Source organism: Thalassophryne amazonica, chromosome 7, assembly GCF_902500255.1.
Source record: "Thalassophryne amazonica chromosome 7, fThaAma1.1, whole genome shotgun sequence".
Taxonomy (NCBI): domain Eukaryota; kingdom Metazoa; phylum Chordata; class Actinopteri; order Batrachoidiformes; family Batrachoididae; genus Thalassophryne; species Thalassophryne amazonica.
In genome coordinates this window covers 34360606-34432694 of record NC_047109.1, presented here as the reverse complement: position 1 = coordinate 34432694, position 72089 = coordinate 34360606, and the positions used below count along the sequence as shown (strand labels likewise).

Sequence of the window (72089 nt, the reverse complement as noted above, 5' to 3'; positions counted from 1 at the left end):
TAGCCGGAATCACACAGTGTGGCATCAGACTTATGAATTAGCGCACATCTGAAAAGTGTCAGATTTCAGTTCCAAAATGTTCTGACAGCTATCTGCGGAAGTTGACACAGTTGGTCAAAATCGGCTGGCGGCCCCGAGTGTGATGCACATGTTCAAAACTCTCCGGGCGCCGTCGAGATGGGAAACCTATCTGACAGGGATCCATGTGTAATCTGAGGACCATCTAACCGCAATTTACATATTCCGATGCCGGAAAATGGGATCCAAAATGATTTGTGTGCATACGAGTGAACCTCGAGATGGATCTGGCACCGCAAAGCCTGCCGGTATGACCTGAGGTGCCACGTATAATAATGCCCCTCCAGAGTGCAAACGAACTGTTGGAATGTATGTGGCATGCTTCATCATGATAATTATGAATTATTATCATATACAGTGAATGTGAACAGTGGCTATCAAATTGAAACCTGCGTGTGCTACTGTGTGCACGCCGCAGCAAATCTGAACAGGCTGTTACATCCACAATAGACCTTACAGTACAGACATTTGTCCATTCCTTCCCATGTGTGATTTAAATAATGTGAATATTGTCTCCATCATAACACGGGCAGCTGCGTCTCTCTGTGGTGTGCAGTAACGCATTATTGCACGCATCAGGCATGGAGCTGAAAGGATCTCACGCTGTAATAAATGTTCACTTTCTAACTCTGTAGGAGATATAACATGGAACTTGTGCCAGGCCGTTACACCATTAATAAACACGAATCTCACCTCCAACAGCGGTCCACGAGTGTTTCACAGCGCCGACGTGGACATGAAGCCAGGACAGCAGCCAGCGGTTAGAACCCTCTCACCCCCCAAAAAAAACCATTACTTCCATGTGATAATCCAACCATCATGGTGTCCAGAGTTGCGTTGTTCTCCTGAAATTGGCAAACAAGACAAAAGAAAATTCCCTGGAAGTCGCTCCTTCTGAGGGACTGCATGGCCCAATGCCAGCAAACTTTGAGCCAAGCTGTCCTGTGGCTCGCGTGCACTTAGTGGCCCATGCAGTGTTATGCATACACACATACACGCACCCACACACACATGACTGAATGATAATTGCAGCCCCCCCTCCCCCCACATATGCCACACATGCACATGCGTATGTCCTGTGTTTGCCATCCACACATTTGAAGATTGGGCAGTCTGCAGCGCCTTTTATGGCTGTCTGACAGCAGTCTGTATCATCTACATACTCTCTGGATGCAATATGACAGGTGTGGATGAGGCGGTCTGTCTGTACTCCGACACTACTGACCACGCCTCTTTTCTGCCCGACTGCATCAGATTATGGCAATATTTGCTGTATCAGGCATGCTTCCGGCATTAATATTTAATCCAGTGGTGTCCAAACTATTCCAGAAAGTGCCTAGAGCAGAGGTCTCAAACCAGTTCCAGGGGGCCTTTGGCACCAGGAAGAGTTTATCAAGTTTTGAGACTGATCTACACGCAGGATCATTTTTCATGTTTCAATAGTATAAAGAAAAAAAATCAAATCGAGAAATTTATTCATGTTTTCTATTTGTAGGCTTGGTAGAGGATTTTTGACCTAGGCAGACGAATGTGGGGCATGGACCAGAGATTTGTGGTGCATATTTTTTACTTTTTAATTTTGTATGGATATCATCTTTGTAAAATCAGGCATTATTCAGCATTCACATCAGGGGTTGGTGAGGTTAGACCTTACTTGTGTGAAGCGCCTTGATGCAGCTTTGTTGTGATTTGGCACTGTATAAATTACATAGAATTTACATTCCATTAACAGATACATGAACCTTAAACTAACTAACTCACTAAATAAATAACCAAACTGTGAGGGCAGTTGGAGAGCACAACCATCCACTCAGGAAGAACCCATACAATTTTGGAGTGGATCCAAATACATTTTAAAGCTTTTTAAACCTCCCTTTGCTTTCAGGGATTACTACTAATCATTTTCTTATTTGTGGCTTCCCTCATCCTAATTGACTTGATTTTAAAACTTGAACGCTAAACAGACCCAGTAATGTGGAACTTTACATTTAAAAAAGATATTATGTGTCGACGCAGATTGAGGAGCGAAACTGCGTCAGACAGGACCCAGCACTAAAAATAACCAGAAAGCGGTTCCATCAACAAAAAACAATTTATTTTTCACCTGTGCCTAAATAAATTATACAAAAAACCCCAACCCAATGTCCTTCAAGAGGAGTGACTGCTGGCACGCTCTCCAGTGTTCATGGGGAGAGAAGTCCGGCGCTCCTGGACTCACTACCATCAGACAGACACCCCCCAGGTGGACACGACAAACTGACTCTCTGTGAAGCACAGAAGATGTGAGGTACGTTAGCAGTTATAGCAATTTCTTTCACAAAACACATGCTATCAGCAACACATCAAGGTCTGTACTTTTTATCTTTATGCACATGAGCAGCTTCTCACAATAAGTGGAGGATCACTTATCCTGCACACCAGCAGTGAGAAGCAAGCCACACCATTCTCATCACAATTTCACGTATACTATGTAGCAAAACATCAAGTTACTATCTACAATTAGTCCAACAGTTAATTACCTTTACTGTGTGCTGACAGCATGTGTCCTCACCCTTCCTTGCTTCACAGGCTTAATGTGTCAAACCCAGGTGCGGTCCTCAGCGTCTCACAAACGAACATCACAAGGTCGAGTTCCCGGCAGTTCTGCTTGATTCACACATGCCTTAAAAGCAGAACGCCATCCAATTATCCGCTACAGCTGAAAGTCTTTAGGGCTGCACGTGAGCACCAGTCCCAGGTGCCTCACATAATATTGACGAGGGTGAGGATTCTTCAGCCAGCACCTTTTTTCCACAGACAAATCAGCTTCCATGCCACCTGAGGAGCAAAGAAAAGAAAACAACACCAAAACCTCCAGCCACACCCCCCAACACACAACAGTACCCCCCCATCAACGGGAAGCCCCCCGGCGACCGACCAGACCAGGACCAAGAACAGCACCTCCCTCCAGGGTCCATACCAGGAAGCAGACAGCACCACGCTCCCAAGGTCCACCACAGACAGCAGGACAGGCACCGCAGCTGGAAGTCCGGCTGGAGTCAACAAAAGCCCCAAAACAAACCCCAACAATCCAACACACACAAAAAAAAAAAACACAAAACCCACCCAACAACCTCCCCAGGGGACCGTCCCATCAAACCCCGGGAAGAAAAGAAATCATCCCAAACACCAAAACCCAACATAGTCCCACAAACACAATATAAACAGAAATACACGAAAGACAAATAACAAACAACCCTCCCAGAATGACCTGCAAAGACCAACCCCCCCCAGAAGGCCTTCATCGCCTGTTCCAGGAGGAACAGCCAGAACCAAGATCCCACACAGGTCCCCAGGTGTACATAGAGTAAAACGGCGCCCCCCAGGGGACCGTACCATCAACCCCAGGAGGCGCCCCCCCCCACAACCCCGGAACCCCAGACCCAGGCACACTCGGCCAGTTAGCCCCAAGCCAATTCCCCCCCAGAGGACCATCCCATCAACCCTGGAGGCGGAACCCGGAAGGAAACAAAACAAAAGCAAAAATCAACCCCCGGAGGACTACCAAAAACAACCCCGGGGGATGGTAAAATGACTCTAAACCCCGTTACCCTCCCCGGCACCCCGAAAGACCCTAGGTCCCACCCAGAGCCCTTCGGCGGCTCAATAGCAGCGAACCGCTCACAACACTAAGCCGGAGAAGGGAACAGGAAAAAACTAGCCCGGCTCCAACCCCAAGGCGCAGCGGAAAACCGGAAAAACGTCCGGTGCCTCAACTCGACCATACCCCAACCCAACAAGCCCAAACAGAAAATACCTAAAAACACATAAAAAAGCAATAAGGACAAGAGTCCAGGCGGACATCCAACCGCCGAACAGCCACTCCTCCCCCTCCAGACAAACCTACAAATCACCAACCAAAAATAGAAAAAAAAAGAGAGAGAAGAAAAAAAAACAATTACCCGTGCTAGGTTTTTTTTTTTTTTTTTAATATATGTGTATTATATTGCCGGTCCCAGAACACTTGGAGTCACGTCACCATTATTCTTTTTGACGTCTAATAGTCGGGGCAATACAGAAATCTCTGCTCGACCGAGCTGCATGGGCTCGTCGACAGGAGGAGCCAGAGGTCCCGTCGGGGGAGCCTCAGTGGGGCGAAGAAGAGGCGGCCCAGACCTGTGTCGGGGAAAGCCCCGAGACGAAAAACCCCGCTCTGATGGGCGTCCTCGCTCCCTCTTCCGATCATCTAGACGAATTACCAACAATATTAGCTCATCTAAATCGTTTGGTTCGTCACGGACCGCCAGCTCGTCCTTTAATGACTCATTTAACCCGTCCACAAACACGCCCAGCAAAGCTGCGGCATTCCAACCTGACCGAGCAGAAAAAATCCGAAAGTCCACGGAATACTCCGCCGCACTCCGCCTCCCCTGCCTAAGATTCAGTAACCGTTGAGCAACGGTATTCGTTTTCACCGGATGGTCAAAACCCAGTCGGAACTCCCGGGAGAAATCCTTAAAGGACCCTAACAATGGCGAGTCGTTACTCCACAACGCTGTGACCCAAGCTAAGGCGTCACATCGGAGCAAATTTGTCACGTATGAAACACGGCTCCCATCAGAAGAGAAGGAAGCCGGTCGCTGAGCAAAAACCAGAGAACATTGCATCAAAAACGAAGCACAAGCCTCGACATCTCCCGCATAAGGCTCCGGATGACAGATAATCGGTTCGAACACCGAATCCCTGGGTGACGGAGTTATCTGCCCCGGTATCACTGATGCCACAGCTGATGCAGCAGGAAGCGGAACGACTTGCGCTGCAAGCTCCGTAACACAGGCGTCTGTGTGTTTAATTTGATTTGCGAGATGCTGTAATTGCTCCCAGCTTCCATGCCACCTGAGGAGCAAAGAAAAGAAAACAACACCAAAACCTCCAGCCACACCCCCCAACACACAACAGATATAGCTTCACATCCCAGTTTAGTTATGCATAAAGGCTATATTATCTAACCTTGTCTTTATATATCAATTAAACTTTGTCCAGAAATATAGTAAAACTTAGGCTCAGAGTAATACGAGGTCTATTAGAAAAGAAACCGACAGTTTTATTTAAAAAAAAAAAACTATATGGATTTGAATCACGTGTGATTACATCAGCCAAGCTTGAACCCTCGTGCGCATGCGTGAGTTTTTTCACGCCTGTCGGTGACGTCATTCGCCTGTGAGCACGCCTTGTGGAAGGAGTGGTCCAGCCCCCTCGTCGGATTTTCATTGTCTGAGAAGTTACTGAGAGACTGGCGCTGTGCTTTATCAAATTTTTTTCAAAAACTGTGAGGCACATCCAAGTGGACACCATTCGATAAATTCGGCTGGTTTTCGGTGAAAATTTTAATGGCTGATGAGAGATTTTGGATTGTTTCTATTGCTGTAAGGACTTCCCACGGAGCGGGACGTCGCGCAGCACTCCGAGGCGACGTCGTCATCCTGTTTCAAGCTGAAAACCGTGACCTGTTTGAGCGGTAAGTAGCTTTTATGAGTGTATTTTATGTAATGTGTCTTTTAAACAAAAGAAATGTTTAAAAATATGGTTGTAAAACGCCACACTCTGTTCCGCCTGTGTCGTCACCGCGTTGAGACACTCAAACACACTGCCGTCCCTGCAAAGTGCAGAGAGGGCACAGAGGGACAGAGACTTCCTGCCAGATGTTATTCTAAAAATCAATTTTTGAGCATTTTGAATGTGTTAAATTTTATATCCAGCCTTGATTTTGCATAAGGACGGAGTCGACACGAATGTTGCCTTTTGGCGGCCCGAGAATCCGTCATAGTGACGGAGAAGTTTAATCCCTGGTATTACCAACCTATAACAAGGACTTGGACCAAGTTTCACGAAATGTGACAGGAGTTGATTTCAGAACAGGACAGACAGACAGACAGAAATCGCCACAACATAATCCCTCTTTGGGCCTTCGGCTAGCAGGGGATAAAAAAAACGTAGTTTTTCCAACATACCTTGTCACAGAGGCACTTCAGTATATGAAGAGTTCAGATGCAAAACCCAGTATCTCCAAAACCATAAATTTTTAGTTGAGGCCAACATGTACTTGGCAGTCAAGGGGACCATCAATGTGCAAAATATGAAAGAATTTGAACAAGCTGTTTTCATGTTATTGATTAAACTCTGTGCATTTCTGCATAGGGTTTCCTTTAAATCTCCATTTTCACCTGCATTTTTCTCCATTTAAAAAGAAGAGTACTTACTGGGTTTTGCATCTGAACTCTTCATACAGATCGCATTTTTTGTGTTACATGTGAAAAACTCCTCACAGGAAAAGTCTTACCAGTCCTAGAATGTTTAAAGCCCTTTTGTCTTGTGTATATTATTGCACTGGGCACAAGTGCCACATGATAACTCCTATGATAATTGTCAGATGATATTGGCTTCGCTTCAAATGATCTCAGTCTAATAGATAATTTTATAAAATGCATAGCAGAAACAGAAAACTGGATGACATTAAACTTCAAATGAACAGGAACAAAACAGAAATTCTCTTAAATGGTTCCAAAAAACAAAGACATGAAATAACATCATACCTCAAAGTGCACAGCCTGAATGCCAGTGAACAGGTCAGAAACCTCTGTGTTATTCTGGATGCAGACGTACATTTTAAAAATCACATATCCACTATTACAAAATCCGCCTTTTATCATCTTTGAAAAATAATACATCTCCAGCAGACTCTGAGAAACTGGTTGCTGCATTAATTTTGAACAGATTAGATTACTGCTACGCTCTTTTCATAGGGTTATTAAAACACTGAGGTAGACACAGGGACAAGAAAATATGTTATTCATATATATGTTATTCAAATACACAAATCCTTTCACTGGCTTCCTATTCAACAAAGAATTGATTTGAAAATAATTCTGCTGGTTTTTAACCACTACGTGGTTCAAGCTCCCCAGTATGGCAGTACAGTGGCTTAGTGGTTTGCACTGTCACCTCACAGCAAGGTTAATTCCCACCTGTGGCCTTTCTGTGTAGAGTTTGTGTGTTCTCCCTGTGTTAGTGTGGGTTCCCTCTGGGTGCTTCAGCTTCCTCCCACATCTAAAGACATGCAGGTTATGTGGACTGGAAACTTTAAATTGCCCGTAGTGCGTGTGGGTATGAATTTGTTTGTTTGTCTATTTGTGGCCCTGAGACAGACTGGCATCCTGTCCAGGGTGTACCCTGTCTGTTGCCCGATGACTGCTGGGATAGTCTCCTGTAGCCAGTGGGCAGGCCACTGGCTCGAAGGACTTCAGACAGCAGTTTCCTGGTTGTACCCTGTGCAAAATTAGTGGCTGTCAAAAGTGCATTCAGTCACTGTGGGCCTACCTTAGCGCTCCTTCACACATAGCACACATGAGGCCGAATGGCGAATGAAAGAAGAATCGGATGCATTGGTGAAAAATCAGAGACGCCACACTTGCATAAAATGCTGATATGTATGTACAGACATGATCACATGGGGACCAGCGAGCCATGTCTGAGCGTACACAGCACGGCGAGGTGCCTATCAGCTGATCGCCGGCCAGCCACACACTGACAGCTGGAAATGAGGGCGCAGTGCACACAACATGCTAAATTAAACACAGAGACTGGAGCCAGGACAGCTATATAAATAATTACTACAATAACTACATACAGAATTACATAACAAATAACTAAGAAAAATGATGACAGATCTCTCGATTTCTCTCCCTCCAGGGCCTTGATATTGGAGCTGACTGGGTACACCTGTGGCTGCTGGAACCCCAGCAACTAATCACCCTGTCTGCATATAACCCCAGTCTCTCCACTTCTCCCTCGTGAGAATCTACAGTTCTGTCTGCGGTAACCTGGCGTCCTTGTTGTCACCTTGGTATTTAGTTTTGCTTCTCTGTTACTGCTGTCATTGTTGCGAAAGGACCGGGAAATGAAACAGACTCATGTGCAAAGATGCAGGAATAATAAAGAACAGTTTACTGTCATAGTGCTGGGGATATAGCAGGTGTGGTGGAGACAGGGGGTGAAGGCACTGGAGGACGGGTTGCAGGTGCAGGAAACCAGGCGGGCCAGTGGAGCTGGTGGCAGCTGTGGACTGCACAAAAAGGCAAAAGCCAAAATTAGAAGAACCAAAAAAGATCAAAACGTGGAAAAACACAAGCAAGAATTGAGAATGTGAACAAGATTAAATATGAGGCCAGTGTTACCACTCTGGAGACGGAAAGATCTAGCGGTGTCCTCCTGTTCAGCTGATGCTTAAAGGAAAACATAACACAGTGAGAAATGCAATACTGCCCTATAAGAAACATACCAAAGAGCTGATATTCCACACTTTTTACACTTGTCCCGCAATTACATACCTTTATTGTACATTTGAAGTGGGCGCCCTCCCGACCGCCCGCGGGCCACCATGTTTGTACAATATCCAGGTACTTCTCCCTTGGTGCTGATGTCACCGAAGAGAGACTGTTCATGAGCTGGTGTGACCAAATAAGGAAGTGTAAAAGGTCACGGCCACGTTCACGGTGCAGAGGAAAACACTGCAATCCATGGAAGCCAAATTTGAGAGAGAGGATCATCCCAATCCTCGGGACCTCATAGCATATAGCCACCAGCTGCGTTGGTCTGACAACCACAAGAAGAAAAAGAAGAAGAGGAAAAATATCCAGGCATTAGGCAGCGGTGAAGCGGGTGCCATGTCATTCGCCACCAGCAGGAATGAGCTGACCGAAGAAAGCGGTGAGGGAGGCGCCACTGCAGCCACTATGAACGAGTCTCCTCCAGTAGATCCAAAATCTATTCCAGCCAGGAGCATGGATGACTGGATTCAAGTCTGGGATGGCGAGGATGTTGAGACAGAAGCTTGGCGGCTGAACAACATTGTTTGGTGCAGATGCGGTAACTGCAGGCTGATGCCGACGGTGTGTAACTTTACGTTTACGTAAACATTGACATGGGGGAAGGGGGTCATGTCCTTTCAGTGCTCTTGCAAATTTTACCTTACAAAGTTGTGAAATATTTGCACGTGTCCAAGATATTTTGGAAGTGTACTGAGGTAAGTGAGGGAACCCACACAACACGGTGGCGCTTTTGTTCCGCCATCAGCTTCGTGCCCAAGCCATCAGCATGAATTTTGCTGCAACTCTTTTCATGGCAAAATCTTCTGTCACAGTGGAATGTGCCAAAAAAGTTCTGATGTCCACCTCTTCCGCAATTTCTCGGACAGTCACACAACGGTCCCACATCACCACAGCGTTCACTTTGGAAATGATCTGGTCATTTCAGCATATTGATGGCCGCCCGGAGTGTGGCTCGCTCTCCACCGTTGTGTGGCCATCTTTAAACGGGTTGTACCGCTCCTTAATCTGTGTGATGCCCATAGGATCGTCACTGAAAGCTGTCTGAATAATCTGAATGGTTTCCACCTGGCTGTCGCCCAGTTTCTGGCAAAATTTGATGCAGTCGCGCTGCTCCAGTCGTTCCGCCATTTCCTTGCAAAGAAAAAACGACGAGAGACTCCACCCATCCTCACACAAAGGCTGCTTACAAGCAAATGACGCAATCGACAGGCGTGAAAAAATTCACGCATGCGCACGAAGGTTCAAGGTTTGCTCATGCAAGCACACGTGATTCAAATCCATCAGGTTTTTGAAAAAAATAAAAGGGTCGGATACTTTTCTAACAGACCTCGTACATACATATATATATATATATATATATATATATATATATATATATATATATACACACACACACACACACACACACACAAATAATACATAATATAATATAGTAGAATATGCAAGTAGAAATGCAGAGATCAAAACTGTGCAAGTAATGTAATAGAACGTCAGTCTTACAACATTGGTGTATCACAAATTTCAATTCAAAGGTCTATAACACTCCATAAGTCATGTAATTGAGACATACTATATGAATAGATAGATACAAAAAAGAAAATATTTTTTCATACTTTCACTTCAGTCAAATCAAACATGAGCCATGTCTGCCTGGAGTTTATAGTTGACATGGACATGCCCTGTCTCTGGCAATCAGCCTGTGAGCAGGACTTATGTCCATTTTGTCCTTTATGGTAACTGGTTTATAACACAATTATGACAGAGTTTGAGGGGAGAGACAGCGAGGAACTGCAGCAACCAGTGTTTTTTTTTTTTTAATTGTTCACATGTGCGAGCGTGAACAGGAAAGGAGGGAGAGGCTGAAAGTACCGCTGAAAGTGGCCATCATCCAGACGCAGCTACTGCAGCAAATGATGAAACTCATCGAATTGGGAACGTCTCATGAGGATGTTGTGAACCCAGGGACAGCGCCGCTGGTGACATTTGTCAGCTTTCCACAACACAGCACAGCAACTCGCTCAGTTTGATCAAGGTCCGCCACATTTATGTGGCCAATATTGTAGCAAAAGTATTTGCAAATGCGTATTTTGATCTGTGTGTGTAAACACATCCACAAATGCGTATAGCAATCTGTGTGTGTATTTTGATCTGTGTGTGTAAACACATCCACAAATGCGTAAAAACAAAATCTGTGCGTTTATCCGTGTGTCTGTGAAAATCGGGCCACTCGATTGGATGTATTCTTACACGACTTTTGCTACAGTTTTGCCGTGTTAGATCTCTAAATGCCTGCAGCGATTTGTGTCTTTGTGTGTGTGTGTGTGTGGAGACTTGTCTGTGTGCCTTCATCAGAGGGTGCAAGCACCAATGACATCACTCATCGCTGTCGCAAAAGTCACGTGTAAGAACACATCCACTCAAGTGGCCTGATTTTCACAGACAGTATACACACGCACAGATCAAAATACGCACACACACACACACACACAAATCAAAATACGCACACATAGATCGCTACACGCATTTGTGGATCTGTTTACACACACACACACACACACACACACACACACACACACACACACACACACACACACACACACAGATCAAAATAGGCATTTGCAAATACTTTTGCTACAATTGACGGCGGAATGGAAGCTCATCCAATTTGATGACGCAGGCGAATTTTCACAGCGAAAGTTTCCTCCATAGCACAGCGACATGCCAGGCAAAGGTGACGTGTCCATCACCGGTCGAATGATGCAAATTTGTGGTGTTGCGTTTCGTTCGGTGTGAACGCAGCATAAAAATAAATGTGTCCAGCAAACCATAAAATGTATTCTTTGTGACCAATAATAAATAATAGCAAGATACAACAAACCTGTTTGAGCCCTTTTCCTGAGTTGACTATCAGATGAGACCCGTGACTTTTCCCCTCCGAAGATTGTAGGGATGGCGTCTTCAGAAAGAATTTTGGGTGGACATTTGTAGCCAAAGTATTTCGCCTTGGGGTTATTGAAACAGCAAGTTGGCGAAAAGTGCTCTGAACAGATGTACGCACCGTGGGGTTTTCTGATTTCTTCTTGCACTGATTCAGATGTCCATGGCGGACGTATGTGAGACTTGACAGCAACCAGCTATGCATGCAGGCATTCCTCGTTCTTTGGAAACCTGGGAAAACTTATTCCTTTTCCCTTGCACTTGTAACTAGTGTTCGTGCAGAGAGCACAGACCGACATCGTGACACAACAACAGTTCGGCTTTCAAAAAGGCTGTATAACGAAAATGGCGTGTAATCAAAGAAGGCTGTTCCACTATCACGGGGTGGGGGGGTGGGGGGGGGGTGCAAACCTACAACAGTCTAAAAATAAATCTCTGATAGTTGTCAGATTGCATATGGGGATAAGTCAACAATAAACGAAGATTTTACGTTCTTGTAGGTTCACAAGGCAGCGGTAGTTGGTGTTGTTGATGGCTTCTAAGGTAAATACGTCAAACAAGCGCAAGTGTAGCAGTCCAATGACCTCTGACGTGTAACTTCCGTGTTTGTCACAAGCAAAAATGGGCCTCGAATTCAAGCTTTATTCGGCCACAAACTCCCTGCGTCATGCCCTGTGTTTTTCAGCACAGCAACGTAGACTTCATTTAATGTACAGAAGTAATGCTTATTTTACATGGGCCATATATAAAACTGAAATCCAAAAGTGGACATTGACTCGTATGTACAGTCTTTCGTCAGTGACGTCAGCACCAAGGGAGAAGTACCCGGATATTGTACAAACATGGCGGCCCTCGGGTGCTCAGGAGGGCACCCACTTCAAATGTACAATAAAGGTATGAACAGTGGTCCCTCGCTATATCGCGGTTCACCTTTCGCGGCCTCGCAGTTTCACAGATTTTTTTTTAGTGCAATTTTGCATGCTGCTGCTTCTTTTTTTTTTTTTTTTTAACAGCGCATTGTGTTCTGCGTCCTCATCAGGCAGGCCGGTCGGCATCACTACGATTGCTCTGACTGCCTCCGATGCGCTTACCGAGTCTCCGGGCTCGGTAAGTGTTGCAGCGGGTCACTCACACTGCCCCACTGTCTGCTGTGCGGAGTTGCGGCCAAAATCTGGCAACAGGTCCACAGACTACACTCACTGTTTTGATGCAGAGCGATCCAGCAGCCCGTAAGAATAGAATTCAGCAGCGCTGCACAGTCTTGGTAACCACAGCCGCAGAGCTCCGTGGCCACTGAGAGAAGTTTGTATCTTTTTAATGACTTGGATTCTTTGCGGGTCCTGCATCTGTCCCGCAACAGTAACACCGGAGGCAGTGAGCAAAGAAACAGCACGCGTATTGTGTTCTGTGTGTGTCTGTTTATAAGAATCTTCTCGCCCAGAAGAAAAAAGAGCACCAACAACTACCCATAACTGTGTTCTTCACTTGGACAAAGACACCTGCACTGAGGTGTGACTCAACGGAAAAAGACGCGACAGCGGCGCGACGCCAGGACTAAGAGGCACGATCAGAGGAACTGTGAAATACTGGTCAGTCACTATTAATAATTTCTTATGTGTCCAACCTCGTAGGGACCACTGTAATTGCGGGACAAGTAAAAAGTGTTGAATATCAGCTCTTTGGTATGTTTCTTATAGGGCAGTATTGCATTTCTAACTGTGTGATGTTTTCCTTTAAGTAGGACGCTGCTGATTGATGCAGGTGTGCTGCAACCACAGGTGTAGATGATGATCAGCTCCACTGGCTGAGAAAACACAGGAAGCAGGGAGGATAAAACAAAAAGAAGCTACATAGATTCTCCAAATCACAAGAGCATTGCTGCCTTATTTGTTGTCTCTCTTATGGCCACATTCAGCTCTGCTGTTGTCCAGCTGGTCCAACTGTTTTGTTCCTTTTACCAACTGCCTCAGCGCACAGAGTTCAGCTCTTTAATCCCTGAACCTGACAGTGTGAGTGTGTGTTGTGTGTGTGCGCATGCATACATGTGTATGTATAAGGGTGTATGTGTGTGAGAGTGTATGTACAAATGTCTTTGTTGGGGGTGAGGGGAAGTAACAGTGGAATTGTATTATTTGTTTTATTATTTTCTGTGTATTTCATTTTTTCTGTGTTTTTAGATCTTCTTAGATTCAAGTCCTTCTTGCTATTAGGCATTTTCTTGCATCTTTTACAGGACAGTGATGGTAGCTCAGTGGTAAAGTTTCTGGCTGGCAATCAGAGCTTTTGGAAAGTGCAGGTTCAGATCCTGTGGGTGGCATGTATTTTAATTTTTTTTTTTATTTTCACAGCAGCTTCGTGATGTGTAACCACATCGCGCAGCTGCTCGCACTGTGTTCTCGCCTGCACAAAACCGTCGCAGCAGCATCATTCACGCCTGCCCGTCGCCTCAATGTTTTTGTGGTTCGCTCATATGAGCTGTTCCGCCGTGATTTGCCCTGAGTTGTACTTATTCGTACTATGTGTGAAGTGGCCCTTATAAATAAATATGCATGATGAATATCAACATTTAGGAAACAACACAAGTTTGATATTTTAGCACAATCATACATCACTTTTAAAAGATTGAACAAGAGCAGTCTGTGAGTGCTACAGTTTGTTTATAGTCTAAAACCACCGTGTTGATACACTGATTTCAACAGTCAGCTTACATTTTTGTTTTTGAATGAAAAGCACTGACCATTTTGTGACGAGTCTTGACCTGGACAAAGATGGTGCCTCTGCTACTTCTAATAACAGTGAGAATGAATATATTTTTAACAACTAAAACATTATTCAGCCATTATTACTCTGAGTGTCATAGTTTTACTGCTACAATCCCACACTATGTGGACTTGATGAAACATAAAAAAAAAAAAATCTAATTTGTTTACAAACCTGAAAAAGCAGGTTGAACTGAAGATTTTTAAAATGTGTGATTAATCATGAATTAACTATGGACAATCATGCCATTATTTGTTTTGATTGATTGCCAGCTCTTTCATACTGTATATGTGTGTCTGTATCATCTTGTTATCTGAATGTGGGCGCATGATTTTTGTTACATACAAATGTCACAGTCCTAATTTCTGACTTTTTGACTCATTTCTGCCCGTCAGTGTTCTGACTTTGCATAGTAATTGAGAGATGAATGACCTGCATGGATGGTGAATATCTTTTATAAATATTTTGATATTGCACAGTAATTGAGAGAGTGGCCTAGATTAATTTATAAATGTCTTTATAATTTTGATGTTTTGATATTGCATGACATGAGTGACATGGATTAATTATGAATGATTGTTTTAAATGTTTTGATATGGCAGTATTTTAGAGATGACATATGAATGCATTTAGTATTACATATTTTATGAATTTAGTATTACATAATTTGTAGGTGTTGTCTGTGTTGTATTTAATAGCCCTATGTGTATCCCCCTAACCCTCAAAGATTACAGAGGGAAATTAGCTGTTGCAGCTATAATCTGGTACAAACATCTCTGCTCAATGAGCATAATGTAACTGTATGCTGTCCTTGCACAAATAAATGAAAAAGAAAGAAAGAAAAAAGAATACACCTGAATACACCTGAAGCAACACCACGTTACACGGAGAATGGGGGTGTCCTTGAAAACAGAAATCTTCTGTTCTAAAAACGATCACTCTAACTGCTTTTACGTATGTTCCTCTTTCTATTCCAAATAAATCTAAAGTCAGTACAGAAGGTGCGCCGGTGAAGCGAGCAGCCTTTACTGCAGCAGGTAAGACCATCACACAGACAGACACACACTTCATCACACATGAGAGACTTTCTCCAAAATGTTAAGAACACAAAATTATGTAAATTACAGTATTACGGCACTTAAGACAAGACTTGGTAGAAAGTATTTCATCTCATTTTATTAGTTTTTAGAGAAATGAAATCAAGTGAAACAAGTAAAACTTTGTGAAGATCTTCACAGGAAGTTCTTAAATCTTTGCTCACAATTTTTTTTTTTTTTTTTATGTTTGGTTCATTTATTTTAGCCTTATATGGGAAGTATTTTATATTATCTGGGTGCATTTGAATGCTTTATTAATGAAATTAATTACAGAAGGATGCGAGTCATAAAAGGCGGAAGGGTTTACGATTTCCACTGCAATATTTAAATTCCTTATTGCTAAAAACCTTGAAACAGTATTGGACAAAAGGCTGACATACCAAATAATTTAATAAGCTGGCTGACATGATGGAGAGGAGAAAGGTAGACATATTGTATGTTCAAGAGACCGAGTGGAAGGAAATAAGGCCAGGAGCAAGAGGAAATGAATACAAGACTTTATATTTACTCCGTGTGTGAATGGTTTTAGTATTTTTAATAGTTTAGAAAACAGGTGATGATCTTTGAGCAGCAATATGATTTCATGCTGAGAAACAGCACTGTGGATGCAGTGTTTGCTCTGAGAATACTGATGAAGAAGTATAGAGAAGATCAGAAAGATTTATGTTGTGTTTGTGGATTTAGAGAACGTTTATGGCAGTGTGCCAAGAGAAGAGCTGTGCTATTAAATGAGAAAGTCTGGAGTAGTAGAGAAGCATGTGAGGGTAGTGCAGGACATGTGACAGCGATGAGATGCACAGTAGGAATGACAGACTCATTCAAGTTGGAGGTGGAATTACACCAAAAATCAGCTAAGTTGGGCCGTCACACTGTTCCGGGAGTGTGTAATGGGAAAATGATCATTTCTCTACATTGATTGTGGACCCATTGCTTCTGATTTTCCGCTTAAAACTGACTTTAGAATGATTTAAGAGGTTTTACTTTGTCATCTGATGTTTAATAATCACATTATTCCCTTTGATTGCTTTGGTGTAGAGAGTCAGTCTCAGATGTGCTGCTGTGGTCCCAAATGACGCATGCGCAGTGAAGGCAGGGCGGACCGATTTTTAGGGTGGGGGGGCTGTTCGGTCTGCGACACCGGGACTCTCGTCTGTTGTTGCAGGCAAGAAAAGAGATTTGTTCACCATTAAATTCATACAGTAGTTTTTTTGTTGTTGTTGTTTTTTCATCATAATGCTGTGCGGCTATGAGAAAAGTTCTCCTGCAGGAAGAGAACTTTTCCCATAGCCACATTCTCCTGCTGCAGGACTCAAGAGAACTTTCCCCCATTGCTTGCTGCATGGCTATGGGGGAAAATTCTCCTACAGCAGGGGAAAAGTTCTCCTGCAGAGTGCCACACAGCAAGCACTACAGGCATGAGTATTGTAGGGGAGACCGGGGCATTCTCCCCCAGAAAATGTTTAAATTTATAACTCTCTGAAACACTATTGCATGCATTTTGAGGGCCAAATTTTGTGAATTAAAGCATAGCTTTTTAAAATCTTTGTTCCACCCTTACTTTTTAAAGCCAAAAGAAACGAGGCATCAGGCCAAAACACAGAAGAGTGTAAAGATTTGTGTCAGGAGCAATGAACCAGGTGTAGAGACCTCTGGCACCCTCTTTTGGCAGCCTTGGTTCTGTTCAGGAATTCTGCCCTACACCATATTTGTAAAATAAAAATACTAGTCTATCATTCTGGGAGTGGGACTGGTCCTTGCCTTTTTTTTTTTTTTTTTTTAACCAGTCTTACAGCCATCATTATTAACTGCCAATACTTAAATAATATGCTGTCGCTGTAGGGGAGGTGATGGTCTTGAGACCAGAAGATCCTGGGTTCAAATCCCCGCCTGACTGGAAAATCACTAAGGGCCCTTGGGCAAGGTCTTTAATCCCCTATTGCTCCTGGTGTGTAGTGAGCACCTTGTATGGCAGCATCCTGACATCGGGGTAAATGTGAGGCATAATTGTAAAGCGCTTTGAGCATCTGATGCAGATGGAAAAGCGCTATATAAATGCAGTCCATTTACCATTTGCTGTCAAATGCCAATATAATACTAGTATTAATATGTTGCATAATAGACAATCAGGTAACAGCTCAAAAATGGTTTTAATAACACTAATCCAAATCGATATCGGATCGGATCAAATTGAAGTAATCAATTCTGAATCTTAAGAATCAGAAGCGAATTGATTCTTTAAATTTGAATCAATGCCCAGCCCTAGTCACAATGGTGATGGACAGGTTGGCAGACAAGATCAGACAGGAGTCTCCATGGACTATGATATTTGCAGATGACATTGTGATCTGTAGTGAGAGTTCAGAGCAGGTTGAGTCTAGCCTGGAGATGTGGAGATATGCACTGGAGGGAAGGGGAATGAAAGTCATTACATGCATGTGACTATATGCATGTGACTACATGCATGTGAATGAGAGGGAGCCCGGTGGAATACTGCGGTTACAAGGAGTCGAGGTGGTGAAATTAGATGAATTTAAATATTTGGAGTCAACTGTCCAAAGTAATGTGGAGTGTGATACAGAGGTGAAGAAAGGAGTGCAGGCAGGGTGGAGTTGGTGGAGAAAGGTGGCAGGAGAGATTTGTGACCAAAGAATATCTGCAAGAGTGAAGGGAAAAATCTACCAGACAGTAAGTAAGACCAGCTATGTTGCACAGCTTAGAGACGGTGGCACTATACAAATAGACATTGAAGAGACCAGAAACAGCTTTATATGCCCAGAACAGACAGAGGACACTAAACTCCCCGTGGCAGCAGTGGCGTTGACAGCTCTACCCCCTCTTCACCAGAGTGTCCAAGACACATGGTTTACTGGTGTGGTGTGGTCTGCTGGAGCAGCAGCATCACAGAGACGGACAGGAAAAGGCTGGATAAGATCATCAGGAAATCCTGCTCTGTCCTGGGCTGTCCTCTGGACTCTGTGCAGGAGGTGGGGGACAGGAGGGTCCTGGATAAACTTACATCTATGCTGGACCATGAGTGTCACCCCCTGCAGGATGTTCTGTCTGCTCTGGAGAGCAGTTTCAGTGACAGACTCATCCACCCTCGCTGTGTGAGGGAGAGATTCCGCAGATCGTTTCTCCTGGCTGCTGTCAGACTGTACAATTAACAATGCTAGTACTGTGGTAACCATAGAAACCAGGTCATTAATCATGTACCTGCTGTATTTATTAGGTGCAATAATTTAACTTATGGTGCAAACTCGTCACTTTACATATATTACATATTACATATATATAGTACTTATATTTTAACCTGTCCATATTGTAAATATCAGAGTAACTTATCGTACATTTCATGGTGAAGTCATTTTATCTGATCACTCTCACACCCCGACAGTCTATATCATCCCGGCAGTGCAGCATTGAACTGAACAATGGTAGCCTCAGCTTTACCCGGCACTCAGTGCTTTTTTAGTTCTTGTTTTTCAGAGATACTTGTTTGTTTTATTGCATGCCCTTCTGTCTACTCCTACTGTTCTATGCTGTGATGTGACACTGAAATTTCCCCATTGAGGGATGAATAAAGGCTTTCTTATCTTATCTTACTGGCCTGATGACATAACTGACACATTTACAGTGGGTACAGACTCAGCATGTGAATCTCATCTCTGACGACGATTTGATAAGCACCTCAATACACTACCAGCAATACGATGCATATAGCGATACAAGACGATACTGATGATATGATGCGATACGATTCACCTGTTCCCGAGTCGATGTGATTTGATATGTATATGATGACGAATCAACTCCTCATAATGTAGTAGATGTGATTTGGTGCGATACGATTAGGGATGGGTATTGACAAGCTTTTATCGATATCAATGCCATTATCGATTCCCTTGATTCTCTTGTGAATTTTCTGTGCACTAAAAGTTGGCTTTACAAGTTTTCTATTTCAACTGGTAAATAAATATGAAATTGTCATTGGATCCTTGATCTCTGGACATAAATAAAAATCAATAAAATCTGTACATGGTCACTGGATCCTTGATGTACATGATGGATCCTTGATCTCTGGACAGAACGAGAAATAAACAAAATCTGTCTTTTGTCAAAAGCATTTCCTTTCAGATATTAATGACACAAATGTAACTCCACCAACTCTGAGCTGAGCTCTTACAGCCAGCTGCTGCACAAGGATGGAATTCATAAAAAACGCAGGACGTCTCATTTTGGGGAAAAACAAACAAACAAAAAAACCCCAGACAGTTTTGGTTAGTTGTAGTTTATTGTTTGTATTATAACGTTTGAAAAGACGTGTCATTTGATTTAAAACAGTGCACTTAGTCCCACAAAACAGAGGATATTATTATTATTTATTATTATTATTAATATTATTATTATTTCCTTTACCTGATGGACAACTTCAGGTTACGCACTGGCTGGTGCTCACACGAGATAACCATCGCATAAAAGTCCGGTGTGGAATGGAGGAAAATTCTTGTTTCTTTCCCACAACAAGACAAGAGTCTCAGTTTGTGACTTTAATCCACACAAAGGTGACTCATGATTGACATCTTTAAATGTCTTTGAGGGGGATTAATGATGAAATTGCAGACTTACCCCTTCTGAAAACCAGCGAAGCAGAGAACAGCGAACAGCAGGTCAAAGCGTTGCTTCGTTGATTCAAGCTTCAAGCAGATCCGCTGCAGTCTGCAATCAACATAGCGAAATAATCATTTTCCCGTTAAACACCTTCAAAAACAACGGCCACTCTGGTGTCCCGAACTGAAGGACCGATAATGGAACCTTTAATCAAAAAGGCTATTGATGTCATCATGTTTGTTGTGGTAGAAATGTGCTTTCTGGCTTCCATCTGTGGTGCATTCAATGTACCTCGGAAAAAAAAAAACAAACAGGCAGCAAGCGATGCATCACAATTTCACCCGTAAATTGAATTGATGCACACTGAATTAATTGATACACTCGCATTGTGCACGTTTGTATCTAGATACCGATTCATATCGATTAATCTCCACATGCCTAGTACAGACTACTTTCAGCATCAGTCAACATTTCATCAGCCCAGGTCTGTTGGCTGGATGGAAAAACTAACAAGTCTCAGCTGGGATAATAAAGAACGACCTTTAAGATCTCATTCTGTTAACTGACAGAAGGGTCAAAATTCACTCCATCATTTGATAGTGATGTTATAATATAGATCACATGGTGGCTTCTTCCAGTCTGCACGAGGGATCCTGGGAAGGACATGGCAACAGCAAATCGGAATAAAGAAAGGGAGTGTGATGTAAGCTGCCTACTTACTCGAACAAGATGGTGGAAAACAATCTGAAAATGCTTATTTGTGTATAAGTCTAATGTTTCTCATATGTTTTGTCACAGCAAGAAATAAACACTTCTAAATCTAAAAACACTGTTTCTGAAACCAGATAACACCTCTGAAGTGACTTACAAGACATCTTGTGGATGTTGACTTGTACACCACAGGAACGCCCATCAAGCCCATCAAAGTGGATCAAGTCACAGGTAAAACCTCACGCACTTCCTCCTGTAGTTCTTCTGCACGACACAGCATTAGAAGAAAAAGACAATATTCACCATGGAATTCCCCCCAGATAAATATGTTCTCTTCATTAAAATAAGATGTAATCTGACAGAATATTTGATTTTTACAAGACGTTATAGGCTTCTGTGGCTGTGATTGGAGAAATTATGCACAGTGCAAGCTTTGCATTTTGTATCATCAGTTATACAGCTTCATGATGAAGTGGTATAGAGGAGGATTTTCTTAAAAAGAAGATCTGAAAGTTTAGCTACAAATTGGCAGAAGGTACATCTGAGATGCAAGCCTACATTTGATCTGTTTTGGTGAAAGAAAGTCCTTTTCCACTCTGCTGCACTGTAGTGTAAATAAAATAACAATTTTCAGTTTATGGACTTTAAACTTTGGTTGTTAACTTTGCTGCACACGGCAGCAACATAAGATGTAGGAGGTTTAGATCTGCTCTTCACTTTTTCCTGTTTTAAGGTCATCTAGACAGGGCTGTCCCTTAAGTCCGGGCCTTTTTGCCCTATCCATGGAACCATTAGTGCAATTTATTAGACAATCTCAAAATATTTCCCCAATTTTTATTAGTAGTACAGCTCACCACTTGAATTTATATGCAGATGATGTGCTCCTTTTTCTGCAAAATCCTTCTGTTTCAGTCCTGCACCTTTTAAGTGCTGTGGAGGATTTTGGAAATCTTTCCGGCTTTAGAGTCAACTGGTCAAAATCTGCCTATCTGCCGCTTAATGATGTTGCCAGAGCAGCTACCCTCCCTGCTAACATCCCCATGATTGAGCATTTCAAATATCTTGCCGTTGAAATATTTCCCACTATTAACCAGATTAAAAAGTATAATTACTCTAAATTGTATGAAAGTATTCTTCGGGACCTCAACAGATGGTCTGGTTTACCTAACTCACTACAGGCCCGGTCTTCAATCATTAAAATGAATATATTACCAAGGGTTAATTTTATCAGTTCAATGCTCCCTGTGTCTCCCCCTGCTGGTTACTGGCAGAAACTTCAATCACCAACATACAGATTTATCTGGAACAATAAGTGGTCAAGGTTAAAGATGTCCACTGCTCAGAGGATGAAAAAGGCTGGCGGTTTGGCGTTTCCAAATTTTAAATTATATTTTTATGCATTTTCACTACAACCTCTAATCACTTGGTTTGACCCAAAGGCGAAGGTTTCTTGGTGGTCTTTGGAGGAGGCACTCGTGTCTCCCCATAGGCTCCAAGATATTGTCTATGCTAACATTTCTGTTAAGCAATGCAAGTTGTGGTTTAGCCCCCTGATCACGGACATTATTCAGGTATGGCATGACGTTCAGGAATCTTGTGCTGTGAGATGCGAGTGGCACTGTAACACCCCGCTGTTTAAAAATAATAAACTGCTGATAGGACATCGGCCTATATTTTTTCTTCAGTGGGAAAAGAGAGGCATTCATACCTTAGGTGATATTTTTAACACTACTGGTCTGCGGTCTGTTCAGGATCTTTCAAGCTGGTGTGAGTTCCCTGGTACCTCTTTTTTTTTTTTATCTTCAACTCCGGACAGCATTGAAAGCTTATGGGGTACCTTGGGATAGACCGTTACGACACCCATTTCATAATTTTTTATGATAAGGATATGTCAAGGGGTTTTGTCACTCAGTTCTATCGTTAATTACTTGAGTCCTCTTATACCAATCTTCCACTGGACTCTGTTTGGAGAAGGGATATGCCAGAACTTCACCCTGAGTTTGACTGGGATTTGGGATTTGTGTGTTTGTTGCAAGGTAATTTTTGATTTTTTTTTTTTGGGGGGGGGGGGGTATTTTATTTTCTTTTATGTATGTATTTTGATAATTGATGATACATATGTATTTACCATTGGCTATTGTAATAGATTTGACTTATTACAATGTTTTTTCTTTCTGCCTCAAAGATAATATAATAAAATATTTGATAAAAAAAAGATGCAGGAAGTTTATATATATATATATATATATATATATATATATAAAAATAGCTATTAAGATCCAAAACTGAATTAGACTGGACTGGGCCTCATCGACGGGGACCAAAATCATGTAACAGTTTTAAGTAATTTATCATTTTCTGGCCACACACAGCTGCACCATAATTATGTAGCGATTTTAAATAATTATTCTTTGGAATAATGGTACTTCACGTGTCCCAAAGTAATTAACAATTCTAATCCAATTACATTTTTTTCCGCAAATCTGATTGGTTAATCGTGTGAGATTTCAGACCATAAAATATCGCATTGATGATGGCAAAATATTAAAACCATTTCACATTTGATGTGTTACTCCGCCCTTAACCATGCTGCTGCGCAGGTGTCACTAATGGCGCCATCAGCTGAGAGTGACAGAAACTAGTGCAAGTACAACAATGCCAAAATGAGTGGATTTAACTGGACTGATTGATGGATTTAACTCAATGCAGCTGACAAGATGGAGAAATCTGTGGGTCTGCTCACAGAATTTCCAGTTTGGCATGAAGACGCTGCTACGGTAAGCTTTGACAAGCTGACCACACACTTCCACAACGATTCGCTGACCGAATTACTTACAGAAAAATTATCAAATAAGCAAATTATCAAACAAATATATGAAACCACCTTACCACTTAACAAAGCCCTGTGGAACGATGGTTCACTTAGCTGGTCCCTTGAAGATGATAAAGCCTTGGTCCCACCAAATAATAAAGCCATGAATAATGAGCCATGTATGAATTTGTCAGCGATTATTCGAATAAAGATCCATGTATCAGCTTGGGACTCCAACGAGGGCGGTCGTATCTCCTCCACTCTCCCTTATCTCTGCTCTCTGCTTTAACCTTCAAGTCTCTACCTCACCAGACTGAATTCCTCAAATTATATTGGATACTTAATCTACTGGATTTACCATGGAATTGATCAGCTGGTCTCTGAACGCTATTGACACCATTTTTTCTACAAGAAGGTCAGGACCGGGGATCCTACCTGCCCAGATGGAACGTATCCTGCGGGCTCTGTTCTCGACTCCTGGGGGTCTTGGAGTATTGCATGCTTGGCGTCTTTCTCCGTTGAGGATGTCGAGGATTTATTCATTTTTGGTCTTATGGTAGCAGGGCTGGTACTTTCTGGCTTATGTGCTGCCCTGATCTACTGGAAAATTGGCAAGACGGCGGCATCAAGAACCATGGCCCCTCGCTTGTCCGTCATGATTAACGAGGTTGGCAAGGTAGTGCATTCTCAGACTGCGATGACTCTTGAACTCAGACACAAACTGGATGACATCTTGGAGCAGATGCGTACCTTGCAGTTGAAGTTGAAGATTTCGGAGGCCAGTAAATATTCTTAATTCATAATTGGGAATATTCTTAATTCATAATTGGGATTTGGTTGTTCAAGTGGAACTGTAAAAACTGTTTTTCACTGCTCAAACCACAACATGGCAGGCTTATCAAGCCTGAAGGACAAACTGCCTGACTGTTTTCCTCCAGAGGAATGTCTTCAGGCCTTGATGATCATTTGGCTTTTGGTTTTCTTATCTCAACTCACAAAGACAATAAACTGTTTTCATAGGACTGAAGCATGCTCCACTCCCTCCCCCTACCCCCCACTCCGGCTTCTGCTCACGTCACTCCTTCCCCCTTCTGCGGGGGTGGCGCGGTTTTAGCTGCTGCTGGTCCCCGTTCCTCCCCCCAAGCTGACAGTGGCGCATCTCAGGGTTGCTGCGTGACCTTCACCCACTTGTCTCAATTCGGATAACGGACTTCTTCAAATTTAGTGAACATAAACAATGTCAAATGTTTATGTGCTGTCTTTAATTCTGATGTGTGCCATTATTAAGGTAAACAAGTAATAATTAATTTAATTTAATAATCTTATAATGCGCCAAATCACAGCAAAAGCCGTATCAAGGCACCTTACATAAAACAATTCAACATAAAATTTAATAAATAATTAAAAATGAATAAAAAACAATTCAAATACATAAATAAAAACAGAAGTAAAAGAATAAAACAGATAAAAAATAAAAAACTATTCATGAGAAAGAGAATAAAAATAGGTTTTCAGTATTGACTTAAAAATGTCCACGGACCCTGACTGCCGCACGGTCGCAGGAAGACTGTTCCACGGGGTGGGTGCACGATATGAAAGGCTCTTTGACCTGCTGACTTCTTCACCCTGGGAACACAGAGAAATCCCACATCCTGTGACCGCAAAGCCCGGGCCGGCATGTAGAGTTTCACCAGATCAGCCAGATAAGATGGCACCAGTCCATGAACAACCTTATAAGTCAATAACAAACCTTAAAATCCACTCTCACAGAGACAGGGAGCCAGTGCAAAGATGCCAAAATGGGTATGATATGTTCAGACCTTCTGCTACATGTCAGACGTCTGGCGGCAGTGTTCTGAACCAGCTGAAGACCCCTGATGCTGGACTATGGTAACCCTGAAAATAGAACATTACAATAATCTAGTCTAGAAGAAACAAAAGCATGAATCAGGGTCTCAGCATCAGTCATAGACAGGATGGGGCGGATCCTCGCTATATTTTGCAGATGGAAAAAAGCAGTCCTAGTAACATCCCTGATGTGGAGGTCAAAAGACAACGTGGGATCAAAAATTACCCCAAGGTTCCTCATTTTGTCCGTATGATGTATGACACACGAACCCAGGCTGAGCACCAGCTGGTCAAACTGATGCGGATGTCTTGCTGGACCAAGAACCATCATTTCAGTCTTATCAAAGTTTAAAAGTAGGAAGTTACTAGACATCCAACTGGTAGATCACAGTCCCTCAGTCACTGATAGAAGACAGTCCTCCAGGGATTTTATGGGAGTGAGATTTCCCGCATTTATCGGCATGTACAACTGAGTATCATCAGCGTAACAATGAAAGGCAATCCCAAAACTCCGCAGTATATGCCCAAGGGGTGCCACATACAGGAAGAAAAGCAAGGGGCCTAAAACAGATCCCTGTGGACCCCAAATGTCATGTCAGCAAGGTCAGAGGTAGTGCCATTATACAAGACACATTGAGAATGACTGGACAGATATGACGTCAAGCAGGAAAGGGCACTACCAGTAATCCCTCAAAAATTAGTAGTAGTAGACAAGGTTGTTGTTCCACTAAACGTGGCAGCGTGAATGTAAACCTGATAAGTGAATGGTCAGAGACTATAGCTGCGAGAGGCAAAATGTCAATATTTGTGACAGCAAACCCACGTGCAAGAACCAGATCCAGGGTATTTCCACTAATGTGTGTTGGGTCCTGAATGCATTGCTGGAATCCTAATGCATCCACAATTTGCATAAATGATTTGCTAAGGGGATCAGAGGGCTTATTTATATGAATGTTAAAGTCACCAATAATCAAAATGTTATCTGCACTAGTTGACAAACTAGAGATGAATGCACCAAATTCATCTAAGAAATCAGAATATGGGCCAGGAGGCCTATAAACAGTGACAAAATAACACAGCGGAACTCCAGTTTTATGACCCTGACAGTAGTTAGCATCATGGGTGTAACGGAGAGTCAGATGCTCAAAGGAATTATATTTGTGACCCCAACACCTAATAAAGAAAACCTAGATTTGTAAATAAAAGCAACACCTCTGCCTTGCTTCACACCACGAGACACGTGACTAAATGTGTATGCTGGTGGGCAGGCCTCATTCAAAGGAAGGAGAGTTGTGGGTTTGAGCCAGGTTTCACATAAGCCAATCATATCTAAATGATGATCCATGATTAGATCATTAATCAACAATGATTTTGAGGATGTTCAGGAGACCCAGGGTAAGGACCTCACTGGGGATGAAAGTCTCACTGTTCGGAACCCGGCGAAGGAAGCCCAGGTTCCAAGAGCGCTACTGGTGCACATCAATCTGGCGAAGACGTGGATGGCCAGGGCGACAGTCCTCAGAGCCGACCAGCAGCACCACACAGGCTTTAACCGGATCCACAAAGTGCCAGGGCAGCACAGATCCTGCCAGAATTCTGTGCACAGCTCGCCCAGAAGCCAAACAGCAGGCCAAACAGAGCTTCAGCTTCACCAGACATCCACTTCGTCTCCCGCGGTGATGACTGCGCTTTTGGCCGAAAGGCAGCGCAGGAGAAGGGCACAGAAAAGCCGGCACCTCTGATAAAAATGGGGGCGGAAAGTTCTGTCCACCCGCTGATAACCACACTGCACCATGAACCGGGGGCTGGAGATCCAGCAGAGTTTGGCGATCACACACCCGCAGTGCATTCAAAAACAGCATAAAGACGAGCAGCCAGACACAACAGTGCCATTTTGGCACTCCCTCATCGAACATCGAATTATTGTCATTTTATCACCTTTTGAATAATTGTGGACTAATTGCTGTCTGAGGTAACTGGAGTGTAAACATAATTTCTCCACTGTGAGATCAATAAAGTATATCTCATCTCATGTATAAATCTATCATGTATCCGCTATGAAGAAGCCTCTAAGTGCCTCTAAGTACCTCACACGTGCCAGGTATCAGCCTCCAATGAGCCACGACCGACCTGTCATTTGAGTCTCATCCAGCTTCGGCATGTCTGCTCATGTCGCCACATATTATCCATGTCAAGCCACATATGATCCATCTAGCACCATGTAACGCGACGTTGGTGCACATTTAGGCATGGATTTGGTCCAAACATCCAGCCCTCACACACTTGGTCCCTTTAAAGTGTGGGTTTTCAGTTCACCGCATCCATTCAAGATGTCACATTTTTTTAAACGCAGTCCAAAAAAATACGCTCCTGCACAGTCCAGCTGATGTGTGTATCTGTGCACCAAGTTGCAGCTCACCTGTGTTCCAGAGTCATTAAATGCAGCAGTTCTGTGTGTTCATCCAGCTCTCTATGACCAAAAAAAAGAAAAAAAAAAAGACACCACAATGAGGTGGTCGCTTAATTATATACACCCACAACTGTGTGGATCACTTCCCACGCCGCCCCCCTCTCCAAAAAACAACACAAAACACATCCATAGATGAGCTAGAACTGAACCACTGGTTCCTGGACAGTCGCCTCTGCGCTTCTTCTCACTGGTTTGATTTCTTAATTTTGACACCGGTGATCCAACTTTTAACTTTGTGTTCATCTGTTATTGTCTGCAAAACGTCTGCTCATGTTCTGCGTAAATGCTTGTCTTGAGCTCGAGTCATTGCGTCAGTGCTCACTGAAGTGCCTCATCTGATCCATTATAAGAAGATGTTAAATCTATCATAAACATACTTTTACAGCTACTTATAAAGAAGCAATGAACATGCAACTGTTTTACCATGCTATTAAAACATTACAAATAATTACCTTTTAGGCTATTCCAAATATGTTCTCCACCTCAGTGCATGAGACAGAGAAAGGAAAAAAAGCTGCAAATGAAACGGTCCTCTGTGATTCAAGAAGCGATTAGAGGTGTTTTCAACATTCGAATTGACAGAAAATGATTAATCCGCTACAAAATAATTATTTTATATACAGCGTACGCCGTACAAAGCAGGTGGGATTGTAGTGTGCAAGAGGACTGAGCCAAAATAGCCTGTCCTGTCTTCGTAGCTGCTAGGTGCTCAGATAATGGGCTTTTAACAGCCTTGTCCTCACTACAAACATGATCCTCGTTTGTCCTTGTAGTACCTCGTACAGTACACAAACTGCCCCACGCTGTTGCTGCTAAATTTTGAACTTCTTTAAAATTAGCACCGCACTCAAAGATGATCCTCGTTAGCTGAATATTGTGCCTCAAAAAGCCACTATTCTACCCCGATTGTTGAATAACTGGACCTGTACCAAAAAAGCATGCTACGTGGCTCATTATTCAGCCTTCATTCTTCGGTGGGACCAGGTCTTAACAATCTGGTCGGCTTCATGTCATTGATAGGCTGGCTTCGGCCTGAGCTTGACTGGGTCTGGGACTGAACGGCTGGTTTTCCCTGATGACACCAGACGTTATTTTGGCTTGGTTTGCCGGCAGGACAGCCTGATTGATGGTTCTGTGGGTCTGTCAGTTGGTTTGCTGACCCACGGATGGAGGGTTAGGTGGCACGGTGACATAGTGGTTAGCACTGTTGCCTCACAGCGAGAAGGTCGTGGGTTCAGTTCCCGTGGCCTTTCTGTGTGGAGTTTGCATGTTCTCCCCGTGTTTGCGTGGGTTTCCTCCCACATCCAAAGACATGCGGGTTAGGTGGATTGGAATCTTTAAAATTGTCCATAGGTGTGTGTGGGTGTGTCTGTGTTTGTTTGTCTATTTGTGGACCTGCGACAGACTGGCGTCCTGTCCTGGGTGTACCCCGCCTCGCGCTCTATGACTGCTGGGATGGGCTCCACCCCCCCATGACCCTTAATTGGACTAAGCGGTAGAAGATGAATGAATGAATGAATGAATGTATGAAAGCGACATTGTAAAATTACAGGAAAGGAAAAAGACGCTTTTCCGTAAATTCACTCTTATTCTGAAAGCTGAAGTGCCTATAAAAGTGAAAAACATGACAAGCCTTAAAAAAGTTATCATGCTGGCACGTTGCTATCAAAAGTTACAAAAAGTTCTGAACAAACAGAAAACATGAAGAACAAAGACCATGTGGTAGCTTTTAGTTAATGGGCCTGTCAGCCACAGAGAAAAGTGAGCACTTACAAAAGCGAACAAGAGAGTAAACAACAAGAGAGAAAAAAAGCAGAGCCAGAGAGAACAAGAGAGAGCAGACAGCTTTGTTATGGAACATTTAAAGGGGACTCGACTTCGCTAATCTCCACCCATTTAGTGTGTGATTTCACTTAGAGGTTCAGAACTTCAGATGAGAGAAAGTCTGAGGAATTTCAAATACTTAAGACATTAAATATATTGACATACACTTTTGTTCTTCGGTACTTTTAACTGAATACAATATTATTAGAGTTCCATAAATACAACTTAAACAAGCCATTGATTAAAATGATAATAAAAAAATTAAAAGGGGACAACGCACGGTATTAATAACAGCGGTATGTAATTTTTTTTTTTTTATCAGGGTCATTTGGGCAGCTTCTGTTGTCATTATGATTTAAAAAGAGTAAACAGTTGTTTGACAATAAATGGCTTCACCCAACCACTAACCATGAGGGGAAAAAAGTTTGTGTTATTCATATTCTCTGAAAAATGGCCAAAAATAAATAAATAAAAAATACAGGGTATGTAAACGTTTGAGCACAACTCTATCTCCAAATTTTATAATATTGGCAGAGGCCATACAAAATATTGAGAGACTGTACATCTCAGAGATGGACTGGTTTGGGTTTCCGGTAAATGAGAATTATCATAGAGAAAGGGGGCTTACATTTTATCAACGAGCATTCAAAAGGTTGAGGACCAGTTTGGTGACTACCAGCAGGCCTGAAAAAAACAAACAAAAAAACCCCAACAACAATCTAGGGGAAGCTCTTTGATGCTTGTGGGCAGTAATATATGAACAAGAGGGCAGTTAATTCCCTTGATGGGTACTGACTGTCAGGAAGACTTGATTAGGCTGAAAATGTCATGTCTAATTTTTTGCATTTAGCCCAACATGAACTTCTACTTCCATTCCACCAGAATAACAATCAAGTTATGCATTTTTTTTCCTCCATCCTTAGATTTTTAACACCCAGCAAAACTCAAGTGATGACCAGACCAGAGGCCAGTGGAATATCCATGAAGTGACTGAACATTTCTGAAGTAAATGAAGTGGACTGCAGTCAGGCACGATGACAAGCCTAATTTACCACCTTTTGCTCGTTGCAGTTGTGTTCGACTCTCTTCAACTCGTCAGCGGTTACAGCTTTAACAACTGCATTGCAAAGCCACACTTGAATGGACAAAGTTTCATCTGTGTGCGCCGAAATGAGAAGGAGCTGACTGCCATTGTAAAAGACCTTCTGCCCTCTGCCGTTCACGTCGTAGTCTCAGTTAATCCTATAAGGCGTGTACCTAACTGCAGCTTTGCCCATCTACCAAAACTTCTGTCCCTTCAACTGGATCGCAACAACTTGATGATCATTGATGAACTGGCTTTCCAGAACTTGCATCAACTTAACAAACTTAATTTGTCCTACAACAACATATCACAACTCAGTCCTTTTGTGTTTCAGGACCTATACAACCTCACCTCCCTCTCACTGACACATAACAAATTGAAGCAGCTCCCTGTCAACGTTTTCTCAAACATCCCCAATCTAAACACTTTAATAATGGGCCAAAACCTTCTGAAAAATTTCTCTGTGATAGCACAGTCTGTGTCCCACTTAACAAATCTGCAGATACTAGATCTTTGCTTTAACAATTTGACCTCTCTCACACACTCAAATGGATCATTGCCAAAATCCCTCACTATGTTATACGTGTGTGAAAACCAACTGACAACTTTAGGATGCCACCATTCATTTCTTAGCCATATCAAGCTGCTGGATTTGTCGTACAATGGTAAACTTTCCTCAGCAGCTTTTGAAGGAACTGATTTGAGCAAAATAGAATATTTGCGTTTGCGTTCAACCGATGTCAAGGTCAAGGAGCTTCTGAACATCAGCAATGTCAATGTAGGTCATGTCGACTTCTCTGGAATGGGTCTTATAAATAATAGTCTGTTGTTAGAGCTGTGCAGATTATTGAAGGGAAAAGTTGAAAAAATAAAAAATTTACACTTGTGCAATAATGGAATTAGGTCCATAGCAAATTACACGCTGAATGATTGTCCGACAATCATGGGGACTGTTGATCTATCCCACAATAGCCTGAAAAACACGAGTCGTCTCACGTTTCTTAGCAGACAGAGTCATCTTAAAAACTTCACTGCAGAGCACAATAATCTCAAGTCACTTCCATCCTGTAAAATGGAAAACGCACCATACTTCCCACATCTGGAGATGCTGAGCTATCGTTACAATCGCATCCTTACAGTTGGCTTATATGCTTTCTATCATACACCAAACGTTAGGACTCTAAAACTTAACATAAATACAATTGCATTTCTCCACCGCAAAGCTCTTAGAGGACTAACAAAGCTCGAGACACTTTATTTGGACAATAATCTGTTAACAGACTTGTTCAATGACACCTTTGAGGACAATTCAAACCTGCAAGCCCTGCACCTACGCAACAACCGCATTTGTGTCATTTTCAATGGGACATTCTTCAGGCTCAGCAATTTGACTGTCTTGGATTTGGGGGGCAACACAATCACTCATTTTGAACCGTCTGGCCTTGATGGTCTGAGAAGTTTGTCAAAACTCTATCTCGATGGAAACAAACTCAAACAGATTGACAGTGCCCAATATCATGTGTTCCAAGCCACACTTACCATGCTGGATTTAGCAAATAATAACATTTGCTTTCGCACTGAAACAAGCATTTCACCATTTCAGAATTTCAGTAAACTCAGCAATCTATCATTGAGTGCGCAAATGCCATATGGCATGACATTATTACCTCCGGCTTTCTTCCGTGGCCTCCACTCACTGACATCTCTCTATCTCACCAACAATGAAATATTGCGCCTTGCTCCTGATGCCTTTGATGATCTGGTCAACTTAAATTTCCTCACACTGGAAAACCGCTGTATGGGGGTGGCACAATTACAGCCTGGAATTTTTAAAAATTTGAGAAATCTTAGTATTTTAGTAGTACAAAATATGGGCATTCAGAACTTCTCAAAGGAGGTTTTTGGAAACCTCACACAGTTGCATACATTACAGCTCAACCACAACGTAATGCAGAGCATTGAGGTAGAAGCATTAGACAGTCTGCCAAACCTCCAGTACCTTGATATACGCAATATTCCACTAATTTGTACCTGTCAAAACAGACGGTTACAAAATTGGACATTAAATAACCAGAATGTCCAGGTTATCTATCTTTATAAATTGCCATGCCCACATGACACAAATTCTACAACTTTGATATCAATGTTTGTTACATAGATCTAGGGCATTACCTGTTCTTCACCACTGCAGCTGTGATCTTCCTCTTCACAGTCATCCCTTTGGTGTACGTCAAACTGTACTGGAGAATGAAGTACAGCTATTATGTGTTCCGTGCCTGGTTTAGTGAGCAGTGGCGTAGGCTAAGAGAGGAGGAGGAAAACTGCAAATATGATGCATTTATTTCCTACAATTCCTCTGATGAAGACTGGGTGATGAATCAGCTGCTACCAAACCTGGAGGGAAAAGGATGGCCATTTAAGCTTTGTCTTCATCACAGGGACTTTGAGCTGGGCCGTGATATTGTAGACAACATCGTAATGGCTGTATATAGCAGCCGCAAAACTATTTGTGTTGTGAGCAGGAACTTTCTTCAGAGTGAGTGGTGTTCTCTGGAAATCCAGCTGGCCAGCTACAGACTGTTTGACGAGCACCGGGATGTTCTCCTGCTCGTCTTTCTGGAGCCCCTGTCAGAGAGGCAGGTATCATCATACCACCGCATGAGGAAGGTCATGCTAAAGAAGACGTACCTGCAGTGGCCCGGCTCAGACTGCACAGACCTGGTTCCAGCTCAACAACTGTTTTGGAATCAGTTACGACAGGCGATGAGGAAGGACAGCAGACTCGAAGAAGAAAGTAACAGTGAAGGTCATGAGGAAAATGATCAATTTGCATATCAGCTAACAGATCAAAACTACTTGCTGCCTTAATATTTTAACAAGTGAATTATACAGGATTTTCTGCTACAGTGCAAAGCAACGCAGAGATGCAACAATTTTCATAATCAACTCACTTGTAAACTATCTTGTAATTAATCACTCAATGAACTGTAATTGCAAAATAACAGCGCCCATCATACTTTGCTAAAACCCAAGCTGAAGTGTTTAAATAATTGTCATGATAATGATATAAAAACAGATAAATAGAGGAAACCCTCATATGAAAAGCTGAAACCAGAGTTTGGTCATTTGACATGATGATAAAGGACTTACAGGGCTGCTTTTTTTTTTTTTTTTTTTTTTTTTTTTTTTTTTTTTTACAAAAAGGGGCCACTGTTACTTCTCAAGGACCTAAATAAATGTTTTTCGGGTTCAACTTTTCACTCGGCACAAAAACAGTTTTTATCTGTCCACTATTCAGAAAAAAATGTGAATACTATTATAGGCTAAACAGCAAACCAATGCAATGAACAGGTGAAAATATGTGTGCATGTCTGGTAGCATGAAGAGCATTCTTGCAGAGGTAAACATGTACGTGTACCTCAACAAATATAAAGATTTTTAAAATGACTATACCATTGAGCATTTTTTAATTGAAAATTCATTCATGAGACATCCATGCAAATACTGTTGAAAAATGGTCAAAACATTCAGTCTACAAATAGATGATTAAATTTCACTTTTAAACCCGTTTTAAATGTCTTTTCACTTCAGCTGTTTTTAAAATGTCTATTCAACTGTAAAATGCTCTTTTTAAAGTATAGCTATAGATTTACTATTAAATTAATCAACAACTCTTTTGATAAGTGATTAATAGTCTTTTTAAAATAAAAAAATATCCAAATTCTTTAATTTCAGCTTCTTAAATGTGAATATTTCTTTGTGTTTTGCATGCTGATTTACTGCAATCTGGTAGTGAGTACCACTGGGCTGTGGACCAAGTAAGGCACCATACTGAGTCCTGGATAATCATTGACATTATTCCACACTTTTTTTGATATTTTGTGCACTGAACAACTAATCGACTAATTGAGAAAATAATAGATGAATTGATAATGAAAGCAGTTGTTAGTAGGGATGCACTGATCCACAATTTTTGACTTCTGATATGATCCTGATACCTGAATTTGAGTATCTGCCGATACCGATACTTTTCCGATCCGTTACCAGAACTCTGTTTGCTTTAATATTATCATCATTATTGTTGATTTTATGAAGGTTTTCTTAAAAAGGAGACATGAAAGTTCAGCTGCAAAATTGCACCTTCTGAAGCCAGAAGGTGCATCTAAAATGAAAGCCTAGATTTGATGTTTTGGTGAAAGAATTACTAAGAAGTACTTTTATTTTTTAAAGACTTTTATAGCCTTATATTTATAGACTTAAGAGAAAAGACAGCACTCTCTGTCTCTCCTTCTCAATTTTCAATTTCAGTGGAGCTTTATTGATATGGGAGACATATGTTTACATTGTCAAAGCAAGTGTGACAGAGTAAAAATCAAGTCCTCTGTCTGTCTTTGTCTGTCTCTATCTCTGCCTGTCTCCCTCTCTCTTTCTCTCTCCTTCTGTCTCTTTCTTTCTCTCTCACCATTTTTGTGCTGTGCAAACTTCGAACTTTTTGGAAACACGATGCCTTTCAACTGTAAAATAAATGTATCATCAACGCTCACACGCAGGATTTTAATGAAGACTTTTTTCCTTTTCAGTGGACAGAATCTGTTCGTGGTCCTCAACTGCATGCTGAGCTGGCTTTTCATAGCATTTGACAGCCTCGGGACAGTGAAGCGGCTAACTTTTTAACACACATTTTCAGCAACAATTCGGTGAATTTTTCAGAAAATCCGTGCTCGAGGAACAGACAATTTGAACCTGTAGGCCCAACTTGAACAATATGATAATATGCGTATTACCAACATATAACAAGGACTCGTACCAGGTTTCACGGAATTCCTTCTAAAAATGTGAGAGGATTTGATTTCAGAACACATACCTTTTTTGGAACAAACAGACAGAAACTGCCATGACATAATCCCCTTCAGGCCTTCGTCCAGCGGGGGATGATAGGCAGAAGAACCAGCCCCTCATTGACAATCAATTTTTATGGACTTAGTTGAGAGCATGTTGCCAAAATGGAATAAGGCTAAGGTAAGTATGCAGGTGCTTGTATAGTCAGTCATTTTAAAAAGGTTTCTTTACATCTAATGAAGTTGATATATACACGTTTATTTCTGTACAGATCCTCTCCATCCTACCAGAGATACTTGGTACATTTTCACCTATTCAGTGTTAACAAGAAAATTTTCTTGCACCATTCCATTTTATAGCCGTGTAGCCGCAACAGTGTTAGCATTCCAACTCAGTACAGGACAAATTATCACTGTTTTTGTCCTGAGTTCAGCCAAAGGTGAACTCAAGATCATCTTTAAATAGAGTCCAGGTTGAAAAAAATGCCAGAGTTCCCTATGCATTTTCGATATTTTCATTGCTATTTCACAAACTGTAAATAGGCAGTGTGATGCATACAATTCAAAACATTTACTGCTCACTTTGTACAACCACAAGTCAATGTCAGTGGAAATATTCTGTATTTACTAATGCCTTTAGAAATGCATCATGTAACATTCTGCTGTTATACAAATGTGTTTTGTGGAGCTTGCACACATTAATAACACAGTGTTGACTATATTCCTTTTGTTGCAGATATTTTAAATCAAAAAGTCTCAATACTTTCAACAATAAAAAGCTTTTACAATGCAAGTATGTGCATTTTTTGTATTTTAGCATTGTTGGGACAAAATAATATTAGAAACAAGTTTTTTTTATATTTAATACTTGTTTGACAGAAAACATCGCTGCGAGGAAAAAAAAATGGAGTTTTAAGGGAGTAAATTAAGAGCCTTTGTTCTTCAATTACAAATATGTAAAAGCTTCATCAGCTATTAGTAGAGTTTCATTGGAGGGAAAGACCAGTGTTGTGGACTAGAGAAAGAAGAAAAGAGAGGTGCAGAATCTCTTTCCAGCATGTGAGATGGGGGATAGTTAGTCATGTCGATGTGATGGGACCTGATGGAGGAGCAGGTTGGAGGCTGGCTGACCTGGGTGCTGTGGTGGAAGTGATTACTGTCCTCAGAATGGTGCAGTCGGCCAAAGGAGGATGAAGCAGAAATACATGTGGCAGTCTTAAATGGGTCTTTCTTCCTGGTGTAGTGCCTCGGTTCTACAGAGTCTAAATCTTCCAGTCCTGACCCGGAATGAAGAAACAATCGGCTGCTGCTGTTATAGTATGGAGGATCTCTGCTCCTCTCTCTCAGCCATGTGGTCTGGTTTATAAAGTTACTTTCAGAGAAATTCATCAGATTTGACTCTCTGCTCTGGGCTCTTGAAGCTTTATCTGTCCAGAATGCAGAGGAAGAGGGAGCAAACAAATCATCACTGGATGAAGGTCCATGTGGCTCAAAGTCCATAGAAAACTGTTGAGAGGAGTGAGGCATGGGAATGTTATTGGACAGGCAAGTAAAACTCTCCACACAGGGTCCTTTAAGCCATTCTGCAATCTACAAAACACACAGAAAGACTTTTGTGACAATTTGAGCCAAACATAAACTATCTAGATTTGTAACAAAGGAAGGACATGTTTGAGGTCATTTGTGAAATTATGTTAATGAAGCTCTCACTTTGTCTGGGCTCTGGATTGGCTGTGGACTGGCCCTCCATGACACATACCGATTACGCCTCTTGGAAGATGCCATTTTCTGTTTGTGAAAACATGACTGACTGGCAGCGTTGGCTTGAAATGCTGTTGTGACTACATCTGAATCTAAGATAAGAAAGAAAAACAACAACAACAATAAAAAGAACCATTGTTTCAGTAGGTCATCTGGCAAAAGGCATTTAAGGATTTATCCTCACATTCATGAACAGCTGAGACAGATGCATTTTCAATGTTTAAATCCCCAATTACTCCGAGTTAGGTCATATTTTAATTTGTGATTAAAATTTCTCAAATGTGCAAGGATATTCTAGGCACCTGTCGCAAAAACAAATTTTACTGAATCATATATTGCCTCAGAAAAATCACGATAAATGATAATATCACAATATCATCAATAACATTGTTTTAAGACCTTTTATGCCATAGGTATACAGTGCATCCAGGAAGTATTCACAGTGCTTCACCTTTTACACATTTTTTTATGCTAGCCTTTTTCCAAAATGGATGAAATTCATTTTTTCCTCAAAATTCTACACACAATACCCCATGATGACAATGTGAAAACTGTTTTTCAAGCTTTTTTCAAATTTATATTATATATATATATATATATATATATATATATATAAACAACCAACCAACCAAACAAAAAAACAAACAAGAAATCACATGTACATAAGTATTCACAGTCTTTGCCATGAGGCTCAAAATTAAGCTCAGGTGCATTGTGTTTCTACTGATCATCCTTGAGATGTTTTTACAGTATAACTGGAGTCCACCTGGGTTAAATTCAGATAATTTGGAAAGGCATTGCAAGTGATGTTAGATAATATCTGTGCTAATTCCTTATTCTATGTTAGTTATCAAGTGTTTGTGTTATTTGGTTGGAAGTTTCTTAGAGTTAAGTTTCAGTTCCATCATACGTATGTGCAAGTTTCAGAAACAGGGAGATCTTCCCCTGTTGGTGAGAGCTTGTAACATTAGAAATGTGAGACTGAACCACACCTACTGTGATGCCCACAGGGTATAAAAAGTGTATAACTCATTTTAGGGGCTCTTCACAAGATGGACGTGTCTGTGAGAGTCCCAGGCCTGTTTTCTAATGTGACCTTTAATAAACTCAAAATGAGGAATACAATGGTTTGGTTTTTGGTAAGGGGCAGCAAATTACATGAAAGAACCATGTAGAAAATACAATTGGTGCTCGTGACCTGGGGTGTAATCTATTCCCGGCGAACGATGACGGTCCATGTGAACTTTTTTACAACCAACAGAAAACGCGCCTTTTTTTTTTTTTTTTGGTAAGCAGGAAACCTGTTATAATCAAATTTCTGCAATATTGAATACTATAAAAATTGAGAATGCTTGCATAAAGTGATGATTTCCGTCTGAAATTTTTGTAGTTAACTTGAAGAGTTGTTGAAAGTCACGGTGGATATTTCTTTTTCTTTTTCCTTGTTTTCTAATATTTATGGTAATTTTGTTAGTTGGGGGAAGTCCCGCCATTTCATTGTCCGGCCGTTGCCATGGAGGTGGAAGGCCCATGATGCCACGATGTGGAATAATGATTATATTTTCGGTGGATACAATATGCAGACTTCAAAGCAAAATTTTACAATAACTAATAATTTGTGAGACTTATTTGGATGATTGTTATATTACAAATATATCAGTAAAAGTAAGTCCCTTCGGCTGCTCCCTTGTTTGCACTTGGGGTCGCCACAGCAAATCCAAGGTGGATCTGCATGTTGAATTGGCACAAGTTTTACGCCGGATGCCCTTCCTGACGCAACTCCACATTACATGGAGAAATGTGGCAGGGGTGGGATTTGAACCCGGAACCTTCTGAACTGAAACCAAGCGCATTAACCACTTGGCCACCACCCCTGCATTACAAATATATCAGTACGATCTCAAAATTATTGGGGATGTTTAAAAGGACCTTGTTAACATATACAGTAGTATACAGAATAACAGTGCTATGTCACTAAAAAGATTAATCCAGGTTTTGAGTATATTTCTTATTGTTACATGGGAAGCAAGGTACCAGTAGATTTAGTAGATTCTCACAAATCCAACAAGACCAAGCATTCATGATATGCACACTCTTAAAGCTATAAAATTGGGCTATTAGTGAAAAAAAGTAGAAAAGGGGGTGTTCACAACAATAGTAGTGTGGCATTCAGTCAATCAATCAATCAATAAATCAATTTTATTTATATAGCGCCAAATCACAACAAACAATTGCCCCAAGGCGCTTTATATTGTAAGGCAAGGCCATACAATAATTACGTAAAAACCCCAACGGTCAAAACGACCCCCTGTGAGCAAGCACTTGGCGACAGTGGGAAGGAAAAACTCCCTTTTAGTAGGAAGAAACCTCCAGCAGAACCAGGCTCAGGGAGGGGCAGTCTTCTGCTGGGACTGGTTGGGGCTGAGGGAGAGAACCAGGAAAAAGACATGCTGTGGAGGGGAGCAGAGATCAATCACTAATGATTAAATGCAGAGTGATGCATACAGAGCAAAGAGAAAGAAACACTCAGTGCATCATGGGAACCCCCCAGTAGTCTAAATCTATAGCAGCATAACTAAGGGATGGTTCAGGGTCACCTGATCCAGCCCTAACTATAAGCTTTAGCAAAAAGGAAAGTTTTAAGCCTAATCTTAAAAGTAGAGAGGGTGTCTGTCTCCCTGATCTGAACTGGGAGCTGGTTCCACAGGAGAGGAGCCTGAAAGCTGAAGGCTCTGCCTCCCATTCTACTCTTACAAACCCTAGGAACTACAAGTAAGCCTGCAGTCTGAGAGCGAAGCACTCTATTGGGGTGATATGGTACTATGAGGTCCCTAAGATAAGATGGGACCTGATTATTCAAAACCTTATAAGTAAGAAGAAGAATTTTAAATTCTATTCTAGAATTAACAGGAAGCCAATGAAGAGAGGCCAATATGGGTGAGATATGCTCTCTCCTTCTAGTCCCCGTTAGTACTCTAGCTGCAGCATTTTGAATTAACTGAAGGCTTTTCAGGGAACTTTTAGGACAACCTGATAATAATGAATTACAATAGTCCAGCCTAGAGGAAATAAATGCATGAATTAGTTTTTCAGCATCACTCTGAGACAAGACCTTTCTAATTTTAGAGAAATGCAAAAAAGCAGTCCTACATATTTGTTAATATGCGCATTGAATGACATATCCTGATCAAAAATGACTCCAAGATTTCTCACAGTATTACTAGAGGTCAGGGTAATGCCATCCAGAGTAAGGATCTGGTTAGACACCATGTTTCTAAGATTTGTGGGGCCAAGTACAATAACTTCAGTTTTATCTGAGTTTAAAAGCAGGAAATTAGAGGTCATCCATGTCTTTATGTCTATAAGACAATCCTGCAGTTTAGCTAATTGGTGTGTGTCCTCTGGCTTCATGGATAGATAAAGCTGGGTATCATCTGCGTAACAATGAAAATTTAAGCAATGCCGTCTAATAATACTGCCTAAGGGAAGCATGTATAAAGTGAATAAAATTGGTCCTAGCACAGAACCTTGTGGAACTCCATAATTAACCTTAGTCTGTGAAGAAGATTCCCCATTTACATGAACAAATTGTAATCTATTAGATAAATATGATTCAAACCACCGCAGCGCAGTGTCTTTAATACCTATGGCATGCTCTAATCTCTGTAATAAAATTTTATGGTCAACAGTATCAAAAGCAGCACTGAGGTCTAACAGAACAAGCACAGAGATGAGTCCACTGTCTGAGGCCATAAGAAGATCATTTGTAACCTTCACTAATGCTGTTTCTGTACTATGATGAATTCTAAAACCTGACTGAAACTCTTCAAATAGACCATTCCTCTGCAGATGATCAGTTAGCTGTTTTACAACTACCCTTTCAAGAATTTTTGAGAGAAAAGGAAGGTTGGAGATTGGCCTATAATTAGCTAAGATAGCTGGGTCAAGTGATGGCTTTTTAAGTAATGGTTTAATTACTGCCACCTTAAAAGCCTGTGGTACATAGCCAACTAATAAAGATAGATTGATCATATTTAAGATCGAAGCATTAAATAATGGTAGGGCTTCCTTGAGCAGCCTGGTAGGAATGGGGTCTAATAGACATGTTAATGGTTTGGATGAAGTAACTAATGAAAATAACTCAGAACAATCGGAGAGAAAGAGTCTAACCAAATACCGGCATCACTGAAAGCAGCCAAAGATAACGATACGTCTTTGGGATGGTTATGAGTAATTTTTTCTCTAATAGTTAAAATTTTATTAGCAAAGAAAGTCATGAAGTCATTACTAGTTAAAGTTAAAGGAATACTCGGCTCAATAGAGCTCTGACTCTGTCAGCCTGGCTACAGTGCTGAAAAGAAACCTGGGGTTGTTCTTATTTTCTTCAATTAGTGATGAGTAGTAAGATGTCCTAGCTTTACGGAGGGCTTTTTTATAGAGCAACAGACTCTTTTTCCAGGCTAAGTGAAGATCTTCTAAATTAGTGAGACGCCATTTCCTCTCCAACTTACGGGTTATCTGCTTTAAGCTGCGAGTTTGTGAGTTATACCACGGAGTCAGGCACTTCTGATTTAAAGCTCTCTTTTTCAGATGAGCTACAGCATCCAAAGTTGTCTTCAATGAGGATGTAAAACTATTGATGAGATACTCTATCTCACTTACAGAGTTTAGGTAGCTACTCTGCACTGTGTTGGTATATGGCATTAGAGAACATAAAGAAGGAATCATATCCTTAAACCTAGTTACAGTGCTTTCTGAAAGACTTCTAGTGTAATGAAACTTATTCCCCACTGCTGGGTAGTCCATCAGTGTAAATGTAAATGTTATTAAGAAATGATCAGACAGAAGGGAGTTTTCAGGGAATACTGTTAAGTCTTCAATTTCCATACCATAAGTCAGAACAAGATCTAAGATATGATTAAAGTGGTGGGTGGACTCATTTACATTTTGAGCAAAGCCAATTGAGTCTAATAATAGATTAAATGCAGTGTTGAGGCTGTCATTCTCAGCATCTGTGTGGATGTTAAAATCACCCACTATAATTATCTTATCTGAGCTAAGCACTAAGTCAGACAAAAGGTCAGAAAATTCAAAGAGAAACTCACAGTAACGACCAGGTGGACGATAGATAATAACAAATAAAACTGGTTTTTGGGACTTCCAATTTGGATGGACAAGACTAAGAGTCAAGCTTTCAAATGAATTAAAGCTCTGTCTGGGTTTTTGATTAATTAATAAGCTGGAATGGAAGATTGCTGCTAATCCTCCGCCTCGGCCCGTGCTACGATCATTCTGGCAGTTAGTGTGACTCGGGGGTGTTGACTCATTTAAACTAACATATTCATCCTGCTGTAACCAGGTTTCTGTAAGGCAGAATAAATCAATATGTTGATCAATTATTATATCATTTACTAACAGGGACTTAGAAGAGAGAGACCTAATGTTTAATAGACCACATTTAACTGTTTTAGTCTGTGGTGCAGTTGAAGGTGCTATATTATTTTTTCTTTTTGAATTTTTATGCTTAAATAGATTTTTGCTGGTTATTGGTGGTCTGGGAGCAGGCACCGTCTCTACGGGGATGGGGTAATGAGGGGATGGCAGGGGGAGAGAAGCTGCAGAGAGGTGTGTAAGACTACAACTCTGCTTCCTGGTCCCAACGCTGGATAGTCACAGTTTGGAGGATTTAAGAAAATTGGCCAGATTTCTAGAAATGAGAGCTGCTCCATCCAAAGTGGGATGGATGCCGTCTCTCCTAACAAGACCAGGTTTTCCCCAGAAGCTTTGCCAATTATCTATGAAGCCCACCTCATTTTTTGGACACCACTCAGACAGCCAGCAATTCAAGGAGAACATGCGGCTAAACATGTCACTCCCGGTCCGATTGGGGAGGGGCCCAGAGAAAACTACAGAGTCCGACATTGTTTTTGCAAAGTCACACACCGATTCAATGTTAATTTTAGTGACCTCCGATTGGCGTAACCGGGTGTCATTACTGCTGACGTGAATTACAATCTTACCAAATTTACGCTTAGCCTTAGCCAGCAGTTTCAAATTTCCTTCAATGTCGCCTGCTCTGGCCCCCGGAAGACAAGTGACTATGGTTGCTGGTGTTGCTAACTTCACATTTCTCAAAACAGAGTCACCAATAACCAGAGTTTGATCCTCGGCGGGTGTGTCGTCGAGTGGGGAAAAACGGTTAGAAATGTGAACGGGTTGGCGGTGTACACGGGGCTTCTGTTTAGAACTACGCTTCCTCCTCACAGTCACCCAGTCAGCCTGCTTTCCCGGCTGTTCGGGATCTGCCAGAGGGAAACTAACGGCGGCTAAGCTACCTTGGTCCGCACCGACTACAGGGGCCTGGCTAGCTGTAGAATTTTCCACGGTGCGGAGCCGAGTCTCCAATTCGCCCAGCCTGGCCTCCAAAGCTACGAATAAGCTACACTTATTACAAGTACCATTACTAAAGGACGCCGAGGAATAACTAAACATTTCACACCCAGAGCAGAAAAGTGCAGGAGAGACAGGAGAAGCCGCCATGCTAAACCGGCTAAGAGGTAGTAGCTGCGCTAAGCTAGCGGATTCATAAAAACACACAAAGTGAATAATGTGTAAACAATTTAGAGGTGATTCAGCAGAGGGAGTGCTTTAGTTAAGGCACGTGAAGATTGCACTGTGAAACAAATCGTTATCTAGTTAACTAGATCAATCTAACTGCGCAGATTAAACAGCTAACAGATACAGCAAAACACCGCTGTGCTCCGGAACAGGAAGTGATACAATACCGCAGTGAGAGCCAACCACCAGTAGTGGCAAGCAAGAGCTCGCACAAGTCAGTGAGTTTGTCAATTTTGTGGAACAAACAGGTGTGAATCAGGTGTCCCCTATTTAAGGATGAAGCCAGCACCTGTTGAACATGCTTTTCTTTTTGAAAGCCTGAGGAAAATGGGATGTTCAAGACATTGTTAAGAAGAACAGCGTAGTTTGATTAAAAAGTTGATTGGAGAGGGGAAAACATACGCAGGTGCAAAAAAGTATAGGCTGTTCATCTACAATGATCTCCAATGCTTTAAAATGGACAAAAAAAAAACAGATGCGTGGAAGAAAACGGAAAACAACCATCAAAAAATGGATAGAAGAATAACCAGAATGGCAAAGGCTCACCAAGTGATCAGCTACATGATGATCAAAGACAGTCTGGAGTTTCCTATAAGTGCTGTGACAGTTAGAAGACACCTGTGTGAAGCTAATTTATTTGCAAGAATCCCACGCAAAGTCCCTCTGTTAAATAAAAGATGTGCAGAAGAGGTTACAATTTGCCAAAGAACACATCAACTGGCCTAAAGAGAAATGGAGGAATATTTTGTGGACTGATGAGAGTAAAATAGTTCTTTTTGGGTCCAAAGGCTGCAGACAGTTTGTGAGACGACCCCCAAACTCTGGATTCAAGCCACAGTTCACAATGAAGACAGTGAAGCATGGTGGTGCAAGCATCATGATATGGGCATGTTTCTCCTACTAAGGTGTTGGGCCTATATATCGCATACCAGGTATCATGGATCAGTTTGGATATGTCAAAATACTTGAAGAGGTCATGTTGCCTTATGCTGAAGAGGACATGCCCTTGAAATGGGTGTTTCAACAAGACAATGACCCCAAGCACACTAGTAAACGAGCAAAATCTTGGTTCCAAACCAATAAAATTAATGCCTCACAGATGTGAAGAAATCATGAAAAACTGTGGTTATACAACTAAATACTAGTTTAGTGATTCACAGGATTGCCAAAAAAGAAGTTTGAACATAATAGTTTTGAGTTTGTAGCATCAACAGCAGATGCTACTATTATTGTGAACACACCCTTTTCTACTTTTTTTTTTTACTAATAGCCCAATTTCATAGCCTTAAGAGTGTGCATATCATGAATGCTTGGTCTTGTTGGATTTGTGAGAATCTACTGGTACCTTGTTTCCCATGTAAAAATAAGAAATATACTTAAAATCTGGATTAATCTTTTTAGCCACATAGCTGTTGTGTGGGCCGTCAGAAGAGGAGGTACTGCTGGCCCAACACCAGAAGGCGCCCTGCCTGAAGGCGGGCTTCAGGCACCAGAGGGCTCGGTCGCCTCTCATGAGCAACCAGGAGCACCGGTATTGACAGCTGTCACACATCCCATCATCATCACCTCAACCCATAAAAGCCGGGCAGTGACTCCACCTCCCTGCAGAGAAATCAGCTTACCCGACAGGTAAACTTTCTCAGCCGTTCTGTGCCGTTCGCACAATTCTTGCTACTGAGTTTTGCAGTCGTAACCTTTGTATACTCACAGCTTGGAGCTGGGTTTGTGGAAGTTGGAGGGAGTTGGCATTCCCACTCCTCACTTTCCTAACTTGCTAAGTATACTGTTGGTACTACACATTCTCAGCGTTCCTGTTTTCTGGGAGTGGTGGATTTTTCCCTCAGGAAGGAACTGTGTTTTTTGCTGTTTGCTGGGTGTTCACACACCCACCATAACCTGTTTGTTCTTCCTGCCAGCAGTACCGGATCTGACAGCTGGAGGCAGTGGCCACCTGGGGACTCAGGACTTGGCAGCTCCGGTGTGTTGCAGGTCTCAGTTGGCAGTGGAACCGTGTGGGGCCCGGCTCTTCTCTGGACAGGCGTCTATCCTCGAGCCTGCCCACACATCACCTTTGACATTGATTGACTGTTCTTAAATGCAGAATTTGTATTCAGTTGTGCACCTTTTCACAACATTAAATTGTTACCTTTTGGCATCTCCATTGTCCGTTCATTTACGCCCCCTGTTGTGGGTCTGTGTCATTCACTTTCCCAACAGGATTTCTCGGCCAAACGTCATGGATCCCGACGGGCACAAACCATCCATTGAACAATCAGTGGAGACGCAAGGTGCGCAGGCGCCAGCAGGAGGCGTACTGGGTGAGTTGCAGCAGATCTTAACCGCCTTCACTGCTTGGTTGGATTTAGTGACCGAGCATAACATTATACTCTATTGTAGGATGGAGGCTCTCCGCCCAGGTGGAAGCGCGCACACAGGGCGCGGCTGCGGCACCTCCTCCTGCTGACCTGGTGCAGAATACAGAACCTCCAGTGGTTGTTCAACGAACCCCCCCCCTCATCCCCTGAAGCATACATAAGCCCTCCGGAACCGTACGGAGGTTGTGTCGAGACGTGCGGCGACTTCTTAATGCAGTGTTCACTCGTCTTTGCACAATGTCCCGTTATGTACGTGTCGAACTCCAGCCGGGTGGCTTATGTCGTGAATTTGCTTCGAGGTGAGGCATGCGCCTGGGCTACGGCTCTCTGGGAACAGAACTCACAGCTTCTATCAGCATACACTGAGTTTGTGAGGGAGTTCAGACAGGTGTTCGATCACCCTAATAGAGGCGAGACTGCTCCAACTGTGCTGCTGTCGATAAGACAGGGGCGTCAGAGCGCAGCCGAGTATGCAGTCGACTTCTGCATCGCGGCAGCGAGAGCCAGCTGGAATACTGTAGTGCTCCGCACTGCCTTTGTAAACGGACTGTCTCTGGTCCTTAAGGAGCACCTGGTGGCAAAGGACGAGCCGCGGGATTTAGACAGGCTTATCGACCTGGTAATATGGTTAAACAACCGAATAGCAGAACGTCGACGGGAGCGAGACGAGGGGTGTGGTCAGGCACGAGCCGTCCCTCTTCCTTCCGGGTCCGAAAAGGCGCCGTCTTCCCCATGCTCCAAAGCCAGAGCACTCCACGTGACGACAGCTCCCCCTGCTGACGTTGCTATGGAAACGAGCAGGGCCAAAAGAAAGTCAGATCACAGACAAAGGAGGCTGGCCCGTGGGGAGTGTTTTCACTGCAGCTCAACCAAGCACATGCAGAAAAACTGCCCCAAACGGTCAAAGCAACAACACTCGCCCTTAGAGACTGGGCTAAGGGTGGGTCACAACATGCACGCGGAGAGTGCACGCGGAGAGTGCACGTAGATCTGCACGAATCCCAGTCACGATCCTTAGTGGGGATTTAACCCTTCACGCCCCAGCACTCATGGACACGGGGCCAGAAGGGAATCTGCTGGACAGCAGATGGGCAAAGGAAGTAGGGCTCCCTCTAGTGGCCCTCCCTTCACCATTGAAGGTACAGGCACTAGATGGCACCCTTCTTCCACTAATAACACACCAGACACAGCCCTTAACACTGGTTGTGTCTGGAAATCACAGGGAGGAGATAGTGTTTTTTGTAACACCTTCCACCTCCCGAGTCATTTTGGGCTATCCATGGATGAGTAAACACAATCCCCGGATTGACTGGCTGTCTGGGGTTGTGGCTCAATGGAACGAAACCTGCCACCGGGAGTGTCTAAGATCCTTGGTTCCCCCCGGTGTGACCGCTAAAGAGGAGGTTCGAGTCCCCCCCAATCTTGCGGCGGTGCCAGCTGAGTACCACGACCTTGCTGACGTTTTCAGCAAAGATCTGGCACTCACGCTGCCCCCGCACTATCCGTATGATTGTGCCATTGATTTGATCTCGGACGTTGAGTACCAGTCCAGCAGGCTGTACAACCTCTCACGTCCTGAGCGCGAATTAATCGAGACCTACATCCGGGACTCTTTAGCTGCCGGGTTGATCCGGAACTCTACCTCCCCAATGGGTGCTGGTTTCTTTTTTGTGGGCAAGAAAGACGGCGGACTCCGTCCATGCATTGATTACAGAGGGCTGAACGAGATCACGGTTCGCAACCGATACCCGCCCCTGTTGGATTCAGTGTTCACGCCCTTGCATGGAGCCAAAATGTTCACCAAATTGGATCTTAGAAACGCGTATCACCTGGTTCGAATCCGGAAGGGAGACGAGTGGAAGACGGCATTCAACACCCTGTTAGGTCACTTTGAGTACTTGGTCATGCCGTTCGGCCTCACAAACGCACCCGCGACATTCCAAGCTTTGGTAAATGACGTCTTGCGGGACTTCCTGCATCGGTTCGTCTTCGTTTATCTGGAAGATATTCTCATCTTCTCCCCGGATCCTGAGACCCATGTTCACCTGAGACCCATGTTCAGCATGTACGTCAGGTCCTGCAGCGGTTGTTGGAGAACCGGCTGTTTGTGAAGGGCGAGAAGTGAGTTCCACCGCACTTCTCTGTCCTTCCTGGGGTTCATAATCTCCTCCAACTCCGTCGCCCCTGATCCGGCCAAGGTTGCGGCGGTGAGAGATTGGCCCCAACCAACAAGCCGTAGGAAGCTGCAACAGTTTCTCGGCTTTGCAAACTTCTATCGGAGGTTCATTAAGGGCTATAGCCAGGTGGTTAGTCCCCTGATGGCCCTGACCGCCACAAAAGTCCCCTTCACCTGGTCGGATTGGTGCGAAGCCGCGTTTAGGGAGTTGAAACGCCGGTTCTCGACTGCGCCTGTTCTGGTGCAGCCCGATCCTAACCGCCAGTTCGTCGTGGAAGTGGATGCCTCCGACTCAGGGCTAGGAGCCGTGCTGTCCCAGAGCAGGGAGTCCGATAAGGTCCTCCACCCTTGTGCCCATTTTTCCCGCAGGTTAACCCCAGCTGAAAGGAACTATGACGTCAGCAATCGGGAGCTCCTGGTGGTGAAAGAGGCCCTTGAGGAGTGGAGACACTTGTTGGAGGGAGCTGCGGTACCTTTCACGGTTTTCACGAACCATCGGAACCTGGAATACATCCAGACCACTAAGCGTCTGAACCCCAGGCAAGCCCGCTGGTCATTGTTCTTCGGTCGTTTTGACTTCCAAATCACGTATCGCCCCGGGACCAAAAACCAACAGTCCGACGCATTGTCCCGGGTGCATGAAGAGGAGGTCAAGACAGAGTTGTCAGATCCACCAGACACCATCATCCCCCAGTCCACTGTCATCGCCACCCTCACCTGGGACGTGGAGAAGACCATCAGGGAGGCCCTGACACGACACCCGGACCCCAGAGATGGACCCAAGGACAAGCTGTACGTCCCACCAGAGGCCAGAGCTGCAGTCTTGGACTTCTGTCACGGTTCTAAGCTCTCCTGCCACCCAGGGGTGCGAAGAACCATGGCATTGGTCCGGCAGCGCTTCTGGTGGGTCTCGATGGAAGCCGACGTCCGGGAATACGTCCAGGCCTGCACCACCTGCGCCAGGGGCAACGCAGTTCACAGGAAGGAACAAGGACTCCTCCAGCCATTGCCAGTGCCTCGTCGCCCCTGGTCCCACATAGGCCTGGACTTTGTCACGGGTCTCCCTGCGTCCCAGGGTATGACCACCATTCTGACGATAGTGGACCGGTTCTCCAAGGCGGCCCACTTCATAGCCCTCCCGAAGCTCCCCACGGCCCAGGAGACTGAAGACCTCCTGGTCCACCACGTCGTGCGTCTGTAAGGTATCCCCATGAACATCGTCTCCGACCGTGGTCCCCAGTTCTCCTTGCAAGTCTGGAGGAGTTTCTGTAGAGAACTGGGGGCCACCGTGAGCCTTTCGTCCGGGTACCACCCACAAACAAATGGACAGGCAGAGCGGGCCAACCAGGAGTTGGCACAGGCCCTACGCTGCGTTACCTCCGTGCACCCGACGGCCTGGAGTCACCATCTGGCCTGGATCGAGTACGAACACAACAGCCAGATATCATCGGCTACCGGCCTCTCCCCGTTTGAGGTGTGTTTGGGGTACCAGCCCCCATTGTTCCCAGTCGTGGAGGGAGAGATCGGGGTCCCCTCGGTCCAGGCCCATCTCAGGAGGTGCCGTCGGGTGTGGCGCACTGCCCGCTCTGCCCTGCTGAAGGCCCGGACAAGGGCCATTGACCATGCAGACCGCCGGCGTACCCTGGCCACTGCATACCAGCCCGGGCAGGAGGTGTGGCTCTCCACGAAAGTCATCCCACTCCTGGTTGAATCCCAGAAGCTAAAGGACCGCTACATCGGACCATTCGCCCGGATCATCAACGGAGAGCCTGCGTGGACCGTCCGCAGGCTCCTGGATGTTCGTCGAAAGGGCCGGGGTTTCCAGTATCTGGTGGACTGGGAGGGTTACGGACCCAAAGAGCGCTGCTGGGTGAAGAGGAGCTTCATCCTGGACCCGGCGCTCCTGGCCGATTTCTACAACCGACATCCCAACAAGCCTGGTCGGGCGCCAGGAGGCGCCCGTTGAGGGCGGGGGTCCTGTTGTGTGGGCCATCAGAAGAGGAGGTACTGCTGGCCCAACACCAGAGAGCGCCCTGCCTGAAGGCAGGCTTCAGGCGCCAGAGAGCGCAGTCGCCTCTCAGGAGCACCGGTATTGACAGCTGTCACACACCCCATCATCATCACCTCAACCCATAAAAGCCGGGCAGTGACTCCACCTCCCTGCAGAGAAATCAGCTTACCCGACAGGTAAACTTTCTCAGCCGTTCTGTGCCGTTCGCACAATTCTTGCTACTAAGTTTTGCAGTCGTAACCTTTGTATACTCGCAGCTTGGAGCTGGGTTTGTGGAAGTCGGAGGGAGTTGGCGTTCCCACTCCTCACTTTCCTAACTTGCTAAGTATACTGTTGGTACTGCAAGTTCTCAGCGTTCCTGTTTTCTGGGAGTGGTGGATTTTTCCCTCAGGAAGGAACGGTGTTTTTTGCTGACTGTTTGCTGGGTGTTCACACACCCACCGTAACCTGTTTGTTCTTCCTGCCAGCAGTACCGGATTTGACAGCTGGAGGCAGTGGCCACCTGGGGACTCAGGACTTGGCGGCTCCGGTGTGTTGCAGGTCTCCATTGGCAGTGGAACCGTGTGGGGCCCGGCTCTTCTCTGGACAGGCGTCTCCTATCCTCGAGCCTGCCCACACGTCACCTTTGACATTGATTGACTGTTCTTAAACGCAGCATTTGTATTCAGTTGTGCACCTTTTCATAACATTAAATTGTTACCTTTTGGCATCTCCATTGTCCGTTCATTTACGCCCCCTGTTATGGGTCCGTGTCATTCACTTTCCCAACAATAGCACTACTATTATTTTGAACACTACTGTAGCTTAGGACCCCAAAATAATGGAAAAAATCTTAGGGGATGCCTGATGAATCTAAATTAGTGGTTCTAAATTGCAAAAAGGTGGATGGAATCAATTATGTTTATTTCAATGTGTAAAGATGGATAATCTGACCAGAGACACTTTGATTAGACTATATGAATATTTTTTTTAGCAATTTCATTGATGGCTCATATATTTTAGTAAATAAAAAAAAAAATATATTTTGCATATTTGGTTAAGAGTGTTGTAAATTACTTCCAAACAATATTGTATTTAATGGCCCTGTAACCAGAGCCCTTACGGGACTAAAGACGTGCTGAGGGATTGGCTATGAATTTGGTATCGATAACCTAATAGTTGACTGAGTTGGTAGAATATTTTGGTAGGTGGCAAGGCTGGTACCTTAATTTTATCCAAACTGACTTGACTTTAGCAGTAAATTATACTGGTCCTGTGTATAAGACATTTGTTTTTCAAATGCATCACCACTGCCTTAGACACCAAATTAAGGGTACCTTTCCCCTATCAAATGTTCTAGCACTCTTAAAGTGATACTCATAAGTTCCCCTCCTGATGAAGACCCTGGATGAGGACACTAGAAGAAGACAAGAAAGAACACCGATGTGTCCAAGTCTTAAACACTAACAACAGGGGGCATTAGCTCTGGTCCATTTGGGTTATTTGACTACTTACTTGTCATTTTACTTATTCATTTATTTATTTATTACTATGGCTGCTCGGTTAGTACCTCTTTTTATAGCTGTAGTTGTACTGTATCATATGTTCTACGATGTCTTTTATGTGGTGTATTCTTGCTGCGCATAAATTGCCCTTTGAGGGACAAAGAATAAATTGAACTTTAACTTGATGAGACAAAGATTTAACTCTTTGGCATGAATGTCAGCACTCTTGACCTCAAACTGGGACGGCGGTTCATCTTTCAGCAGGACAACGACCCTAAGCACACAGGCAAGATGTCAACGTGGTTTCAGGACAACTCTGTGAATGTTCTTGAGTGGCCCAGCCGGAGCCTAGACATGAATCCAACTGAACATCTCTGGAGAGATTTGAAAATGGCTGCGCACAGAAACTTCCCATCCAACCTGATGGAGCTTGAGAGGTGCTGCAAAGAGGAATGGACAAAACTACCCAAAGATAGGTGCACCAACCTTGTGGGATCATATTCAAGAAGACTTGAGGCTGTAACTGCTGCCAAAGGTGCTCAACAAAGTATCGAGCAAATGGTGTGAAGACTTATGTACATGTGATTACTTAGTTTTTTATTTTTATATAAATGTAGCAGCAGTGGTGGTGTCCAAGTGGTTAGTTCGCTTGGTTTCAGACAGTGGTGGGCACACTTCCGATAATCCGATAACATAATTATCAAAGATAATGTTTTCATTATCGGATTATCTTTTTAGATAACTTTAAAAACCATTATCGGACAAATTATCTTCTGATGAATTGTCGTCCGATAACTTTTAGACCGATAACGTAGCAAACGAAGCTGAACAGCAGCAAACATTTTTAAAATTTAAAATCAGCTGAGACCTACCTGTTGAAAGTTTCTTAAGAGATGTATTGTTCTATCCTCTGCAAACAGATGCAAGCTAGTTTCAGAAGAAACCAACTCTACCCTCTGCAGACAAAGGAGAACTGGTGACCAAAAAAAAAAATATCATTTCTCTTAACACCATACTGATATGCTGGCAATATCACCCAAGTCATCCAGAGGAATACATTTTTAACTTATGTTTCAAATTTTAACCAAACTAATTTTGGACAAGTTATTTACTGTCATGCCTGAAGTTTTATAAAGTGAAAACATCAGATATATGTTTTAGTTTTAAAGTAATGTGCTAATTTTTAAGGTTTTGTGAGCACATGCTGTGCCCAGCAGTGCATAATGGGTAATTTCAGTACGTTTACGACAGGGCAAATGCATTTCAGACACTCTGTTCAGGCTCCACGGACAGCAGCATTAAACTCTAGTGCCTAAAACTCTTGTGAATATATTCTCTGGGTTTATAGACGTTATTGTATTTGCGTTTGTTAAATTCCACGCATCTTAAATGTAGCAGAAACGGATTATCTGGAATTTTGTTTTGGCAAGTTTCAAGGCCTCTACTGCCATCTACTGGCCAGTAGTGTTCATGGCAGTATTCGCCCTAAGTACTAAGCGTGTGGGCACCAGTAGATGGCAGTGTTCTATTTATTTTGACCCCGGTTATATCAGATGGTTGTCAACTCAACTTTTTGGCTTTGCAAATGGCTTTTTTTTTTTTTTTTGACAAATTAAGTTTAAAAACAAAAACAACAAAAAACATTACAAGACAGCTCTGCGGTGTTTGCACAGGCACAGTGTGAGAGGTTGGATGCTTGTAGCTCTTCAGAAGCCAGACCACAATAATATCAAACAGGTTTGATTTTCATTCGACCATACGATCGGCGATCAGGAGGTGCTTGTGGGTTGTTGAACGCAGCTTGTTACTCCATGTACACTACACAATGTAGGACATGCGATTAACCTGAAACTCGGTCCAAAAATTTCTCACACAAATGAAAAATCATGTGAAAAAGTGCCAAAACTCGCACAGTGTAAAGCCAACATTTATGTGTCAAGACAATATTGACAAGACAATACATCATAAAATGTGCGCACGGCACTCTCGACGCACATCCTCTCCACATGACACTTCCAGGGCTCCGTAAAAATGCCTGTTTTTACAAATAAAAAAAATGGAATATTTTACAAAAGCACATTTATCTGTAAACACCAACACACGACACACGTCACATTAACGTGTTGGTTTACATAATGAATGACTGAACCAATCAATGTTTAGCAGAGGCACATTTACCCAGAATCGTTTGCGATCTGTCTGTGTTTGTTACAAAACCTCAGAATGAGTATTATTCAACATTAAAAGATATATGTTATATTTTAACTTTGCACAAATGACAGAATTGACATTAATGGAGTTATTCTATCAGTATTCACACAAAACCATAAGTCAGGATGCCTTTATTTTTCAAGACCTCCGCCTGACCGGAGCATCGCGATTGGTAGAGAGCTAGGCTTTGTGTCTGTTCTCAGGGTGCTGTAGCTGTGTAGCTTCCAAAAGGGGGCAGCATGTTCAAACATAGAAGTGCTGACTCAGTATTTGGGTCTTATGTCGCTTTTTATGCTTCCAAAAGCAATCGTGGCGTTAAAACTCAAATTCAGCTTGTTAGCAGTTGCAAATGTATCAGAGACAATACTGGAAAAAACTCAAATTCAGCTTGTTAGCAGTTGCAAATGTATCAGAGACAATACTGGAATTTATCGGTTATCTGTAACTTCCGATACATTTTTGGGTGGTTCATCGGTTTATCTTTATCAAAGATAACTTTTCAGTTATCTGATTATCTGTTATCGAAGTTAATTTTTTGGTTATCTGTGCCCACCACTGGTTTCAGAGTATAAGGTTCCTAGTTCAAACCCCACCCCTGCCACATTTCTTCATGTAGGGTTAGGTTAAGGAAAAGGAGGTGGACTATCAGTAGAGCATAGGCCACAAAAGGGCCCACTGCTCCCCCCAGAATGAACCTATTTATTTAAACCTTTTGGTTTAACTAAATAGGTTCAGTGAGACTCCAACTGACCTGTTGGAGTCTCATTACCATCCTATGACTGTTCAAGAGGTTGTAACCTGTGAGAGCACCAACCACTGAATTTATTATACTTCTACAACCCCAATTCCAATGAAGTTGGGACATTGTGTAAAATGTAAATAAAAACAAAATACAATGACGTGCAAATCCTCTTCAACCTATATTCAATTGAATACACCACAAAGACAAGATATTTAATGTTCAAACTGATAACCTTTATTGTTTATGTGCAAATATTTGCTCATTTTGAAATGGATGCCTGCGACACATTTCAAAAAAAGCTGGGACAGTGGTATGTTTACCACTGTGTTACATCACCTTTCCATCTAACAACACTCAATAAGCGTTTGGGAACTGAGGACACTGTTGAAGCTTTGCATGTGGAATTCTTTCCCATTCTTGCTTGATGTACGACATTAGTTGTTCAACAGTCCGGGGTCTCCGTTGTCATATTTTGTGCTTCATAGTGGGCCACACATTTTCAATGGGCAACAGGTCTGGACTGCAGGCAGGCCAGTCTAGTACCCGCACTCTTTTACTATGAAGCCACGCTATTGTAAAACATGCAGAATGTGGGTTGACATTGTCTTGCTGAAATAAGCAGGGACGTCCCTGAAAAAGACATTGCTTGGATGGCAGCATGTGTTGCTCCAAAACCTGGATGTACATTTCAGCAATGATGGTGCCATCACAGATGTGTAAGTTGTCCATGCCATTGGCGCTAACAGACCCCAATACCATCACAGATGCTGGCTTTTGAACTTTGTGCTGGTAACAATCTGAAAATAATTTGAAATGTGGACTCATCAGACCACAGCACACTTTTCCACTTTGCATCTGTCCGTTTCAAATGAGTTCAGGCCCAGAGAAGGCGGCGGCGTTTCTGGATGTTGTTGATGTATGGCTTTCCCTTTGCATGGTAGAGTTTTAACTTGTATTTGTAGATGTAGCAATGAACTGTGTTAACTGACATTGGTTTTCTGAAATGTTCCTGAGCCATGCGGTAAGATCCTTTACACAATGATGTTGGTTTTTAAAGCAGTGCCGCCTGAGGGATCGAAGGTCACAGGCATTCAATGTTGGTTTTCGGCCTTGCCACTTACATGTAGAAAGTTCTCCAGATTCTCAGAATCCTCTGATTATATTATGAACTGTAGATGAGAAACAGTGTTTTTAAATAGTTGGACGATTTTTTCACGCAGTTGTTCACAAAGTGATGATCCTCGCCCCATCTTGGGTGGGGCGAGGATCATCACTGCTCATAAAAGGAGCCTTTTGGGAATGCTCCTTTTATACCCAATCATGACACTCACGATTACTGTCCTCAGTTCCCAAATGTTTATTGAGTGTTGTTAGAAGGAAAGGTGATGTAACACAGTGGTAAACATACCACTGTCCCAGCTTTTTTGAAACGTGCTGCAGGCATCCATTTCAAAATGAGCAAATATTTGCACAAAAACAAAGTTTATCAATTTGAACATTAAATATCTTATCTTTGTGGTGTATAGGTTGAAGAGGATTTACAAATCATTGAATTCTGTTTTTATTTACATTTCACACAAAGTCCCAACTTCATTGGAATTGGGGTTGTCGGTAGGCCAAGTAGCTCCCTGGAAAACTTTAGGTTTGGTCCTTCCACGAGCTGTCTTGCCAGCCTGTAGTCACTCAAGTGCTGCCATAGTTTATGGCGCTGCTTCCTGATCCAGTTCTGTATGGCAGTCTTCTGCACAGCAGTTGACACCCCTACAACGGCTCTGGGCACACAAATTTAGTTGAGTTCCCAGACTTTGCGAGCCAGTCTGCTCTTTCATTATCTGGAATACCTGTATGACCAGATACCCACACTATAACTACACCGCTAGTGTCTCCCAGTGTGTTAAGTATCTGGGCACACTCCCACACCAAAGCTGATGAGTCTGACAATCTGAGTAAATAAAAACTCTGTTATCCCTAAAATTGAGGCTAATCAGGAGCTTCACACACGAAATGAAAGCAAACACCTCAGCCTGAAAGACGGTGGTGGGTCTGCCCACTGCAAAGTTATTTTCCTGTGTCAGACTGTCCTGTTGTATTAAATATTTTTCGTACCCTATTCCATGGTATAGTAATAAGCAGAAGATCTGCTGATATTTTTTCCCTGATTAAGGTATGACTAGCACCTGCTAGTCTTCGCCACTTGCCCAACTGGTGCAGCCTTACTGATGTAGACATTGCCTCGCCAACAATTTGGAAGTCCAAAAAGGCTAAGTTCAGAAGTACTTCTAAAGCTGCTGTTGGTGTTGTCCTAAGGGCACTTGTGATGCAAAGTCACACCACTCTTTGAACATGAGTCAGCATATCCCTCGCAGCCCCATGCTGCACTCTGGTCCATCAAACTATCGCAGCATAACTGAGCATGGGTCTTACCATTTAAGTGTAGCTCCATCTCATCACACTGGGACTAACTCCCCATCTTCATCCGAGAATACAATGGCACTGTTGTAAACTGAGAATTGCCTCAAGGCATTTCTCAGTTATGTGTTTCTTCCAGTTAAGTTTATCTAAATAGACACTAAGGAACTTAGACGCAGATAGTTTTAGCACGATACCACCCAATTTTGGTTGAGCTAGACCGAATTTGGTTCTCTTATTTGTGAAGAGGACCATAACTGTTTTGTGTGGATTCACAGACAAACTGTTGGACACACACCCCTTCTCTACTATTCTGAGAGCATTCTGCATGGGTTCTGAAACAGTCCTCAAACAGAATCCCTCAATAAAGATAGCTCAGGCAGTCCTCATCCAGCCTAAGCAAAAGAATTTGGCCACCCTCTTGGGGTTGGGTGAGGAGGACTCGCCAGACCTCTGTGCACAGGCCTGGATTCTGCCTCTGGAGTCTCTGCAAAACAATCCTGAAATCCTGCAGGGGACCAGGAATGAATATAAAAACTGTTTTGAGTGTTGGAATGTCTCGAACCCTCTTAGCCAGGAAGGTGTGGCCCTCACACTCAGGAACTGCTGAAACAGTTCTCGTGTGCTAGTCCAGTGAGGACTCAGGTTATGGATCCAAACTCACTAAACCGGGGTGTCTTCTCTTCAGAGGGCACCCCATCTAGTAGGTTTACCAGACCAGCCCTAATGTGCTCTGCCTCAGCAGTAGTGAGAGGTATTTGCTGGTCATCACCAGGATAGACAACAACTTGTAAGTTTCCCCCACCACCAGAGACATGACAGCTTTTGTTTGTTTCTTTGTGGGCTGTTGAGTACTCCCTGACAGAGTCAACAGCTCCCTTTCGCTTACACTCAGCGGGCCTGACAACTTTTCCAGAGGCACCCTGTGAGGTAACAGGTGGCGCGTTGTCGGCTCCCGCCTCCGAAGAGGCAGGTGTTGACATGCCATCCCCAGTCCCTTGCCCTTTCTTTTTTCTCCATGTAATGTGGAGTTGTGTCAGGAAGGGCTTCCAGCGTAAAACCTGTGCCAAATTAACATGCGGTGATCCAGAGAAAAAAAAACAAAAAACAACAAGGGAGCAGCCGAAGGGACTTACTAATAAATAATAATAATAATAATTTTGTCATTATGGGGTGTTGTGAGCAGAATTTTGAGGGAAATAATTAATTTACTCCATTTTGGAACAAGTCTGTAACATAAACTGTGGAAAAAGTGAAGTGCTGTGAATATTTCGAAGATGCACTGTAATACTGCATAAAAATGCAAGTATATCCTTTAAAAGGGAAATGAACTTTTAATTTTCAAGGATATTCAAAATTGGAATTTAAATGTGAAAAATAAATGAAATATCCTAAACCAGTGACTCATATTTCCAAAGGGTGGTATGGGCGATTTTCTTTCTTTTTGCCAGGACATGGAAACAAAAGCTACTATTGTGGTTCCTGTATTGTTCCTGTTGCCTCTGTCTCCCTCTCATCTTCATCTGTGGTGGCTACACACCTGTATCTCATCAACTGACCCTATATCAGTCCTGGTTCTTCAGCTCATCTTTGCCAGATAATTTTATCTACCTGTGTGTCTGCAACCACCACCAGCTCCACTGGTTTATCACCTTGTCCTGGCAGATCATCACCCAGGTCCATCAGTGTCACTATCTTATGCACCTCAGTCCATCATTGCAATTCACTAAACATTTTGAAATAAATCTTGTTACCTGTTACTCAGCTGCCTCTTGAATACCGAGTTCTCCTTGTCCAGCTCCTGTTTAATTACTACTATCCTTCACTTCATCATTGTACATTGGGGGCATGAATCTTTCAGTATCTCACGATTTGATTCAACTCCAATTCATGGGGTAACAATTTGATTAAAAAAATTATTTTTGATTAAAAAAAAATTTGATTCTATATCTATTCAGTTCATAGAGCTGCTAATTTTATGGTCTACGTAAGTGTACTGCAGTGGGAGCAGGTCTTTTGAAATTAAACAGGTGATGGATGTAGTTATTCTTTCTGCCTATTCAAAACTGACTGGAAGTTTGCTAAAGTGATGCAGTGTGTGCTGGTTAGGTCCAGGTGTTGCCACTACAGCTGTTTGACTTCTGTCAACTTTGTGTGAAATACGCCCAAGCATTTATTGTGTTTCCAAAATGCTTAACATTCATTTTGCACAGTTTGCATATTGAATTGGTCATATGAAGCTCCTTCTTACCTAAGATAATACAGAATCCAAAGTGCCCCACATGCTTTTAGGAAGTGGGAGGAATTTGTTGATGCTCCATGCTAATGAGCCAAGCTAACTTGCCAACATGGTGAAAACTGTTGCATCGAAGCAGAGAAGGATGCATGACAACAGTTCTACATTTGCCACAGTGAGGAAAAACTAAATAAAAATGGAGATGACAATATTTTAAAAAACAATTTTTTAAAGTTAATCAAATGTGAATCGTTAAGGATAAGAACTCCGATTCTGACACATAACGATTTTTTTTCCCCAACATCCCTATCCGGTTGTTAAGCACTGATGTAACGCATCACGTGATAAATCTGTTTCCGGGTCCAAAGACCTCCAAGTTTACAATTAAAGTTACGTCTGTTTGATCCTTTTTTAGGATTTACAGTTTAAGCTTAGTTTGTGTTTACAATGTGCGCAAACCTCCGTCCCTCCCTTCTCTGCCTCCACCTCCATTAACTGCATTTGTCTGTTTCTATGGTCAGAACACTTAATAAAACTTTTTTTTTTACTTTACATATTTTATTATGCACAGGTAAAATATACATGTCTGTTTGTTAATAAAAAAATGTATTACAATAAACAGGACGTTAAAGTGCAAACTTCACTTTCTCCCCGAACGACATGAACAGGAAGCGATCGCAGCAACTCCCACTGAAAATAACGGAGAAACAACCTGAGTGTTTCGACATTTTTACATAAAACAAACGCAGTAACAACATCTAAAAAACCAGTTAGTATATCCAGGAGAGTTTTAGGCACAATATATAGAGTTTTATGTTGCGATGTTAATGCTGTTGTCTGTGTGCAATGGTGTAAGTGCAGCCTGATCAGATCGTCTCAGAGCAGTTCTCAATGTTAATGACAGCGCGCCTTTTTTGTTTGGAGCTGGAAGTTGAAAATCACATGATGCGTTACGTCACACTTAACAACTGGATGGTGCATCTCAAGAGGGTTCTGGCAAAAACAAAAAACAAAACAAACAAAAACATAACATAAAAACAAATACAAAAGAACCAAAACAAAACATCCTCAATCTAACATGCAAACAAAGTGAAAATGCAAAGAAAAAGTGACAATGCAGTGGGAAAGTGGACCTGTGTTGCGGTTTGTTTGTGATCCGGAGCGCAAACGTGTCAAAGCAGTTTTGCAGGTGAGAGAACAGACCTACTCCCACTCCATCTTTTCTTCTCTGGGAACGAAAAAAAAAAAAAAAAAAAAAAAAAAAAATTACGATTGCAGTGGAAAACAAAACTGTTCACCATTTATCCAAATTATGTTGTGTATATATTAAATGGAGGTCCCCGTAGGTGGTCAAATCCCGCGATATCACGGAGGATTCAAACGAGACTGCGGTCTCCTATTGCTGCCATTTTGGACATAGACCAGGACTAACAGGCTTAAACCACCTCAAATGGGTGATCTAAATTTTATACTTTGGACTATAGTTAGACAGGTCTAAGTTTCCTAGTCTGTCCCCATAACACACCACCATTTTTGTCTTTGACTAAAGTTTGAGTACTAAGTTCAGTATCTCCCCTAGCACTGCTTCATAAAACCAGGCGCACATCATTACATTATCTCCAGAGAAAACATGTGACCACCAAAGTTAGTTTAACATATTGCGTGACCATGTGACCAGAGACCTCTCAAACTTCCACATGCAAACATCAGGAACATTTGGGAGAGACTACTCAGACCTTAACCCAAATTGGTTCTTGCATCTGTGTTGTAAAGTGAAATTTAAGAAAGAAAAGGATAAATTCTGCTTGAAATGAAATACCACAGGAACTAAACCCAATAACCCATATAATCTTACTGGGGTACCACAGAAAATCAACAGTACAAAAAGTGAGACTGTAACTTTTAGTTGCAGAAACAAAAAGTGTGTTGTCAGCATGCTGTTCTGCTTGTCATATGATTATGCATCCATACCAAATGGCTCCTGGCTACCTTCAGTTTTTGTATGACCTTTTAGTGAAAAATATCATGCGACCTTCATCAGCAGTGCTGCCAACTCCTCAGTAAGAAAAGTAGCCTGGCTATTGGCTGTCCTAAAAGTTGCTAGAAGTTGCTAAATGACGTCATCATGTAATTTGCATATTAGTTTGCAGTGTCATATTTTGCAGTCCGTCCGATCTGCTCCCAGTGCTTTGCAGTTGCTATGGAGCACACCATGTACTGACCGCTTGTGACTGCTTTGGGGTGGTGGGGACCTCATGGCAGCACCGGTTGCCATAAGATGAGAACAGAGAATGTAGATCAATACGTGCTTTCACTTTTCAGTCACCAAACACCAGAAACGTCTGCAATGACACCAGGAAAAGTAGCTAGATTTGTCACTAGTCACGTTTGAGAAAATAAGTCACCAAGAGGGTCTGGAAAGTCGTCAGATTTATCGAGAAAGTTGCCAACACTATTCATGAGTCTCTTACCTTCAAAACCTCCCAAGCCACTTTATAACCTCCCTGTAGAACCCCAAAATGCAAAGTCATGTACTGCAACTCCTGCAATTTTGAGCTTCATACCAAAGGGTGTGAATACTTAAGTACATATGATTTGTTTTTATTATTATTATTATTATTATTATTATTATTGTTTAATAAATTTGCAAAAAACTCAAAAACATTTTTTTTCCACAGTGTCATTGTGGGGAATTGTTTGTAGAATTTTAAGGAAAAAATGTAATTTTGGAATAATAGTTTTGGAATAAAGCTGTTACATAAAAAAATTTTGGAAAAATGTGCAGACCTGTGAATACACTGTACACCTGAATACACTGTACACTGAAAGAGCATACACCAATAGGAGAAAGATGGGGGAGAGGAAAAGCAATACCAAAGTCAATGACCTCTCAAGGTTATGTATAACATGCGGTCACATCTGAAATAAAACCTTGCGAGAGATTATATGAAGTTTCATGTCATAAACTGCAGAACTGATTTGCACATCTGCCTCACTACCAGATGCAAGAACTCTGGTGCTCTCCAGTGATTTAGCCTATTCCAAACATGGGGACTTGAACATAGTTTCCCCATTGCCTTCATAACCCATTTTAAATTTCTTGTTTTGTATGTTCAGCAGCTCAAAACCCAATACTACAGCAATTCAAAAAACAAAACAGAAAAATAGAATAACCCTTGCATTGAAAAAAACAAGAATTGTCCAAGATAAAAATTTTCCTTTGATAAGTTACTTAAACCTATTGATTCTTCTTTGTCTTTCGGCTGTTCCCGTTAGGGGTCGCCACAGCAGATCAATCGTTTCCATCTCACCCTGTCCTCTGTATCTTCCTCTGTCACACCAACCACCTGCATGTCTTCTCTCAGCACATCCATGAACCTCCTCTTTGGTCTCCCTCTTCTCCTCCTGCCTGGTGGCTCCATCCTCAGCATCCTTCTCCCTATATACCCTGGGTCCCTCCTCTGCACATGTCCAAACCATCTCAATTTCGCCTCTCTGACTTTGTCTCCAAACCGTCCCACCTGAGCTGTCCCTGTGATATGTTCATTCCTAATCTTGTCCATTCTTGTCACTCCCAAAGAGAATCTCAACATCTTCAGCTCTGCCACCTCTCTTTTTGTTAGTGCCACTGACTCTAAACCATACAACATAGCTGGTCTCACTACTGTTTTGTAAACTTTCCCCTTCACTCTTGCTAATATTCTTCGGTCACAAATCACTCCTGCCACCTTTCTCCACCCACTCCACCCTGCCTGCACTCTCTTCTTCACCTCTCTACCACACTCTCCATTACTTTGAACAGTTGACCCCAAATATTTAAACTCATCTACTTTCACCACTTCTACTCCTTGTAACTGCACTATTCCACTAGGCTCCCTCTCATTCACACACATGTACTCAGTCTTGCTTCTACTGACTTTCATTCCCCTTCTCTCCAAAGCATATCTCCACTTCCCCAGACTAGACTCAACTTGCTCTCTACTCTCACTACAGATCACAATGTCATCTGCAAACATCATAGTCCATGGGGACTCCTGTCTGATCTCATCTGTCAACCTGTCCATCACCACTGCAAACAAGAAAGAACTCAGAGCTGATCCTTGGTGTAATCCCACCTCCACCTTGAATGAGTCTGTTATTCCGACTGCGCATCTCACCGATGTCACACTATTCTTGTACATGTCCTGCACTACCCTAACATACTTCTCTGCCACTCCAGACTTCCTCATACAATGCCACAACTCTTCTCTTGGCACCCTATCATAAGCTTTTTCTAAGTCCACAAACACACAATGTAACTCTTTCTGTCCTTCTCTGTACTTTTCCAACAGTATTCTCAGAGCAAACATTGCATCTGTAGTGCTCTTTTTCGGCATGAAACCATATTGCTGCTCACAGATCTTCACCTGTTTTCTAAGCCTAGCTTCTACTACTCTTTCCCATAACTTCATGCTGTGGCTGATCAGCTTTATGCCTCTGTAGTTACTGCAGCTCTGCACATCACCCTTGTTCTTGAAAATAGGAACCAGCACACTTCGTCTCCACTCCTCAGGCATCCTCTCACTTTCCAAGATTTTATTAAACAATTTGGTTAGAAACTCTACTGCCATCTCTCCTAGACATTTCCATGCCTCCATTGGAATGTCATCTGGACCAACTGCCTTTCCACTCTTCATCCTCTTAATAGCAGCCCTCACTTCTTCCTTGCTAATCTCTTTTACTTCCTGATTTACTCTCACCACATCATCCAGCCTTTTCTCTCGCTCATTTTCTTTATTCATCAACTCTTCAAAAATATTCCCTCCACCTTCTCAGCACACTTTTGACAGATAACTAGCCATTAACTTGCATAGTCACAATATGATCAATTTAAATACCAAATCATTGTATTTAATATGAAATATGGTAAGTTCAGAGACCTTTCTGTAGAGCACTTACTTGTGGACCAAAGTCCATCTTCATCGCTAGAGAGTGCTTCCCTATTCTGGGCCTGGACAGGGTTTCCAGGGTCACAGTCAAAGCTGAAGTGTTGCTGCACCTTGAGAAGGTTCTCTTGGAGCTGGGATCCATGTCTGTCCTGTAGGGCTTGCAACAACACCTCCCTGCTTTCTGCCAACACGTGTCTCTGTTTCAGACATGGGAAATTTAGACAGCAACACAACTGTGCTGCCACTGCACTGATGGAATTGGATATACCCTCATGGTCTTGTCCTGTGTGCTCTGTGTCATGGCTGTCACTGGCTGCAGCAGTGGCAGAGCTGCAGAACTGAAGTAGACTTGGATCACAAGGCTCTCTGTTTTGGGGGGTGTTGTCACATTTCTTCTGTGCCTTTTCTGTGCTTTTTCCTTCCACGGACATCTTGTCCCTGTTGCCAGCAGGAGCTGGCTGTGAATCTGTGACCTTAGACTCGGTCTTCTTGCTCGTTTTATCTCCACTACTGGGGCTGTGCTTAGTTGAGAAGATGCCTTTTTCGCTGTCAGACGAGAGATCAACATACAGCTGTGTTCTCTGCTCTGGTGTAACTCCTGATCCCTGACTATGAGGCTGAAAGGTGGTTAAATCTTTCTCCACACAAACTTCTTGGGTCTTTGAGTCTGCTAAATTTTCATTTGAATCAGCACTCAACATATTGTTACTGAACAATGGAGAAGGAGCATGAGATGCCGAAGAAGGAAACAAAGCAGCAATGCTCTTGCTTTGGAGTTGTGGTCTACTATTTTCCTGCTTTTTTTGCTGACTGAGTAGGCGTGCAATGTCAACAGATTTGACTTCATGGTTGAAAAGACCATGGTGTCCTATCAGACGGCTGTCTGTGATGATACTGGGCTCCTGTGTTGGAGGAACCACCCTTGAAAATGGTGCAACTCTCCTTGGAGGACAGTGACAACTTATGTGACAGCAGCTGTGGAAATGTGCCATGTCTCTGCTGCTTTGGCCATGGCAGTGATGGAGATGCTGACTTTCTTTCTTACCCCCTCTCATCTGATTCCTCTGCTTGTGTGTCTTCAGTCTTTTCATTTTGTGCTGACCGTGTGTCTTCTGACAGGAGTTGAAACATGTACTGTCTGTCATGAATGCACTGACTTGGCAACATTTTTTTCTTCTTGTTTTTAACTGCTTATTGAAAACAGACAAGTCCTTTTCTTTGTCTGTTCTGCTATGAGAAGGTCTCATGTTAAACCCTTTGCTGTAGAAAGACACATAAGTTATAATTAGTATATTTTATCAGTTAACCAAATTAATACAGGTTACCTCTGGGCAGCAGTTCCAAACTCATCAAATAGTCCACAGACAGAAAAATAATCAACTTAATACTCATCATCATAGTTTCATTACTTGTCATCTGTCATGTCAAGTCTGGGGGCGTGCGCTGGTGCCAAGCTTCGCTGCATCCACGACACCATGGAATTGGTTTGAGATCTAGATGACAACCACCCAGGCAACAAGTCCATCCCCACGTCTCTAAAGTAACCAAGTTAACCGTGGGCATCTCCCTAGCGTTCTCCAGCCACTGGGGTCCTCAACACTCAGGCATTTGTGTGTTCAATTGACAAAAAGTCATTTTAGCAGTATTCCAAGGATCCTCCCAAGAGACCTAGTACTAAAGATGTCCAGGAATTGCCTAAGATCACTGGTTAGCTCTCATAACCATACAGTAAGATGGGAAGAACCAGGAACCCAAAGACTTGCAAAGATATCAGCATCGCCAAACACTTCTATCCAGAAAATACATGACTCCATGAGCTCTTACCAGGTGTCTCTCGATCTCAAAATCCCAGTGACCCAGATTTTAAATAGTTTAAATTTGACAAATATGAGAGAGCACTTCTTTTTTTTACAACCACAATTCCAATGAAGTTGGGACGTTGTTTGAAATGTAAATAAAAAACAGAATATAATGATTTGCAAATCCTCTTCAACCTATATTCAACTGAATACACCACAAAGACAGGATATTTAATGCAAAAACAAAGAGTTCACCGCGCTTCTGCACAGCACAAACAAATCTGGTGCAACCAGGTAGGAACAATTTGTAAAAAAGAAGAAATGTACCAACCAAACCAAACTTAAAGTTTCAAATAAACAGTTTCAAATAAACAGGTTGTGCTTTTTGTTGACGTTACGCGTTTCATCAGCATGCCAAGAGAGATACTCTCAAATTCTCTAAATCTAGGTAATACCTCAGTAATGGCACCCACCTCAATAGTCGGGTGTAGTGGCTGGGTTAACGCATGCTGGGATATGCTTAACCTAATGTCTTCTATTTTCTTCTCAAAGTAATCCAGGAAATCTTGTGCTGTAAAAAGACAGAGAGCTACAGGTGGTTGTCCATGAATAAGTGTTACCACCGTGTTGAACAAGAACTTTGAGTTATGCTTGTTTTTGTTGATAAAATCAGAGTAATAGGCCTGCTTTGTAGCCAGTAGAAGATGCTTATCGTCTAAGACAGCATCACACTACGCAAGGTGGAATACTTCCAATTTTGAACTACGCCGTTTCCGTTCTAGACCTCTAGCCTTATGCTTGAGGTCACGCAGGTAATCACTGAACCAAGGTGACTGTGTTTTGGGGGGCGCGAAGGTGGTGCATCATGTGTGTAGTTTGAGCAATGAATTTAAACTATCCATAATACTGTCTACTAATTGGGTATTTGCCAAATGTGAAGCTAAGACATCAGGCAGTCTAGGCAGGCTTCGAGTTCAGCCTTAGTTGAGGAGTTGATGCATCACCGTAGTGATGTATAAAGTTGTTGTTCCCTAAACACGGCAGTGAAACTGTAAACTTAAGTGAGTGATCAGAGACCACTGATGTAAGAGGCATGATGTCAATATTTGTGGCAGCAATACCACGTGTGAAAACCAAATCCAGGGTATTTCCAGTAATGTGCGTCGAGTCTTGAATGCTTTGACGAAATCCTAATGCATCCACAATTTCCATAAATGATTTGCAAAGGGGATCAGAAGGCTTATTTATATGAACATTAAAGTCACCAATGATCAGAACGTTATCTGCACGAGTTGACGTGGGAGGGGAGGTAATGGTCTAGTGGTTAAGGTGTTGGGCTTGAGTCCAGAAGATCATGGGTTCAAATCCCCGCCTGACTAGAAAATCACTAAGGGCCCTTGGGCAAGGCCTTTAATCCCCTATTGCTCCCGGTGTGTAGTGAGCGCCTTGTATGGCAGCACACTGACATCGGGGTGAATGTGAGGCATAACTGTAAAGAGCTTTGAGCGTCTGATGCAGATGGAAAAGTGCTATATAAATGCAGTCCATTTACAAGTTAGAGATGAACGCACCAAATTGTTGTGAAAAATTGTTGTGAAAAGTGTAGGAACACGGACCCATAACAGGGGGCTCAAATGAACGGACAATGGAATAAGCCAAATATAACAATTTAATGTTGTGAATGTGCACAACAGAGCAACAGACAACACAATTGAGATCAACAGTCAAATAAGTTACGGTGATGTGTGAGCAGGCTCGAGGATAGAAGACGCCCGTCCAGAAAAGAGCTGGATCCCACACGCCTTCCACTCCACCGGACCTGAAGCAATCCTGGAGCCACCAAGCGCTGGGTCCTCAGGTGGCCACTGCCTCCGGCTGTCAGATCGGGTACTGCTGCGTGAACACCCAGCAAACAGTTCAACATAAAGGTGGAAAGCACCTCCACCTCTCAATCACAATGCACACGGAGCTCGTACAGATCCTGAAGTCACACTAAACAGAGTCTGCAAACTCAGAATAATGTCAGTCAGCACAGACGTAAAGACGTTACCACTGTATGACACCAAAAAGGCTGAGACGTTTAGTTGTCGGTAGACGATTTCTCGGCAGTGAGGTGAAGATGCTGCCCGGCTCTTATGGAGGTGTGGATGATGGTGATGAGTGACAGCTGGCGTTGTCGATGAGTGACAGCTGCCACTCCCAGTTGCTCCGGCGCCCTCACGTGCCTGAAGCCCGCACTTCAGGCAGGACGCCCTCTGGTGATGGGCCAGCAGTACCTCCTCTTCAGCGGCCCACACAACAGGACCACCCCCTCAACGGGCGCCTCCTGGCGCCCGACCAGGCTTGTCCGGGTGACGGGTGTAGAAGTCGGCCAGAAGGGCCAGGTACAGGATGAAGCTCCTCTTCACCCAGGAGCGCTCTTCGGGTCCACAACCCTCCCAGTTCACTAGATACTGGAACCCCCGGCCCTTACAACGGACGTCCAGGAGCCGGCGAACTGTCCACGCAGGTCCCCGTCGATGATCCGGGCAGGAGGGGGCGCCGGTCCGGGGGCACAGAGGGATGAGGTGTGGTGAGGCTTGATCCGGGAGACATGAAAGACTGGATGAAAGACTGAGGACCTTAATGATGGGGAAGGGGCCGATGTACCAATCCTTCAGTTTTTGTGAGTCCACCTGTAATGGAATGTCTTTAGTCGACAGCCAAACCTCCTGCCCGGGCTGGTATGCAGGGGCCGGGGATCGCCGGCGGTCTGCATGGGCCTTGGCCCTCATCCAGGCTTTGAGCAGGGCAGAGTGGGTAGAGCGCCACACCCGACGGCACCGCCTCAGATGGGCCTGGACCGAGGGCACCCCGACCTCTCCCTCCACAAGTGGAAACAATGGGGGCTGGTACCCCAAACACACGTCAAACGGGGAGAGGCCGGTGGCAGACGAGACTTGACTGTTGTGTGTGTATTCGATCCAGGCCATCGGGTGTGCTGAGGTCACACAGCGTAGGGCCTGTTCCAATTCTTGGTTGGCCCGCTCTACCTGTCCGTTGGTCTGGGGATGGTACCCGGACGAGAGGCTCACGGTGGCCCCCAGTTCCCTACAGAAACTCCTCCAGACTTGCGAGGAGAACTGGGGACCATGGTCAGAGACGACATCGGATGGAATCCCATGCAGACGTACAATGTGGTGGACCAGGAGGTCTGCAGTCTCCTGGGCCGTCGGGAGCTTTGGGAGGGCCACGAAGTGGGCCGCCTTGGAGAACCGGTCCACTATCGTGAGGATGGTGGTCATGCCCTGGGACGGCGGGAGGTCCATGACGAAGTCCAGGCCGATGTGGGACCAGGGGCGGTGGGGCACAGGTAACGGCTGGAGGAGACCCTGTGCACATTGGTGGTCTGCCTTTCCCCTGGCACAGGTGGTGCAGACCTGGACATACTCCCGGACGTCGGCTTCCATAAAAGCCCACCAGAAGTGCTGCCTGACCACTGCCACGGTTCTTCGCACCCCTGGGTGACAGGAGAGCTTGGACCCGTGAAAGAAGTCCAGGACAGCAGCTCTGGCTTCCGGTGGGACGTAGAGTCTATTCCTTGGGCCGGTCCTCGGGTCCGGGTTCCGTGGCAGGGCCTCCTGGATGGTCTTCTCCACGTCCCAGGTGAGGGCTGCCACGATAGTGGACTCGGGGATGATAGGTTCCGGTGGATCTGACAGCTCGACCTTGACCTCCTCTTCATGGACCCGGGACAGGGCGTCAGATCGCTGGTTCTTAGTCCCGGGGCGGTAGGTAATCCGGAAGTCAAATCGCCCGAAGAACAGTGACCAGCGGGCTTGCCTGGGGTTCAGACGCTTGGCGGTCCGAATGTACTCCAGGTTCCGATGGTCCGTGAAAACCGTAAATGGTACCACAGCTCCCTCCAACAGGTGTCTCCACTCCTCAAGAGCCTCTTTCACCGCAAGAAGTTCCCGATTGCCGACGTCATAGTTCCGCTCCGCCGGGGTCAACCTGCGGGAAAAATAGGCACATGGATGGAGAACCTTGTCGGACTCTCCGCTCTGGGACAGCATGGCTCCTATCCCTGAGTCAGAGGCATTCACTTCAACAACAAACTGGCGATTGGGATCGGGCTGCACCAGAACGGGTGCAGACGAGAACCGACGTTTTAACTCCCTAAACGCGGCTTCGCACCGATCCGACCAGGTGAAGGGGACTTTAGTGGAGGTCAGGGCCGTCAGGGGGCTAACTACCTGGCTATAACCCTTAATAAACCTCCGGAAGAAATTCGCGAAGCCAAGGAACTGTTGCAGCTTCCTACGGCTTGTTGGTTGGGGCCAATCCCTCACCGCCGCAACCTTGGCCGGATCGGGTGCGACAGAGTTGGAGGAGATGATGAACCCCAGGAAGGACAAAGAAGTGCGGTGGAACTCGCACTTCTCGCCCTTCACAACATAACTGCTGCAGGACCTGACGTACATGCTGGACATGGGTCTCAGGATCTGGGGAGAAGATGAGGATGTCGTCCAGGTATACGAAGACGAACCAGTGCAGGAAGTCCCGCAAGACGTCATTAACCAATGCCTGGAACGTCGCGGGCGCACTGGTGAGGCCGAACGGCATGACCAGGTACTCAAAGTGACCTAACGGGGTGTTAAATGCCGTCTTCCATTCGTCTCCCTTCCGGATCCGAACCAGGTGGTACGCATTTCTAAGATCCAATTTGGTGAAAATTTGGACTCCATGCAGGGGCGTGAACACAGAATCTAACAGAGGCAGCGGGTATCGATTACGAACCGTGACTTCGTTCAGCCCTCTGTAGTCTATGCATGGACGGTGTCCGCCGTCTTTCTTACCCACAAAAAAGAAACCTGCACCCATCGGGGAGGTGGAGTTCCGGATCAACCCGGTAGCTAAGGAGTCCCGGATGTAGGTCTCCGTTGATTCGCGCCCAGGACGAGAGAGGTTGTACAGCCTGCTGGACGGGTACTCAGTGCCTGGGATCAAATCAATGGCACAATCGTACGGACGGTGCGGGGGAAGAGCGAGTGCCAGATCTTTGCTGAAGACGTCAGCACGATCATGGTACTCCTCAGGCACCGCTGACAGATTGGGGGGGGGACTTTAACCTCCTCATTAGCTGTCACACCGGGTAGAACTGAGGATCCTAAACATTCCCAGTGGCAGGTGTCGCTGCACTGCGTCACTACCCCAGACGGCCAATCAATCCGGGGATTGTGCTTTAATATCCATGGAAACCCCAAAATCACTCGGGAGGTAGAAGGTGTTATATAAAACACAATCTCCTCCCTGTGATTTCCAGACACCACCAATGTCACTGGTTGTGTCTGGTGTGTCATTAATGGGAGAAGGGTGCCATCTAGTGCCCGTACCTTCAATGGGGAAGGTAGTGCCACTAGAGGGAGCCCTACCTCCCTGGCCCATCTGCTGTCTAGCAGATTCACTGCAGACCCCGTGTCCACCAGTGCTGGGGCGTGAAGGGTAAGATCCCCACAAAGGATTGTCACTGGGATGCGTGCTGATCTACGGGCTTTTCCCACGTGGATGTTATGGCCCACCCTTAACCCAGTCTTTAAGGGCGGGCGTTGTAGTTTAACCGTTTGGGGCAGTTTCTTTGTATGTGCTCATCAGAGCCACAGAAGAAACACTCCCCGCGAGCCAGCCTCCGTTGTCTGTCATGTGATTGTACTTTGGCCCTGCTCGTGTCCATAGCTTCGTCAGCAGGGGGAGCTGTGGCTCCACGGAGCTCTCTGACTGTGGAGCGTGGAGACGGCGGCACCCTTTCGGACCCGGAAGGAAGAGGGATGGCTCGTGCCCGGCCACACCCTTCGCCCCGCTCCCGACGGTGTTCTTCTAACCGGTTGTCCAACCGTATAACCAGGTCGACAAGCCTGTCAAAATCC

At 43.6% G+C, this 72089-nt stretch overlaps 2 protein-coding genes and 2 long non-coding RNA genes across 4 annotated transcripts in view; 3 read left to right on the top strand and 1 right to left on the bottom strand.

The window, feature by feature from the left end:
- LOC117513253 overlaps positions 1-6046 on the top strand; it is an 8361-nt gene extending 2315 nt beyond the window's left edge. Inside the window, exons 2-3 of the long non-coding RNA XR_004561515.1 lie at positions 4691-4693; positions 5982-6046. This is a non-coding gene — a long non-coding RNA (uncharacterized LOC117513253). The remainder of the gene's footprint in view (positions 1-4690; positions 4694-5981) is intronic.
- The window catches only part of LOC117513252, an 18553-nt gene extending 5503 nt beyond the window's left edge, over positions 1-13050 (top strand). Inside the window, exons 2-4 of the long non-coding RNA XR_004561514.1 lie at positions 7366-7375; positions 8087-8089; positions 13037-13050. This is a non-coding gene — a long non-coding RNA (uncharacterized LOC117513252). The remainder of the gene's footprint in view (positions 1-7365; positions 7376-8086; positions 8090-13036) is intronic.
- A 17495-nt stretch (positions 13051-30545) lies between these two features.
- tlr21 (toll-like receptor 21) lies at positions 30546-33665 on the top strand. Its single transcript, XM_034173520.1, is given in 2 exon segments — positions 30546-32712; positions 32715-33665. Coding segments are annotated over 2 exon segments (2916 nt in total). The 3' UTR covers positions 33464-33665.
- Positions 33666-36325: 2660 nt separating this feature from the next.
- si:dkey-250k15.4 lies at positions 36326-65640 on the bottom strand. Its single transcript, XM_034173993.1, has 3 exons — positions 64395-65640; positions 37144-37286; positions 36326-37023 (listed from the first exon to the last, which is right to left on the bottom strand). Exons 1-3 carry the CDS (start codon positions 65629-65631, stop codon positions 36409-36411), a joined length of 1995 nt encoding a protein of 664 aa, XP_034029884.1. The 5' UTR covers positions 65632-65640; the 3' UTR covers positions 36326-36408.
- Between the last annotated feature and the right edge of the window lie 6449 nt (positions 65641-72089).

Excerpts from the sequence above, each read along its gene's own strand:
- si:dkey-250k15.4 (XM_034173993.1), bottom strand. The coding sequence starts at position 65,631 with ATGAGACCTTCTCATAGCAGAACAGACAAAGAAAAGGACTTGTCTGTT. Across the intron at positions 37,287-64,394 it reads AGATGGACTTTGGTCCACAA|ATTCAGATGTAGTCACAACA; the intron begins GTAAGTGCTCTA and ends TTCTTATCTTAG. Across the intron at positions 37,024-37,143 it reads CAATCCAGAGCCCAGACAAA|ATTGCAGAATGGCTTAAAGG; the intron begins GTGAGAGCTTCA and ends TGTGTTTTGTAG.